This window comes from Rousettus aegyptiacus, unplaced genomic scaffold (genome assembly GCF_014176215.1).
Source record: "Rousettus aegyptiacus isolate mRouAeg1 unplaced genomic scaffold, mRouAeg1.p scaffold_m13_p_16, whole genome shotgun sequence".
Classification (NCBI taxonomy): domain Eukaryota; kingdom Metazoa; phylum Chordata; class Mammalia; order Chiroptera; family Pteropodidae; genus Rousettus; species Rousettus aegyptiacus.
In genome coordinates this window covers 32,208,579-32,280,667 of record NW_023416291.1, presented here as the reverse complement: position 1 = coordinate 32,280,667, position 72,089 = coordinate 32,208,579, and the positions used below count along the sequence as shown (strand labels likewise).

The following is a 72,089-nucleotide window of genomic DNA, read 5'->3' as shown; positions in this document are numbered from 1 at the left end:
CTTTGTAAAGAACAAAGAACTTTTCTTAAATGTATATAGTTAAAGGGTATGTTTGTTGATTTTCCAAAAGCAAGGGAACAGATTGTCCAAGTAATTTAAAGTCTTCATCTTTAGAAACCAAAAACAACTCAGGGTGCAACATTTAATTAAAAGTTTTTACTTTATTTTACTCACCAAAAACATTAAATCTCGAGTTGAATCTTAGCGAAGATATCCTATTGCATAAGTAATCTTTAAAATGCCCTCTGATGAACACGCATGGCCTCTCACACTTTGTTTATTGTCATGACTATGTAATTTTTCTTCAACAGTGTTTCGAGTCAATGAATTCTAGAATGAGAGTCAACATAATACCTGTGGTTGAAGGACAGAGGAGAAAATTTATTGAGGGTGCTGATGAGAGAGAGTATCATTGTTACCTAGTGAAGGAAAGACAGGCACTGATGAGGTTCTAAAAGAAAACCTCCTGGATGGTGAATAATACACTAATAACAAAAATTAATGATTATTGAGCATTCACTTTGGTCAATCACTGTACAAAGATTTTCATTTTCATTATCTTGTTCAATTCTCAGAACAACTTGGTGAGTTACATACTATTCTTATCTTCATTTTATGGATGAAGACACAAAGTTAGCTTCGAAGAGTAACGCTCAGATTAACATGGCTGATTAGTGCTAGTTCTCAAGTCAAAATCTCTGATTTTGGTGCTTAATATATTAATAGTTATATTAATAGTTAATATACTTTTCAAAATATTGTGAGATATAAACCTTATTCTGATCTCTTTAAATAGACTATAAACGAACATGCAAGTAAGTATTTGAAGCAGGTATAAAACTGTAATGTATCTATGAGTATTGATATACAACATCAAAAATTCTTAAGTTTGCTCCACCCATGTTTTGAGTCCTTCTGTTTTGGCTCTATTTCCACTATGCTTATACTTGTCAGGTAGATGTCTTATTTTCAAACTTAACATACTGATTCTCTTGAGAACCTAACCTGATTGTTACTCAGTTTTATAGACCAAAACCACTAGCAAGAGATAGCTTTATAACTGTCAAATAATCACAAGAGAAGATCATATATGCTTGAAAAAAATCTTCAACCATAAGCTATTTATCTAATATGGGAAATTTATTAATGAATATTTATAATGGATCCAGCCCCCCCCCCCATTTCTGCATATAGAGCCCAAAGAAACGAAATCAGCATCTCAAAGAGATATCTGTACTCCAGCATTCATTGCAGCAGAGTCAAGACAGGGAAACAATCTAAGTGTCTGTCGACAGATGATGAATAAAGAAAATGTGCTATATAATGGAACATTATAATAGATATTATAGTAAAATGTTATTCATCCATAAAAAAAAAGAAGGAAATCGTGTCATTTGAGACAAGATGCATAAACCTCGAGAATTTTATGCTATGTGAAATAAACCAGTCACATAAAGAAAAAAACATCATAATCTCACTTATATGTGGAATCTAAGGGAGTAGAACTCATAGAAGCAGAGCATATAATGGTGGGTGCCAGTGGTGAGGGATGGGACACATGTGAAGATGTTGGTCAATGTGTACAAACTTTCTATTATAAGTTGAATAAGTTCTGGAGACCTAATGCACAGCAGGTGACTATAGTTAATAATACTGTATTGCATATTTGAAGTTGGCTGAAAGAGTAGGTCTTAAGTATTATCATCACACACAAAAGTAACTATATAAGGTGACAGACGTGTTAATTAGCTTGATTGTGATAATTATTTCTCAATGTATATGTATATCAAATTGCCACATTGTACGCCTTAAATATATATAATTTTTATTTGTCAATTATTACTCAGTAAAGCTGGAAAAATTTATAATGAATATTTAACCCAATGAGGGTCAAAAACAACACAGGCAACAGATCCAATATGAGGATAAAATATAGTTCTTTAGTTTTGTCTTCAGTAGATTTGGTCTTTCTCCCCAGCTACTGGTAAGAAGGAAAAACATTGACTTTGATTTAAAGTTGAGTCTGATCTGTTTATTTAAACAAAAATTTTATTTAATACTCAGGCTCTTATGCCATAATAAAAACAACACATATAGTGCTCAGTTTATGATTCCCTTAATCCCCTAATCCATGATTATCTCACTCAGATGGTGTCTCTGTGTGTGTGTGGGGGGGGGGGGAAGGGGTGTGGCTCATGGGACATTATAAAGATGAACAAATTAGAGTCCTGAGATACTATGTATTATGCATCCTCTAGTTTCTGAGACAGTGTCTCACTTAATTTCTGTCTTTCCTGCTGACATTCATGGCTAAAGTATAACTCTTGTCTTTTGTTCCTATCACTTCATGGAAATTGTCAAGATCATTAATGGCAGCCATATTGCTAAATTCAATGGTTAATTCTCTGTCATTGTTTATGTGACCCTTTATGTCTGAGAGAAAATTCAAGCTTATCCCAACTCAAAATCTTCCTCTTCTCAGTCAGTGGCGATCCCATTACTCCAGTTGCTTAGACCAAAAATCTTGGGGTCCTGAGATCCTGCCCAATAAGGGAGAAACATAGATCAGGATTTTTGTTCTTAAGGCCCTGCCCATGTGATTCATAATCCTTTCTCTTCTCTTACTTCACCATGTCCACTCTACTGTAGCACATAAACATTTGAAAGTATGCAAAAATTTTTTCCAAAAGTGAGTTCTAGGTAATCTTGGAGTAAAATTATATACTGTTTATAGTTTAAATTTGAAGTTTATTGTCCAAGATGACATATTTCATCAGAATCACTTATGTGTATAAATTGTTTCTTATAGGCTTGAGTAATAATTTTAACAGGCCACAGTTCCTTGGCCTCCTTTTGGTCCTCCATGGGGTATTAAATTTAACATATTTAAAACATTATTCTTCCAGTAAGGGTCACCTATTTGTTTGCCTTTCTTCTGAGAATAGTACTTCTTGGAACAATTTCTCTCCCTCATCTAAATTTATGCTTTCTTTGAACATTGCTATTGTTTTACAGGAGTCTACCCCACTGGCCTTGTTTGATTGGCTCAGAGACAGCAACCTGGCTCAAGCTTAGCCTATCACAGTCTTTCGAAACCCTAGTTACAATTGATTGATCTATTATATGACACAAGGTGAGTCGGTTAAACCCTTTCTTAGAATTTTGAACTTGGAAACACAGATTGTGAAAAGCAGAATCAAAACTGACTTTTACTTTCTGTGCTTCCAAGTGTAAAATAGTTACATAACCAAGTTCAAAAGTTCAAGATCTATCTCTACAGAGATAGTAGGTATGAGAAGTAAAATGAGGGCATCATGGGTAGCCACATTTCCAACTATATAAAAGAAAATAGTCTGTAGTGAGAGAAAATGAAACCAATGTCCAGGGAGAGGCTAAGATGAAAAATAGAAGACTAGATTCTGCTGATATTCTATTTCTGGATCTATTTTTTTTTTCTGAGGCCCAGTTGTATTTCTAGCTGTCAGCAGGTATTAATGAAGAATGTTATACTTTGTATTACAGAGAGCTATTGCTAACTAGCCTAAGGGGGAAAATTGGAATTTATTTTCTTACATGGTTTGAAATGATATTGAAGAAGCTCATGTGATCAAAGAAATAGCTGTATTAACCAGGCCTCTATTTATGTCTGAGACTGATACTTAGAACTGCTAGGTTACTCTTTTTATCCATCTCTCATCTCTGCTTATCTCACCTTTTGGGCTGATATCAGTTGAGCTTCCTACAGTTAGATTTTTTCTAGGGAGCTAAGGAAGAGGGTTGCAAGCTGTTTTGGTCTTTCATCCTTTCTAAATGGTGACCCCAAAGACAAAAGATCTAGGGGAAAAGTCTCAGCCAGCTTTAATAGAAAAGTCTTATAAAGTCTCCTGATTGGTATAGCTCAGGTCTGCTGACCATCTCTGATCTAATCATTCTGGCCAAAAGCACGGGTACTTTGGGTGGGAAGACCCAGCTCATATGCTACTTTTATGTCTGTGTGTAGGCCAGACATAGCTGTACTCAAAACATGAAAACTGTTATTGGAAAGAATATTATGTTGTAGCCGCCAGCCCCCAAAAGACACACGGACCACCAGAACTCAGTGAGTGAGTTATAGGAAACACTCTTTATTCAGCCAGCTGGGTCTGCCAGGGGTACGCAGACCCCGAATTAAGCAGCCCCAAAATGTAGAGGTACAGGGTTTTTAAGCCCAAAATCCCATTCTTCATTCTGTCTAAACACAAAGGTCTATTTGTCTTCTATTAATTACCTGTCAACTTCACAAGTCAGGTGCATAAGCGAAGTTACAGAAGCAGAAAGCTTGTGTAGAATGTTATGTTCCTATAATCAAAGGCCTAAGTTCCCATAGTGATAGCCAAGTAGTAATTTTTCCAGTAAGAGTCATTGTTTCAGCCACCACAATTAAAATATATCCTGAGAAGATAACACTATAACTACCACAGTCCACTATAACTACCACAGTCCACTATACCATTGTTGGTTTAATCCTTTCTTAGGTTCCATGCAGCAAAAGATGCATCAAAAAAATACATTTTTTTTTTGCCTAAGCCAGTCATTTCCTCATATTTTTAATCAAGAGTCCTAATGAATACATACTTCCTCATCTTCTTTTTTTCTTAGACGCCTATTTTGCTGAATGACTCTGTTTACTGAATCACTCTAGTTGGTTATGTGGGACTCTTCATTTTCTTCTGATCCCTCCCTCTCCATATCTCATTGGATAGGCTCTGTCATTTCTAACTCTAAAATATCTCTAAAACTAATCTAACTGTTCTATCCCTATGGTCACATTTATTGTTCATACCTTCATTGTCCTTTGCTCAATTTGCCCTAATAATTAGTTATCTTACTAACAGTCTTGTTTCTTTGCATTCTATCCTCTGCTTTCCTGTGAAAGTAAAATGATTATGTCATTTCTATGAATAAAATTTTCTTTTACCCTGCCACCACCCTCATTGCTAAGAAGTTAAAAACTTTTTGGTAACATGTATAGGACCCTTTGTGAACTTTTGCCAAGGATGCCTAATGTGTTCTTGGTGTTTAGGTCTCAGCATCAGTTCTGACCTATTTATCCCATTTGCTTTTGGCTGCTGTGTTATCTTTGTCTATTCTTTTCAGGTACTGCTGTTCTGGCTTTAATCTCATAATTAGGTGCCTTTTATTTGCTCTTGGGACTCCTGAATATCCTGTCTCCTTATGCTTTTGATATTTACCAGGTACCCAAACTTGGTATTATATTTATATCACTTTTGGAGCTTTTAAGAAGAACATATTTCCTTGATCCAACCCAGACACACAGCACTGAAAATATTTTTTAAAATAACTCCTGGAGATTTAGAGGCAGATGCTTTGTAGAACACTATGCTTGAGTGTCTGTGCTATTGCCTGTTATTGGAATTCTCTGATATCTCTTTTCTACACTGACTGGATTTATTCCTCCACTTACTCCTAAGACTTTTGATTAGCTGACCTGATTTTGAAGTCTCTTCAGGCTTGTAACTTAGTCAACTCTGCTTGGACCCTTGTGCCATCAACCAGGAATCACTATTTCAACCATTTCCCTCTTCTATAGTTATGTAGCCACTTCTTTATTTCATATCCTTGGATTACTGTCTATTTTTGCTTTATCATCTATACTTCAATCTCTAGTTTAAGTCTAACTTATTTTTCCCAACTGCTTTGGCTATATTTCCAACCATAAATAATCCTTCTCATTCAGGAGCCCCAAGATACCATTGCTGAATGTTCACAGCACTTTAAAATGATCATGAAGGTTCCAGTCAGTCATATGCAATGGCTTAGGGCAGATTGTTTGCATCTCAAATTGTATATTCAATACAATCATGTTGTTTGAAATGAGTGATGGTGGGAATTTCTGCACCACAAAAACCTCTAAATACTCAGCAAGTGCTATTTTTTTCCCTCCATGGGGAACTGGTAAACATTACTAAAATACAACCATTTCCAGTGGGATACCAAGCTGTGGTAGCCCTGGTGCCAACCTAGAATATTTGATATAACCCCTATACGTAAGAAGTTGTAGGAGTTCAGAATAATTCACCGCAAGATGTGGCATGCAGATTATTTTAAGCTAAAGGCAACTGAGACCCTGTGGGCTCAAGGGAAACTTCTGCTCTCACCCCTGCCACCCCCACTTAATTACTTAGAAGAATTTAAATTAGATAACTTGCCCAAAATAAGAGTTATCACTGGAAATAACTTTTTATGACCTATATATAGGGCGGGGCAAATAATAATTACTGAACATTTGCTCTTATCATCCTGTGAATGACCTTCGTCCCCTCTGAAGTCCCAAAACATCTTACCTCTTTGACTCTTTCATGTATGTTGTGTTCCCATATGTACATATGTGATTAAATTTGGTTATTTTCTCTTTTTAATCTGTGTCATGTAGATTTAATTATTAGACCAGCTGAAAGAACCTTGAGGTAGAGGAAAGTTTCTTTGTCCCCCACAAAGTCAAAAGTAAAGGTGAACTGAGCTTGGACAGGTAGGTGGTTAGTGGTCTCTAGACCATAAAAAGTAGAAAAATAAGCTCCTAACCATACTCCAAATCTGTTACACTCCCACACTGATCTATCTCAGTGAATGGCAGCAGTATTTGCTGGCCCTTGCTCAAATTATTTAAAGTCTGTGCATCAAGTTACTCATCTATAAAATAAGAAAGCTATTAACATCTATCTCACAGGGTTCTCATGAGGATTAAATTAGTCATGATTGGCGAAGTACTTGGAATAATGCCTAGCACAATATGATTTCCTGAAATAGTATGTAAGTGTTTAAATAATCTCTAAGATCAAAACTCTCATGGATTCAGCCTTGACTCCATTTCTTTCTGTCACACCTCATGTCTGATCTGTCAGGAAATCTTTTTTCGTCAATTTAAAATTTATATGTATGTGAATCTGACTACATCTTACCACATCTACTGCAACTATCCTGGCTCAAGCCTCCATCATTTCGGTCAGGATTATTTTGATGTCCTGCTGAGGTCTTCCCGCTTCACTCTTTACTCCCATGCAATTGGTTTCTAGAAACAGACCGAAAATCTTCCAAAGGTTCTCCATCTCCCTAGGACTAAAATCCAGCGTCTTTGCGATGGTCTACAAGGGCTTAACCTTGCTATTAATTCTTTTCTGACTCTTTCATTACACTCCCTCAATCCAGTCTAGCATTTCTAGCCATTCTGTAAGGGAGTGAGAGAGGCAAGTATCATAGGATCGTGAAAACGAGAATCGAGGAGAAGGAAGAATGGACGTAGTATATGTAATGGGGTAGGTTTGAAGGGCAGAGTTTAAGTAGTACAGAGCAAAGTATAAGAGTAAGGTAGAGTAGGAGCAGGTCAGGAATTTTGTCCAGAGCAAATCAAGTAAAAACAAGATTTGTACCCAGTCACTTGGAAATAAGCCTAGTGTGAAGAAGGCAAGAAAACAGCCCCAACTAGTACTCTGCAGAGAAACTGGTAACCTTGAATGCACCTGAATCTTAGGTCGAAACGGGCCAAGTGTGGTCTGGCTTTGTTGTGGAGGTATTCAGTGTTAGAAAGCCTGTGCGTGTCTTGACAAAAAAAAATATTCCAAAATTGCTGGTATGTAGAACAAACTCCATTAATAATATTGACCTGCTTCTCTCCTAGAAAAATACTACTGGGAACTAAATGTTCCTTGGGAACAGCTGGGATAGGGCTGGGATGAGGGCAAGTGTTAATACAGCAAAGGACAGAACTATGGCAACCAGGGCACTTGGGAGAATCAGTCTTGATCTACCTCATAGATAATCTTTTATTTTCAGAGACAGAGAAGGCTTAGTCCAAGAGTAGATATACTGGGTGTCATCTTTAAAATGTCATCTTGATAGGGCCAGGATTGTAAACCAAATAAACAGATAATCAAAAACAAAACAAATCCAAAACCAAACCTTTTGCTTGTCTAGTTTAAAACTATGGCACTGAATAAAAGATTCCACAACAGAATCAGGATGGGATCCTGATTGTTGTCTTATAGTCCAGCCTCATCAGCCTCTTCTCCATTTCTGGTACTGATCTTAGTCTATTCACCCTGTTCTAGTCCGCACATGTACCTTTTGGCTTTGTTTCTCACCCATGAGCTCATTGTTACCTGCTTGTTTCAAATATTCAATACCTTTATGATTACTTGGCTATGGGTTGTCTACTCATTACCTGCTTTGCTCACGTCCCTGTGCTTTAGTTACCTGTTGATACAGTTGGCTCTAGCATTGTAATCTGTCCCTCACTTCCTTTTTGTCACCTGCATCTGTCCCATTCTGGCTTTTTCTAGACCATGTCGTTAAAGTTGGTCCAGATTACCATCAGAGAAATACCCATCGAGTGCAAACAGTTCACATCAAGATAGAAAAGTCCATCATAGTGCATATTGAACTGCCAAATGAAAGATTTGGAGTGCTGACAAGGTCAAAGCTTGGTCTTACACTGTGAAAATTTATTCCAGTGTGGAGTTTAGGACCTGGCGATGAATCATTTCTACTCATATGTAGTTGATGCTCTTGGTTCCCCACACAACTCCCCTCATAGCAATGTGTGTTTTCCCTAGCTTCTGAGTGTATAGCCACTAAGGCCCAGGACTACAGCTTCCCCAGAGAATGACCCTTGAGTAATGGGAGCTGCCTCACCAGAGATGCTTGAGAATTTACTCATCCCTCTTCTACCTGGGTTAGATATTGAACATTATTCTTTGTGTATGTGGAGTTGAGGGGAAGGAAAATTTCCCCATATAACCATCAGACAGGGTTCTCTGAGAAAGGTTACGAGTCTGTGACTGCACTGACTGAATGGTGCCAATGAAAATGATCCTTTCTCCCATCTCTAAATAAAATCTACTTTTTGATTTGGAATTTTTAGTCAATCCAAGCATTAAAAACTTTCTCCAACTCTGATTAAGGACTTATCATCAAACCCCCATTTTTGTCAAATATGCCTTACTCCGGTAATGACTTGCGTCTTTTTTGAGATAATGGATCTTCAGACATAAAATATAGGTAGGAGGTAGTATGTTAGTCCCACTCATCAAATTGCATTGATATGAGGCTCTAGAGAGAGGTATTGAATTCTGTTTCCATGGCAACTGCCTCACTGCTCAAGGGGAAAACAGGATAGCAATTGAAGTCTGTGTTAATAGCAGCTCTAAAAATAATCTGTAATGTGTTGCATTCAAGTGAAAGACCCAGGAAACAGGTAAAAATTACAAAAATTATAACCATGCAGAGTGATATTGAACAATAAGGTGTGCAAATATTATTACGATCATAGTATGCTTTAAGAATTACAGGAATGGTTGGTGACAAATATATTTTTAAGGAAAATCAGTTATCTTTTTATATGTTCATTTATTCAGGTGACTGTTGAACACATTATATGTCAGCTGTGAAGTAGGACTGCAGATACAGATAAGTCAGTATTGAATCTATCTTCCAGGCTCTCAAGGTTTTATGGGGGCAATAGGAAAAAAATCTGTCATGATTATAATGGATGTTTTATTTGTCTGCCTGACACCATTCTAACTGTTTCCCACTGTATAGTAGTCAGGAGATTAAGAATTTGTATGAGACTGATATCACATTCAGCCCCAGGGACAATTCAAAGTCATTTACTACAGTTACCGGTTCAGCAGTGAGCATGTAACCAAGGTGTAAACCTATATAACTTTCTTTTATCTATAGCGATTGGTCTCTGCATGAAGCTCAGAAATCTTGTTTAGTGGTTGTGAGATGCTTATCTTTTATTTATTTATTTATTTATTTGTTTGTTTATTTGCTTTTTACCTAGACGTGAAAGAGAGATCATGTAAAGTCTATAGCTTCAGGAAGCCACATTGTGATCAGGAAGAAAGTCAGCCTGAAGATGAAGTCAGTCATAGGGCAAACACATAGTCAAAAGAACAACAGAGATGTATGGCCTGACATGACTGAATTGCACTGAGTCCTACTCTACCTCTGGATGTTTGAGTGATATTAGCCAATCACATTTCCTTTTGTGGAGGCTTGAATTGGGTGTTCAGGTTTTCGGTTGCCTGAAAACAAAACGAAAAGCACTAATTACGAAGGACAATACCACAGAATAAGTGAAATATTGGAAGTAAGCAGAGGTAATTATGGATGTACGGAGGAAAAAGAAACCAGAGAGAGAGAGTAGGAGATAACAATTAACTCTGTCTTGGAGAAAGAAATGAAAAAGATCAAGAAGTTTCTTATATTTTGAGGTAGAGAATTCTGCTTTGCTGTTAGCATAGCTCCTGAGTCTCTAGGCTGCTAGTTATTGGCAAAATGGGCAACTCCTGACCCGGGCTCTATGCAGACACGGATGCATCATGAACCTAAAGAAGCTTAAGCTCAAGTGCCCTTCACTTGTGCCGCCCCTTTGGGTTGGGGGTGAAAGCAGCAGCCTTAATTATATATTACCACTGGGCTGCCCAGCTGGAAGGTCGCTCTCTAAAGCCTGGTGGTGTTTCAGGTGGGCAGGGTGAGGGTGGACTATCAGCATGATTTTTATATTTTCCTGACCTCCAGTTCACAACCCCAGGTGGATCCATGGAGTACCTGGATCTTATCTTTGATCCCAGTGTTAAAGATATGAACTTCTTCCTGCTTTCATCTCTGCCTTGAATACTAAGAATAAGTTGCATGATTATATAGTATCTCAGATCCTCAGCCTGAAAGGATGAAGAAAATAGGTGAAACCTATTAAGAGCTGGACTAGCTGCTGTAGAAGCTGTGTGTGCGTGTGTGAATCATTTCACACTGTACACGTATATAAAATCATCGCACTGTACCTCAATACAGCTGGAAAAAAGGCACTAAAAATAAATTATATAAATCAAAAAATAATAATAGCTAAAGATAAAGGTGAAGGTGAAAGAACAGGGATTTTCTGCCATTAAAAAAAAAATGGATGTGAAAAACACTCCACAACTGAAAGTTCAGTAACCTGATAGTCTCTGCTCTACCTCTAATATTAAGCAATCTTGAGCAAGTAATTGACCTAGCATTACTTTTTTTACACTGTCATTTTGTTTGGTAATATGAAAGTCAGCAAGAAAAATTAAAATATAGTTTAAGAAAATCTATCTTTAAAATGATTGAATGATTCATATTATTTGATAATGCTACTAAAATATAAAATTAAATAAGATAGAAAATATTATGTCACAAGAAGTCTACGGCCATGCCACCCTGAACAAGCCCGATCTTGTCTGATCTCAGAAGCTAAGCTGGGTCATGCCTGGTTAGTACTTGGATGGGAGACCACCTAGGAATACCAGGTGCTGTAGGCATAAAAAAAGTAAAATAAATAAATACATACATACATACATACATACATACATACATACATACAAACAAGCAGACCACTTAATTTGAATTCAAGAATTCCAGTTCTGGTTATGCCTTGTGTGACTTTCCTTAGATCATTCACTTGCAAGTTCTCAAGCTGTTTCCTCTGCAAAATCAGTGTGTCAGTTTATCTCTGAGACTTCTTCCAGTCCTAAGACTCCATAATAAAATACCTACGATTATCTAAACTTCTTTTTGTTTCCTTAATGTGAAATGCTTATTTTACTCCTCCCTGGGGTTTATAGCACTTCTTGAATCTGAAAAATTCTTGACCACTCTTTTTCTTCAAATATTTCTTCTGTCACATTCTCCTTTCTTCCTGTACCTCAAATTACACTTGTTTTTAAAACTTTTCACCATGTCTGATAAGTCTCTTATGCTCTTTTTTGCATTTTTTATCCTTTTAACTCTCTGAGCTTCACTTTGGATGTTTCCCTCTGACCTTTCAGTTTATATCTTCTCAGCTATATCATTTTTGGTTTTTAGAAAGTTGATTATGAAGATGTTCACTGATAGTTTTCTTGGATATATCTTTTTTTGAGTTCAATGAGATTTTGAATCTTCGAATTGATTTCTTTCACCAGTTTGACCTACTACATAGACAGGATGAATGTTTATACTTTTAACAGTTATGTGGATACTATAAAGACTATATCATACTTGGTGACATTTCTTGCCTTTCTTCATGATTTCTTTAATCATTATTTATAGTGAGCAAAGAATTTTCTTACAAGTCTGAATCATGTAGGGACCAGTCATCTCCTTGTTAAAGCTAGAGAACCTCATCAGCAGGTCACAATGTGATTGGTAGCCATCTTTTCCTTGCCTTCTAAGGTACAATCCAAATAAAATTTATGCAAGTCAGAGAAAGGGGCGAAGTTTTCAAGTCTCATTTTATAGTACTGTGGGGATGTTGGCTACGTTTCTTCTGACATGACAATTTCAGTTGCCTTTGTAGGAGATGACCACTGGCAGCTCACCATATGGACCATTTGGGTGCTGGAGGGCAGTGATTTGGGCAGGCGCACTGGAAGAAGATTGCGGTGAAGCAGTGGCCACCAGGGTGTGACAGCCACAGGAGCCACAAACTCCAGTTGCGTAGCACCCAGAAATAAGGCATGTAGGTAAGGTGTACATGCAGGCTCAGGGAATGGCCAGGTAGCATTGGTTGGGGCTTTTCCAGGTGGCCGGGGCTGGCAGTACCCCTGCCTCCTTGGTGGTCCTGTAGATGGTTCCTGCATCTCTTTATTTCTTGCCTTTTTTCTTTATACCGGTCATTTGCTTTTGTTGTTTCTAGCACATTTTTGCATGTTTTATAATTTTCAGTCAGGTTTCTGATTATGGATAATAAACTGTAGAGTCTCTAAATGATATTCTTCCAAAGTGTGAAGATTTTTAATCATAAAGTGTTTCCATAAACAATCTTGATCCCGTCAAGACTTGGTTTTAAGCCTTGTCACCCCTGACCTGTTTCGGTTTTGGCTTTACTCGTGGGAATGACCATTAACACTAGGGCATGCCCCTTCCCAGGTCTCAGGTCTGTGTTTAGCAAATTTCTCTGTCTTAAATAACCATCTTTAACACCCCAGTGCTATTGGGTTGCTGAATTCCAGCTCAAGCCCCTGTCCTCTGTTTACTGCATTTCTTCACGTTTTCCTTGCACATTCACCACTCAGAAGTTGACCAGCAGTTTGAGGAAAATTTGGGTGCAGATTTTGGGGCACTCTCTCTAAGGTTCCTTTTTGCTCCAACATTTTGCTCCTCAAATCCCATCTTCTTAGTCATCTCCGAATTCAACCTCTGTCTCCTTAGATCTGTAAGACTGCTGCCTTCTTCCCCGGCTCTTTTCCTCCTTGCTACAATTTGGAAAATGCCTTCAGGACAATTTTGAGGTGAACGTGGAGTGCTCCTCTGTGCTTCTATTTCTTTAGGATTCTGGCTGTTCAATGTTACTTGTGCTGGCCCTCTGATGCCTTCAAAGATCATTTATCTGTTTTTCCAACTTTAAGTTACTTTTGGTAGACGATTTAGTTCAATACAAGCTACACTGTTGAGTCCAGGGCCAAAAATTTTATTGCTGAATTTTAATTTCAACAGTTTATCATTTCTGAATGTTGCTTTTATTTCTATTTAATATGTACTCAATCATTTTTAACTCCTTCTGCATGCTCACTTCACCTTTCTTTAAACATTTTTTATGAATACTAAATTTATATTCAGAGTCTGATAATTCTAAACTTTATCTCTCTCGGTGTTTGTTTTCTTTTTTCTTTGTATGCTTACTGATTTCTTATATTCACATCATAAAAACTGATATCAATTTATAGAAGTTTTAAATGTGAGAATCCTGTCTTTTTAGAGAACTTGTAAACAGTGGATTATATGTTTTTTGTTATGTATCCTGAGTCTAGCTTTAAAGTAATAAGGCCTTCGACAGTGTTCGCCTGACATACTGATGAAGCAGAAGTTATACATTTTAATCTTCAATTATGCTCTGTGAAAAACTTAGAAAAGTAATAAGAATGTTTAGTGATAGACTTAGATTCACCAAGCTTCCTAGAAATTTAAGAGCTTTACCTGCAGAAATTCCAAACCTATCTTATTAAACTTTTTCCACTTATTTTAAGTATTTATATATTTTAGAGGAAAAGTTATCCATTAGTTGAAATTGAACTAATTTCCTGTAATCCTTTAGATGTTTTTTTCTTACTTAAGGAAATGGAAAATGCCTTTATTTCTAGGATTCAATAATGAATAAGTGAAAATAAGCTTTTGTTTAATTGGACACATATTCGTAGGTAAATTATTTATCAAATTAAATGAATAATCTAATATACTAATCAAACCAGTCTAGTACCATCGCTTACAAGGTGACAAATTTAACCTGATTAGAATTGTCCTGTTTGAGGCTGTATGTAGGCATGATCTACTTAACTATGCTGAGATAAGACAAAAGGGAAAGAAGAATTGAAATCTGAAACTAGAAACGCCTGTTAGGTTTGGACAGATTCTAAGGATGGTAGATGGGGAAGAAAGTAGAGAACCGAATGTTTTAGAAGGGAGTCCAGTCCATATGCCCCTTGATAGTTAGATATTAAATATCTTTTTCATTGCTACATCCAAAGTCACTTGATAGTAGCTGTTGCTTAGTAGATGCTCCAAAAATATTTTAAATAAAAAACAAAAGAATAATATATACATCTAAAGCTATGGCAATAGACACCTCAGTCTTTGCAAATCCACTCTAAGTTTCTCTATAATAGGGAGATACCTGCCAGGAGAACTGGCTAGCTAAATTGATCCAATAATTGGTGGCCTCTCCCCTGATCAATGTGTAAATGGGCATGGTCAACCATGAACCTCTCTTTGGCTATAATAAGTGAATAGGAATTTTTTTTTTTTTTTTTTTTTTTTTTTTTTTTACATCTACAGCACCTGGTCTTCCTAGGTGGTTTCCCATCCAAGTACTAACCAGGCCTGACCCTGCTTAGCTTCTGAGATCAGACAGGATCAGGCTTGTTCAGGGTAGCATAGCCCTAGACTGAATAGTTCTAAGAGTTGTTTTTCCCCACCACAGTGTCTTGTTAATGACAAAGTTAACTTTTTTTTTTTGTATGTTAAGGGTTCTTAGTAACTCGTCTAATACATTAACCCTATGAGGTGCTATTATTAATAGTAAAACTAACAATAAATTATTGCACTACTATCATCATCAGTCACTATCATTCTGGTAATATTGCCAGAAACCTGGTTGGAGTGTATCTTAGGAGCCTGAAGGTGTCAGATCACCTGAGGGAAAATTTTCATTGTGTGATTTACACTTAATGCCTCCTATGACAAATGCCCCCTGAGTTTGATTATAGTAGGTCCTCAGTTAATGTCATAGATAGCTTCTGGGGCTTTAAGTGAAACCATGAACAATAAACTAGTTTTACCGTAGGCTAATTGATAAAAAGAAGAGTTAAGTTCCTAGTTAGAATGAAATGACGCTGAATGAAACAATGTTATTCGAACACCTGCTGTACATTGCCAAGGACTCATCTTATTGTAGCCTCACAGTGGTTACTGTTAAATTAATTCTAAATATCAAAGGCAAAATGACCAAAGATTTGAATCCAAAGTAGCAAACAGAATATACTCCATATTCTCTTTTAAGTCCTTTGCTGAGTATGGGAGATGCGCAAATTCTGGATAACTTGTTGCATTTAGTAACTTAGTACAACTGATGACTATTTCTTAAACTTGAATTATGTGTTGACCACTGTTTTATGTCTGTTTTCTTATGGTCTCTTTAGAGAGTGCTTAGTCATCAGCATCATCCTAGCAAGAACAAGAGAACAAGTGAATGAGCCATTACTTCTTACTGTGTATCAAGTTCTGTGCTCAGTGCTTCCCATAGAACCTATTTAGAACGACTAGATATAATAATTCTTTTTTTGTTTGTTTTCAGATGAGGAAACTAAGCAAAATTAAATATCTTTGAGGCTTAGTTCAGGCTGCTATAACTATAGACTGAGTGGCTTAAACATCAAAAATTTATTTCTCACTGTTCTGGAGGCATGAAGCCTGAGATCAGAGTGGTAGGGTTCTGGTAAGAGCCGTTTCCCAGGTTTGCTGACGGCTGTTTCCCTGCTCTGTCCTCATGTGGCACAGAGCAGGAGATGAAGCAAGCTATCTTTTGTTTCTTCTTCCGAGGGCGTCGATTCCCTTGTGAGGGCTCCAGCTTCATGATCCAAACTCTTTCCCAAAGGCCCATCTCTAAATACCATCACACGGGCCCTTAGAGTTTCAATATATAAATTTTGAGGGGACATAAATTTTCAGTCCATAGCACTTGCCAAAAGCACCTAGCTGAGATAAAAATATTTTATTTACAAATTCTTCAACACAACTGAAGTAAATGCAGATTTATTGTCATAAACTATATTGTTGGGATATCTCTATAAGCAATTACTGCAAAGCTAAAACCAGGAGTGTTGCCTCTGAGCTGGTGATGACTTCTGTCTTCAATCTCCAAAGAATTGCAAAATAATGCTGTTTCTTAACCACAGCATAGGTTATTTCCTGTGGAAAAATGAATTATATGTAGAGAAGAATGTTCATTCTTATCAAAATATTTAATTTACTTCCATGTTTATACTGCTTTGTATCTGCTCATCTTTTAAATTTCAGAATGCATCTAGGCTTCTCGACAAAGCTTTTTGGCTTGTAATTTTGGTCTATGCAAAACATGTGGTCATGGGAACCCTATGACTGTTTGGAAAACAGTGTGATTTTACTATATAAGGTGTCTTTATGGGTACAGAACTGGGGATGGCCTGTAGATTTGATTTCTTCTTGTAATTTTCCTTGATTTGATTTCTTCTCCACACCCAGCCATGAGTGTTACTGTTTTCATTCCACGGGTTGTGAACTGCAGTCTCTCTCGAATTTCTTCTTTTCCCAGTACTTATATGTTATGGCCTTGCTTTGAGAAAGGGACTAGAATCTATAGGGCTGGGTATGTGAGGATGGCTGGCTGGGCAGAGTATGTGAGAGTAACATTTTGTCTTTTCTAACCAATAGATGAAGTGTTGAGGAGGAAATGGAACTCTAGTAAAGAGAAAAAGGCACAGAAAAGTCTAGGGTAAACTGCAAATGTTTTTTTTTAGTCTCTCCACAACTTTCACTTTATTCTATCCTTCCTCTTATGGCATTTTTCTTTCTTCCTGGCCTGCCCCATTCTTTTTGGGATTCCTTTTCTAGGGCAATGGTTTTCAGACTTTCTCATGCATCAGATTACCTGGAGGGTTTGTTACAATACAGAGCCTTCCTCCAAGAGTTTTAATTTAATAAGTCTGGGGTGGGATTAGAGGATTCACATTACAACAAATTCCTAAGTGAAGCTGATACTGCTGGTCAAGGGCCACACTTTGAGGATCACTGGTCTAGACATTCTACTTTATCAGCTTAATATTTTCATTCATTTGTTCATTCATTCATTCATTCATTCAATACTTATTGAGACATTACTGAGCCAAGCAGTGCCTCAGACACTGCATACCCTCCACAGAACCCAGACACACTAAAATGTGTCTTTCATAAATGCTAAGTAGCTGTGCAACCTGCATTTTCCTGAGTCTTACCAGCCTATGGGTACCAAACGCTCTTTAGTGGGAGTGATTCAGATTTTGCTGACTCTTACTCTCTCCTGCATTAAACAAGACCTCCAGCACCTCTCAAAAGCACTCAATTATGTCACAGGGATGCCAGGGCTTGTCACTCATGTGCTATAACCCAGTCATTTCTGGTAGCCACACACTAGCCTCACTCATAGATGTTTTCCATCTGTGCAGAAACTTAAAGGAAATTCACTGCTGAGCCCACTGCTTCTGCTGCTCCTTCCATGAGGTCCATGCCAGGAGTGGTGGCCACCAGTGCTTCCAAAATTGCCAACACCTGGAATTGGTGAGGTGAATGGGATGCTCCTTAACCCTGCATCATATTTCCTTGCCTGGAAACCAAAGTGTGCTGCTGGTGCCTCAGAATCTCACAGAGTAATACATGCAAATATTTCCATCAGTGTTTGCCTGTACTTCTTTCCCTGGGGCTCGAAACTATAGGGCTGGGGAGGTGGTGATGGGAGGATGGGCAGGGTATATGATGTTAACAGTCTGTCTTTTCTAGTTCAGGTTCTCTGCCAACATGCATGTGTAGTTTCCACACGCCAATTGATATTCCACACATGTCTGAATCACAGTGGGAGACACAACTGAGTTTCAAAACTACTAGATATGAATGAAAAAAGGAGCCCAAATTTCTCTCCATCTTCTTCTCCTGCACTTTTAAAGTGTTTATTTATAACCTCAATGCGTTTTTAATGTGCCAAATTTAGTCTAGTGTAACCAGGGGCCTTCCTTCCTTTAAATGTACTCTACAGCTTACTTCATTTACACAAAGTATGCCTTAGGTGAAGAGAAAAGAGATAATTTGTAGCTCTGCACTAGTTCCTGCAAGGAGCTGAAGAATCAAGGCAGTTTTATCCAATCTTTATTCGGTCTTTACAGAGGTGGAAAACCACTGCTGCTTTGGTTGCTCTATCTCAAGCCAAGAATGACCTTGGTCCAGGTGTCTGTCCTGGCTTCTGTGTGTGTGGCTAGGGAGTTGGAGTGGGAGGCAGAGTTTTGAGGCTTCAGCACCCACGACTGAAACAAAGGTTAGTTGTCTATAGGTTGTCCAGGGGCTTTTAGAAGGATAGAAACCCGTTGCCTGATAGTTCAAATTATAATTCCGTCACCACCATCTCATTTAATCATTGCAAGAAACTAATGGGGTAAGTGGTATTATTATTCTTAGAGATGGAAACTGAGGATTAGAGAGGTCAGGTTACTTGTCACAAGGGACCACAGCTAGAGAGTGGAGGAAAACTCCAAGCCAAGGCTTTCTCCCATTGGAGCCCCTTCTCTACACATCATACCCTTTGGCCTCCACTAATCACTCTTGTGGCTTTAAAGGGAGGCGATGTATTAGTCTTATAATAAAGAGACGTTCTTTTGGTGGGGAGGGAGCTAGCAACCAAATTTACTAACTCACAGAACTCTTATCTACTTCCTAAGCATTTCTTTACTAAAATAAGTTGTTTTAGAAACAGCCAGCAGAGGCCTCTGCTTTTTATAACCTGGGTTTTGCCAAAGACTTAATTTTTAAAGTCAGGAGAGCTATTATTCTTAATATGTGAAAATAATAAGGTAGTTATAATAAATCCCCTCTGTCACAGTTTCCTTTCAAGAAATTAACATTTGCTATCTAGCAAATAAATAACACCATGCACATGAAAGTGTGCTGTAAGAGTTCTGGAGCACAAAGAAAATTACTTTGAGGCTAGTATTCTTACAGCATTTAGCCAAAATCTGCAAGTACTTCTAGGCCACAGTCAGCACTGGAATTGTTCCTTCTCTTTCTTTCTTGCAGCAGAACTGTTAAAGAGGAAGAGAGGTCCTAATTTAAGAGTGCTAAAATAGCAATTCTATTTTAATTTTTGGCATTTTATCACTTGGAAATTTATTCTTTCCTTTATATATTTCAATGTCTTAATCTTTTTCGCTTTGTAAAACATGGTTTAAGGATTGTATACTATACTCTAATTTCTTACCCACCCCCTGGTATCACAAACTTTTTTGCTGTGGGGAAAACAATCCTGTTCCCTTCCTGCCTTCTGATTCTATTGGCCATTGGAGCAAAATGAATATGCCTAAGTAAGGCCCGGAGGTCATCAACTTCTGCCTTTGTGCCAGGACATGCAAACTACCTAAGCCAATGACTAACCGGTTTTTTAAAAAACCTCCAGTCAGAGAGAATCAATGAATTCTTTTTGTGAACTGTAGCACTATGCAACTGCACACTATAAATGTCTTTCCCTGTCTATATGTACCCTTATCTCACTGTTCTATTTTTTTCCTCATTTGTGTTAACCCTTTCTCATATTTTTTTGAACTTCTAGGTCTTCTCAGAAGTGGTAGGAGACAAACGTTCTTTGTAAATGCCCAAGATGGTAAGGTGAGTCGTGGTCCCTGGGAACTCTGGTGCTCTTGTCCCCAGCTAAGTGGGACGGACAGTGGGGTGATAGTGTTCCTCATTTTAGAAGGTATTTATTTCGCTGCTGCTACGCAAACACTCTCAATCCTTTTTAACTCCATGAGACTGATGCTTCTGAGTCTGTTTTCAAACAGGACACTAGAGGGCTCCCAGAGGTTAAAAATAAGTGGCATTTTACTTGAATGAAAACTGCCTCTGTGCGGCATTTGCTTTTTCTGAATTTAAAATTAAAGTTTATTTTTTAAACTAGTTAAAAAAAACCCTCATCTGTCTCAAAATCAGGTTATAAGCGGCAAATTTACAAGTAACTGGATTTTTCTTTGTTTTCGTTTTGTTTTTGTTTGCTTTTGCTTTGCAATCAGTAGTTTTCAAGGGAGCTTTTAAAGCCGAACTGAACTATTTGAAATGTGGAATACTCTTGACCATGAAATATGTTCTACTTACATGCCTCAGCCTCTTAAAGTTCTTTGCATTAGAGTGAGAGATTACATTGTTCCTGGAGCCAAGCATGGGGCCAGCTGTGTAAGTAAGGTTGCTTACAGTTTCTTATTCTTTTTAATAATACGAAAAAAATAGAACTAGAGATCCTTTTATTTTCTTTCAGTTGACTTTGGTGGGAAGGAATAAAAAGTAGTTGAATTCGTGTATTGCATTTCTCTCTGAGTGTGTGACAATAAACTTAAGTGCTTTCAAGATATATGGGCATATGGCTTTATATTATAACTATTAATGTAAGAAAATGGAACATGTTATTAAGAAAATATTGTACCATTAGATTAAGAGAACATATTTTTGAATTTGAATGTTAATTAGTTCACTAATTAGTGCAGTAATTAAAAAAATAAATATGGGATAGCAGTAGAGTTTTTAAAAACTATTACTTGTTTTAAATTATTTCTGAATTTCAAAAAGGAAAAGCCTGGGTTTGTCAAATTTTAATGTTTTTCCTTTGGAATCAAATTAAATGACAAGTTATAAAACATTTTTAGATTTTTGTGTCTTGTTCTCACTAATTTAAACTGAATATCAAATCTATACATCTATCTTGTTTCTGTTTTTCAAACTTCATTAAAAAAATAGTGGTGATACAATAGAAGGAAAGGGTTACTTTTTTCTTTTATTCTTGTAGAGGAACTGAACTAGTTTGAGATTGTGACTCAGTTAACTTTGTTTCCATTCATTTCCAGAAACAAGCTGCACTTATCCTTGGGGAAGTTGACAGGAGTTTAAAAGGTTTGTTGTGGCGAGGGTCACGAACGTTCCCAACTCCATCACCAACCCTTTACTTCCATCTCTACCCACTGGAGACCACTTAAGACACCTAAGAGGAGGCGACAGCTGATTTCAGGAAACCATGCATCATGTCAGCAAGAGCCAACTGCAGACTTTAAACTCCAATCAATATGCGGATGCAGCAGAGAAATGACCCGTCCAGACAAGCCAGGGCAACTCATAAACTGGTTGGTCTGCACCCTGTGCGTCCCGCGGGTGCGTAAACTATGGAGCAGCCGGCGTCCAAGGACCCGGAGGAACCTCCTGCTGGGCACTGCCTGCGCCATCTACCTGGGCTTCCTGGTGAGCCAGGTGGGGCGCGCCTCCCTCCAGCACAGACGGGCAGCGGAAAAGGGGCCACACCAGAGACGCGACACCACCGAGGCACCCTTCCCTGAGATACCCTTGGATGGGACCCTGGCCCCTCCGGAGTCCCAGGGCAATGGCACCACCCTGCTGCCCAATGTGGTGTACATTACCCTACGCTCCAAGCGCAGCAAGCCCGCCAATATACGCGGCACAGTGAAACCAAAGCGCAGGAAGAAGTATGCAGTGGCATCTCCGGCCCCAGGACGCGAGGCTTTGGTCGGACCATCCCTTCAGCCACAGGAAGGTGCAAGGGCAGCTGATGCCGAAGCGCCCGCGTACCTCCAGGGAGGAAATCTGGCGAAGGCCGGGGGACGACCCTGGAGATTGATGCAAGGTCGGGGAGTGCGAGGTGGGGGCTCAGATTTCCAGCTGCCCAAGGCCAGGGAGAGCAACATCAGGATCTACAGTGAGAGTGCCCCCTCGTGGCTGAGCAAAGAAGACATCCGCAGAATGCGCCTGTTGGCGGATGGTGCAATGGCGGGCCTCCAGCCAGTATCCCCAAAGAGCCGAGCGCGCTTGCTGGTGTTGGAGGGGAACACTGCTGGCTCTGTGCCCGGCTGCGGCCCTCGTCCCTGTGGGCTGGTCAAGCAGCCTTTGGACATGAGTGAGGTGTTTGCCTTCCACCTGGACAGGATCCTGGGACTCAACAGGACCCTGCCTTCTGTGAGCAGGAAATCAGAGTTCATCCAAGGTAGCAAACAGCTTCATCACATGCTTTGTTATTTGCAGCTGTTGGGGATTGGGGTTGATTTTCTCTTTTCCCTCACTCTCTCTTTGTAAATGATTTTCTCCACCCACGTTTCACATTTGGACAGCAGCAATAGTGTGTCCTTCCATATGCTTGGCATTCTTTATTTTCCCAGCTTCGGGAGGATGTGAGAGCTCCACGGAAACACTGTACTCGACTGCATGCAAGAGTAAGCCCACACTGCATAATCTTTGCTCTTCTTTTCCTTTACTGCACTTCCCAGCGGCTTATTAAATCTAATTAAAGCCATGGCAATTTGCATGATGAGGAGAGGAAGCCAGAGTAGAGGCAAAGATCTTGCTGACAGGCGTATTATTAGATAAGTTACTATGGAAGTAAGTAAAATTTTGTTCGTTAGTTCTTTAAAATAAGAGGGAAATGGGTTATCTTTCATCAGCAGATGGAATCTTTTTAAAAGTCCCAGAGCCAAACTATGTTAGGGTCAACCCCTTGATTTTTCACAGTGGATTTAATCCCTTTATTTACCAAAGAAAAATGGGGCAAAAATGGGTGATTTGCTCAGTATATATGCTAACCAGCCATGTGGTTTTTTTCAATCCAGTGACTATTGTTTATTGAGTTTGATATCCAAGATTCTCTCAGGTGACAAACATTTTGGCAGGTTCTAGGGTATGTGGTTAGTCACTTCTGTTGTAGGCAAAAGGGGCTGGTCTGCGGCCATGTTCTTGCCATATAGAGGCTCTTCTCTGAACCTCAAGTCTCTTCCAAGGTTTGAATACACAGTAGGATGGGTCACTGGCCATGTTGAAAAGCAGAACAATCCCAGAAGGACTCCAAAGAGGTTATAAACTCAAGGAATATTCCCTTGTTTCCTGTCACTGTAAAATTTAGTATTTTAGTGAGAGTCCCATGGAGTCTAGACTGGAATGGATTAAAACTCTTGGGACTGGCTAATAACTAACTGGATTCTCAATGGCTTTAGGATTACAATTTAATCTCAGAATGGGTACTTCTTGAAATACCAGTGATTTGCTAAGGCAAATATGACATCCTTCACTTATCCTGGTTCATATCTAAGTGCTTCAGGTTTACAGGTACGTTTCAGTGTCTTGACTTCTCAAAGTAGCCCACCATGATTATGCTGATATGGGGATAGCCTCTTAAACTTTTAACCGAATATTGGCAAAAGCTCACTTTTATTGGGTGCTCACTGTGTGCTAAGCACTATACTAATTGGTTCATATAATAATTCATATGTGCACTGACTCCTATCATCCTCACAACAATGCTTTGAAGGAGGCACTATTATTATTTCCATTTAGTAGATGAGAAATTGAGGTTTATTTTAGGCAAAGTAATTGGCCTCAACTCCCATAGCTAATGTTAATGGCTAAGCTGGGCTTAGAACCCAGGCCCAGCAAAATCAGAACGTAAGCTCTCAACCACTGGGCTTAGGTGACTGTATTACTTATTATTCAAACTGGAACACCCTGGAGTAAAAGAAGATGTTGGTGGGCATGAGACAACAGGCATATACTGAGGCTGTTCTGGGCATGGGGTCACCTTTGTTCTGGTATATTGCCCTTCATTTTCATCTCATAATGGCCCCTGAGAAGAGAGGGTGAATTTGAATAGATCCTGAGGCCCAACACTCTGATTTGCCCTTTGATCCTCCCTGGGATGCTTCTGGATGGAAGTTAAGAGAATAGAGTGGTAGGTAGGAGGCTTGGCTTTGGAGCTGAACTGCTTGGGTTTGAATCTACCAGCCATGTGACCTGGGAATGTTACAGTTTCTCCGGATGCCTCAGTTTCCTCAGCTGTAAATAGCAGTAATACCTATCTTATGAGGTATTCGTTAGCTAATACATGGAAAACACATGAAACCAGTGCTTGTCGCACAGTAAATCTTAGATAAATGTGGGCTACTTCTGCTACTACACTAAGCCCATAAGGTACCAAGTTAATTAAGTTGTTCACAGAGCCTCCAAACCTCACATATCATTTCTTTATGTGACAGAACTAGTATGACAACCCACAGGTCTCTTGACTGCTTAAACTTTTTGATACCTGAATTCCTCTTACATATTTAATTCTGTGCTCTGAATATGTAGCATTTTTAAGAATGCTAAGAGGATTGTTGCTTTTAGTTTGAAGGAAGGGTTTATAATCCCAATATAGCCTCATGTTCCTCTCTCCTTTCCAGAATAAATAGTAATGGAAAGAAACAAACAAGATCGTACTGATATGAGTTTCAATGTGATGAATTAAATACTTAAGATTATATCTCACACAGTATCAGATCTTTCTTTGCTTGCTTTGATACCTTCTCTGATTTAGTTATAAAATCAGGCCAATTTCCTCAAGAGTCTATGAAATAATCTAAATATAGTTATAAGCACTACACTACACAGTATAATTCTACTTATATAGATTATTATACTGATGTAAGTTACATAAATAGATCAGTTCTGGTCATGGTAGGAGATAGTCTTAGATTCTTAGTATCTTTTTCCATCCACCAATTTCTAGTTTTTATGATTTGTGTCTTTCTTCCCCTGTATTTTTCTTTTAGAGTCCTCCTTTTTTTTTTTTTTTTTTTTTTGTCCAAGCTTTGCTTTATTTTCACCTCTCTCCCTGTCTACCTAAGGAGGTGATAGATCTTACCTAGTTACCCAGCACTTATTTCTGGCTCATTCTGTGTCATTGCTTTGTATTATAATTGTTTGGTCAATAATCTGTTCCTTTTCAGTAGTCTCTAGGTGTGTGAAGGCAGAGATATTCTCTTTTTTATCATTTTATTTATAGGTCCGTGTGGAGAGTCTGGCACATAGTAGGTGCTCAGTAAATACTTTTGGATAATGCAGGAATGCATTATTGGCCTGTTTCACTGACTGTAAAGAGTAGATCTATATTTGCCTCCAGCTTCCAGTACTCAGGACAAATGCTACTGATTTTAGTCCTAAGTCCAGGCCGAGATTTCTCTTGGAAGCTCTTATAAAGAGTACATTGTAGAGGTAATGAAAAAGGTCCTTGGCAGCCTCTGCACAACATGAAAAAAAAAATGTTTCTAGAGCTTTTTCTTGTGAGGCCCAACAATGCGATCTGCTGACCTAACGGTAATGTGTTTTGATAATGAGTTTTCTGTAGGAAGAACAATAGGGTTTAGTTTAAGTATATATTTCTCTGATGATCTGGCTTGTTTAGGAGTGGATCTTTCATATCTGGGAAAGTGGGTAGCCAGCAAATCCTATAAGTTACCTTCCCGAAATGATGTTTCTGTTCTCTGACTTTTGATTAATGTTTGTGAAAATAAATTCATGCTTACCACCAAGAACATGGCTAGTCTGTATTTTGAGTTGAATGTAGGTATTTGGCTTATCTTAGTTAATCTTTCCAAGAAATCTATCCAGTAGACTTTTTTTTTTACCTCAATATCGAGATGAAGAAAAAGCAATAGGAGGACAGCTCAAGGTCATACAATGAATTAGTTGTCCAGAAAAAATTCAAACCCTTGTCTTCTAACTTCTGAGTCTTTCCTCTTTTCATCAATCATCAATCGTCTCTCAACAAATCTTTTAAGGTAGGGTTTCTTTCTCTATCGCCATAACCTATTAGTATATAGAGTCATTTAATACAACTAAAAATAGATGACTTATGCACTGATACACCGATACAGGCTATGGGAACCTCTTATTTCTCAAGGAGACAACAACCTTAACCACAGCAAGAATAATATAGATGTTACCGGGCACTGTTTTAGGTACTGTACATGTGTTATTTCATTAAATCCTTCTAAAAATTTTGTGAGGTGGGTACTCTATGAGAAACATTTTGTGGGTGTGGAAATAGAGGCTCAGCGTAATTAAGTACCTTGCTCAAAGTCATATAAGATGCCTGGATATAAAAAAGGTACATAAGATGCAAAGAAAGATGTAAAAGAGAATCAAATACTATGATGTGAATGATCTGCCTGCCCCTAGCTTTCTGATGATTCAGTCCAAAGACAAAAGGTCCCAGTTATAAAGCTCACCCTCTAGTTTTTTTTTCTTTTTATCTTTTTTTAAATTTGTAAAACCGACATGGGTGATCCAATCAGCACAGAGCCACAAGCTCAGGTTAGTCTGGGGCAGGTTACTGGTTATATAACTTAATTCATTCCAGGCGAATCTCTTTGAATACAAAAATACGTATGTGAAATGAGTAGACTTACTGGCTATGTACTTTATACGAGACCATTTTCTGACAGGTGTTACCCCAAAGATAACCCAGCAAATGAGAAGAATGTACTTGGAGAAGGTCAAGGCTGTAATTAGATGGGGAGTGTCTGCAGTGTACCATACTACAAAATCCAGCAATCACCACTGGAGCAGAGTCTCACTCTGCATGCCTCTGTGCAGGAAACGCAAAAGTCAATTGAAATGTGGCATCAAAGGGCCTTTTTATAAAAAATCCATATTTGCATTAATGAAGTTTCTTCAGTTGTGAATTTATAAAGAATCTAGTGTTCTTATCACACAGTGCCTATACTGTGTTTGATGTCTCTTGTCTATCACTTAACACTCTACACAGAAGGTAGTATTGGTACTTTACATATGGGAATCCTGAGGCTCAGTGAGGTTATGACATTTGCCCAAGTATGCCTAGCTAGTGAGCAGTGGAACTGGAACTTGTACCCAGTTCTGATACTAAAGCCTCCTCGTGTTGATTTACTTCATACATACCACCTCTCAAATATAACTTGGTTTAATTATGAGATAGTGACAAAAATGTACAAACTTTAGCATGGTGGTTTCTGACTCACCATCATATCAATATTTCTATTTAATCTCTTTTTTTCTATCTAACAATTTAACATTGATATTTTTACTCAAGGAGCGTATTGACATGCCACTCAGTATTACTACAAGGTTTAGTTTTGGGTTTTTGTTTTTAATACAAGCCAATGCTTACCAGATTTTCTTGTCTTAAAAAAAGAATCCTGTGCACGCTAATATGACTGAACATATTAGTGAGTTTTCTGCCAAACTATCCTTGCAAAAGTCATGAATCATTATAAAGATCACCAGATACTATGTGGTGCTGATAACATTTAGATAACTGTTTTAGCAAAATATTTAAAAATGTTTTTCTAAGACAAGACAAAGCAGACTGTGTCCATGTAAAAGTAAAGGGCATAAGAAAAGACAGCACCCCTCTGTGATCTTTGACTTAGCAGCTTTGCCAAAGCTGTCCCCAGCAGTCTGTGCAGTAGTGTGGCTGAATCCCAGTAGACACCACTCTTCGTAGCATTTAAGCATTGTACTATTTTTCACGCCCAGCATGGAAGGTGCATTTTGTATGTTTTATTTTTAGGATGCTGCTTTATTGTCATAAAGCCGTCACACTGAATAAAGGTAGCCTACTTCCAGGAATTCTATGTGTCAAGGCTGCTTAAATGACAAACTGCAGGCACACTACCAGCTTCCCTTTAAACTCATTGTAGATCCCAAGTTGTTCACTGTTTTCCAACATGTATTGCCTCATTTCATTACAAGGTAGGAGAAATGTATTGTGTGTTTTCCACTCTTTCTTTAAGTTTATGCAAGCAGCACTGTGAGTTGTGGGTGATGCTGCAGTTGCCAGTGCAGAGCTGTGCTTTTCCTTGATTTGGGCTCAGGTGAGGAGGATGGAGGTGTCTTGTAGGGAGCTATGAGAATAACCCAGGTTGACTTGGGAACACACTGACTTTAAAATCCTAGTAATCTTGGACTTTCTTAAAATAGTTATTTGGAAATGTAGGAATCATGTTTTATTTTTAAAAATCTGGATTGAAAGCCCCTTGTATTCTTTATCAGAAAAGCTCTAAGGGTATTTCTTTAGCAATCAAACTGAGCTGATCAGCTTAATGCTTTCATTCATCAGTGAACAAAAGTTTACTGAGCATCTGCTCCTAGCAGTGCTCTGCTCCAGGGTCTACTTGTTTGCTCACGACATACCTTCTTGGACAAAGCGGGGAACAGGGTAACCATCTCTGCTGTGCCTCTGGAACTTGTGTCCTGGTCTCACATATGGTTGGGACAGAAGGAACAATGAATTGCTGAAACAGGGCTCTGAACATAAAATATGCACGGGCCTCAGCTCCGTGTAATCTATTCCCTTCTATAGTATCACATTTACTTTTTTTTCTTTTAAGAAATAATTATTCAGCACCTGCAATGTACCAGCCACTCTTCTAGTCATTGAGGCTACTACCTCAGTGAACAAAATAATTGAGAACCCCTGCCCCTGTGTTGCTGACACCGTGGGCCGTGAGAGAGTTCAGTGGCTTGGAGGAAATCTCATTGCCACTGGTTTCAGGATTCACAGCACCAGCCTGAGCTCGCAGTCATGACCTTTTCATCAGAACTGACTCTGTTCCTGTCTCTGTCTCTAAGGACAGCAGAGGTGCGGAAGGACTAGACAGCTCAGCTCCGACCTCAGTTAATGGGTAAATATTGACATTTCAGTCAAATTTAGTTGTAATCGATAGCATTAACTTTCTGTGTGAGAGGCACTGCTCTAAATGTGGGGAAGAAGTCATATAATCTTTAATTCAAATAGCTCTGTAGTTAAGAGCATGGTCAGATATACGAGTTTGCCATCATAATACACCACAGACTATGTAGCTTAAACAAAGAAATTAATTTTCTCACAGCTCGGTGGCTAGAAATCCAAGATCAAGGTGTCATTATGTCTGATTTCTTCTGAGACCTCTCTCTTTGGCTTACAGACCTCAGATGGCCTTTCCACTGGTATCCCTGATATTTCTATGTGTTCTCTGATCTCCTCTTCTTATAAGGACACCAGTCAGATTGGGTTTGGGCCTACCATACTGGCTTCATTTTAACTTAATTACCTTGTTAAAGGCCCTACTTACAAATACAATCACATTCTGAGGTACTGGGGTTAGAGCTTCAACATGTGAATTTTGAGGAGACACTGTTCAGCCCATAACAACTGGCATCTAGACTCCTCGAGTCTGAATCCTGGATCTACGACTTGATAGCTGTGTGACCTGGGACAATTAACTTAATCTCTCTATTCCTTATTTCTTCGTTGGTATACTGATGATGATGACAGTACTTACCTAATAAAATTGTGAGAATTAAGTGAGTTGATATGTACAAAATACTTATAATGGTACCTAACACATAGTAATAACACTCAGTAAATGTTATCTTTTATTTTCATCCAGTTTCTAAGCTGATTCAGAATTTTTTTTTTTTTAGATTTTCTTAGTTTGTTTACCTAGATTGATGTTTACTCAAATCGAGTAAACAGGCACCTAGAATTGTCATTTAAAGACAATGCTTGGAGTGGACAGTGGATAGTGCCAGTATCTTACTTGTGGTGCGCTGAGCGCGTTACGTTCATTATCTCACTACAGTTTACAGTAGCCTCATGCATCCGATAGTTTTGGACACATTTTCTGTGAAGAAAATGAGGCTCAGAGAATAACATATGTCCTCTGAAGGCCCACAGGTCATGTGTAGTGGGGCTGGGATGAAGACATGGGTTGGAAAGACTCCATACCCTTATTCCTCGTCACATTGTAGACTGTCTCCTGTTGTCCCTTTTCACATTTCCTATTGGCCTCCTAGTGGTTGTGACCTGGAGCTTTCCCACTTAATCATACACATTCAAATTATAACCCGCTTTCCCCACTGCCTTTCAGTCAAATTTCTGAATGTAGCTGTGATGCCTTAACTGTTTCGTTTCTCATGATGGTGATTCGGGGTGAGGAGGAGAGAGGCAACAGTATTTATACCACCTGCGTTTTCATCATTCCAGTGTCTCTGGACTCACGGAGACATAGGCATGATCTGTTGAGCAAGAGCTGAGTAGAAACCTCTGTATATCCCCACCTCTATTTCTTAAGTTTCTCTCTGATCCTTCTCAATGCATTTAGAGTAAGGACAGTGAAATCACTCCTTACTAGGATGTTACACCAGCCAAACTTTTACTCTGGGCCTGTTTCTCAGAACCTAAGGGCTATAGATGAAAATTGGGGGATTCTGAAAATTTATTCATTCATTCATCGATCTCTACTTTCGAATGTTTGCTTTTGTTTAGGCATTATATCAGGAATTAAAGGTCTGAAGGTGATTAATAAATAGTCCCTAGTCTCACAGAGCTCTCAGCTTAGAGGGTAGGAGACAGCCAAGCAAACCTATCATGCCAAAGGGGATGATGAGGACCTCAGGGGGGATATTTTTTGGACACCCTGCAGACACAGAGAGGGAGAATTTAGCCCAGAACATGTGTGTAGAGGGATAAGTGGGGGGCTATAAAAACTTCTAGAAGTGATAATGTCGGAACTGGTTCTGAGAAGTCACTGTGTGTGGAGTGAGCGATAGGGTGGGTGTAGAAAGGGTAGAAAAAAACAGATGTGCAAAAAACTTGTGAGGACATAGTACACTTAGGAAACTGCACCTATTTCTGAAAAAAGAAAATCAGTGTTGTGGGGGTTGTGGGTGGGGATGAAGTGAGATCAGGCTATGGAGAGTGGGTGGGTTTTATGTCATGTAAGGAGGCGCAGACTTTATCTTGTGGATACCCGGGAATCACTGAAGGACTGGAAGGAGAGGAGTGATGTCATGAGCTTTGCACTATCCAAGGTCACTCTGGTCAGGAATTCATGGCTCTGTTATCTACATTAATTATCACTGAATTTCCCAGGATTGGGTCACCCTAAGGTAATCAAGGCCTCGTTAGTAAAATGTGATTGTTTGTGGAGCCTGGCAAAGTGACCTCATCACCACCTTCTGAAGTCACTTTTGATTGCTGTTTTTGTTTTTGTTTTTTGTTTGTTTTTAATGGAATATTGAGACAGGAAGAGTCCAGTCTGGAAGTTTCCATTTAAGTAGCGGAAGTCTAGGGCATACCTAGAAAGCAGAAGTTCCTTTCCATTAGTCAAAGGCTCAGAAAAAAGGGCACTGTTTTTAAATGGGAACCGATGATTTAGATTGTTCTAAGCAGTTTGTGATGGAGGAAGTCACAAGATTCTCCTTTCTTGCTTCCTCAGCTTCACACTTAGCTAATTCTTCAGGAACTATGGAAATTATTTTAACTCAGCCCAACCTAGAGAAAACGAGTGATGAAGTGAAAAACAGATGAGTAAATATAGTTATTGTTTGTTTGAACCAACACATTATAAATTACCTGGAAATCTATATCCAGAACTTGGCTAGCTATATAGAATCTACATGTATAAAATCTAATAAATGCTGCCTCTCTACCACCTCCCCCTTTTTTAAGTCATAAAATATGAACAAAGGTTTGGTTCTTTTTTAATATTTGACAGTGCTGCATTTTCAGTATTTCACTGAATTGTTGCATGATCCTGCCAGACAGATTTCAGAGATGCTCTCTGTACCATAGGGCACTCTGTGCCACCGTCAGGGTGGCTGAAGGAGTTGGCTCATGTCCTGTGGAGACCAGTGATGGCATCAGGAATAGAATTAACAATATGACTTCTTTTTCTGCTGCATACTGTTAGCTCCTTTTCAGCAAAGGTTCTCCTTATTAACTGTAGTATTTTACCATACTCTGGTCTATACCATTTCTTCATTTCTTGGCTTCACACTGAGAATTCAGTCTTTTAGTTCTTCACTTGTTCCCTTTAGAACACTCATTAAATTGGCAAACCATTTATGCGATCATCACTACATATGTGCACTTATCTGTTTCTTCTAAACCCTAAACTCTCTCAGGCCTGCGCCTTGCCTGGGGCTGGAATCTTGTAAGGGCTCCATTTTCGGTATGCCGCACTCTGATTTCTTTATATCTGAAACCCAGGAGCCAATAGATTTCTTTGAAGACAATCGAAGGACAATTGTAAATACTTTTTTTAAAATAAATAAATAAACAATGTTTAAAACCTAGAACAGAAGTAAAATTTCACCTACTCCTTCAGATTTCCTCCTCCCTCAACGCTGTTACAGAATCTTGCATTCCTATTTTGCCAACCCTGACTAACTTGTTCACGTTCAGCAACTCTATGCCAGGAGACCTTTTCATTTTTTGCACTTCAGTCTAGTACTTTTAATTGCCCAAATTCTAATGTGATAGGCACGGTAGAAAAATAGAACAGATAGTACTTAAGGAATCATCAACGGCAAGATTTGCATCAAAATAATATTTGCCTTTAGCATCTAAAAACCCTGCAGCCTTAAGGTTTTCCTTTAATGCGTTGGACAGTTACTATGGAACCAGAGAGAATGTGTTCCCTGTAAGGAAGATGAACCTCATGTTTTGATTGGCTTTTGTTTCCTTTTGTGGGTTTGGTAGACTTGTTTGTAACGAAAGGCTCTGAGCTGGACTGTCTCTTTCTTTTTACCTTGTTCACAAGGAGTCTTGGAATTTGGCCCATGTCATAGAAAGGATTTTTTTATACCAGTGCTCAGGACATTTGTACTTATTTTTGTTCAGTGACAAATGCAGACAGACATTCACAACTCCTCCCAACATGCTTAGCGTCCACCTATAGTTCAACAAAACCAGTCAGCCAGTGTTCAAAGTGAAGGGCATTTCATAAATCCAGACAGAGGGGATTGTGTATAGCATTAATTCTTAGTGAATTTTTGCATTTATCTTCTCAAATGAATGTCTTCATTGTGCTTTTGAATAAAGAACAACTTGGGAAAACATCAGAATTTAGGGAAAATATTCACATTTTGGAAAAAATAAGCTTTACTGGCAAGTCACAGTTTATAGACAGCTGTATCACCTTTAATTCACTTGAACACACATATCTTTTAAACCCTGCTTTCTCACCACTCTGACAGTTTTCTTTTATCTCTTCACCATTCACATTTCTCTAGAAAGTATATTACTTCATCATTTTGACAAACTTGAATGCAAAGAGATGAATGCGCCTCATCTCTGAAAAATTTCAGGATAAGTTGCTTTAACTAGTTTCCTGTTTTCAGAGGCGATTTTTCTGTCATCCCTTCAGATCTATCAAAGTTCCCTTAATTCTTTTAACAGCTGTATCTTATAAAAGGTGAACTCGTCCTCATGTAGCACTCATAGCTCAGCCTGAGGATTGCTGCTTGCCCTGCCTTCTTCTTGTTCTCTGGATATCTCCCTTTCTAGAGGTACTGATTTCCAGCAGTGCAAAATACTTTGCCGAGAGGACATAGATGGGTATGGAGAAAAACACATAATATTAATTGAAAACCAGTTATTTCTTTCAACTGAAAGTTCTCTTTGGCAGTTGGAGAACATTTTTTAAATAATAGTATAGAAAATGTATCATTCAAAAAATTTGATGATCTAAGGTAGAAAAATGGTAAATGAAATATAATATACTCATAGACTAGACTAGTGATTGAAAACACTACAGTCTGTGGGCCTGTTTTTATATGGCCTGTAAGCTGCAAGTGGTTTTTATAATTTTATATGGTTGAAAAAAATCAAGAGAATAATAATATTACTATGACACTTGAAAATTATATGAAACAGGAATGTCAGTATCTATAATAAGGTTTTATTAAGACACTGCGAAGGCCATTCGTTGGTATGTTGTCTTCGACTGTGTTCATGTTACAACAGAGTTGAGCACTTGCATAGTTGAACAATTGCGATGGAAACTGTATTGCTCTCAAAGCCTAAAATATTTACTATCTGCCCTTAAAGTTTGCTGACCACTGGGATATATCAGGGTTAAGGTGATGGTATTTTTAAAAATTTAATTATAAGAAAAATGTTCGTGATATAATATATAGTAAAATAATTATGATGAATTGTTCCCAAATAGTTTATTTTCTTTGCATAACTTTTGCTTCTTTCTCCTGGTGGAAATGTAAGCTCCATGAAAGGAAAAAAAAAAAAACATTAATTAATTTAGGTCTAGAACAGTGCTTGGCACATAGTAGATGCTCAAAAAACAAATAAACAGCAGTTGACTGATGAAGTTTGTGATTATCTAATGTATCTGTATAATCATAGTCATAGCAAAACCTTTCTGGGATATGCATATACGTTAGGAACTAGATTGAGAACTTTAAGTGTGTGATCCCATTTGTCCTAACAAAGTCCATTTGGAAGGTACATTATCACCCTCATTTTACAGAAGATAAAAACAAGGAGAGGCTGCATAATTCGTCTAACATTACGAAGCTAAGAAGTAATGTGACCAGAATTCAAAAGTTCTGTCTGTTGGATTCCAGAGTCTGAGCTCTAGCCATAAGCTATACCCCTTAAATTTCTCAAAACAATTTACATTTTCAGGTGAGAAAGAAAGAGATGGAAAAATATCACAGGTAAATATTCAAATAACAGAACCAGTTACTGGGTTATGAGATAATAGATGATTTTTGTTTTCTTAGATATCCATTTTAATGTTTTTCTATATTTCTTAAAATCAATTCTTTTACTTTTAAAATAAGAAACTAATGTTTTTAAAGGAAAAGAAAAACAGCCCAGAAGGTTGTTAACCATTTCAATTGTTTATGTAGATTGTTTCCTTGTTTCTCTGAGGGTCTTGTGTGAATTGCTGGGGAAACTAAATTGGCATGTCTTATGTATTGATTTGTGTTGTTGAAGTTCAGAATTAGTTTTCAAGTCCCTTTGAATACTTCCTGGCTCTGAGAATGCAAAGTGCTCTCTGTATAACTTTGGTCTAAAGACATTGACAAATAGAGCTTCCTGGTGTTTATCTTTAGAAGTCTGAAGGACCCACGCATTTGAAAGCCCTGTTGTGTCTTCTGTATTTGATTCGCTGATCTGTATGTATCTCTCACTGCTTTTACCTGGAATGTATTATTATTATTTTTAAATTGGCATAGTATTTGGAGTATACCACTTAAGGCCCCAGGAGCACAAATCATTTAATAAAGTAAAAGGAAATAAAAAGGAGAGAGGTAATATTAAAAATAAAGTTCTTTAGTTATGATTCTTTTTTTTTTTCCCCTCTGTTTTACTTTAAATTTATGTCAATAACTTTGGCATGCTTTCCACAATCTAAAGGACTTTCCACATGCCCTGCCCTAAATTGCAAGGCTAAAAGAAGAAAGATTTTTCTTTTGCAGAAAATAGGAATGCAGGTGATTAGAATGATTAAGTGAATGCTATTAAAATTATTGAGGTCACCATAACACAAAATTCAAGAGTGATTAGAGAAGATAACTCTTTCTTGTATTAAAGACCAAAGATAAGAACTGTACAAGGCAAGACAAGCGAGGTAATAAAAATAAGTCTTTAACAAAAAAGAAAACTGTTATATATTGAGAACCTCAGGTTATTTAAAAAGGCTTTTAAAAATTCCTGTGATGTGTCTAGACATTCCAGTCATAATTTCAAAGGCTTCTATTGTCTAGGCCTGTTAAGAATGAGTTAAGTGGGGTTTTTCAGATCTTTGTGACTTAGTGTTTTGTTTTGTTTTTCACAAGAGCATCATTCTGAAAAGCTATTCAACATTATCTCTCAGTGACTTTATTTGGTGGAAATGGGGAAATGATGTTATTGGTTTTAAGAGACGATGTTATTGGTTTTAGGTTGGAGGTGTCATTCAGTGTACCCCATGATGGTCTTCCTTGTTTATGATGCCCTCACTCAATCTTGTCATTCTTCATGCATTCCAGCAATAAAATTTCTAAACTATCAAGAGTGAGACAAAAACAATTTGAGTGACAGATTTTTGAAAGAAATCATCTATACACATTCAGTTGAAGACATGCCATTTGCTTAAATACACTTTGAGAGGTTATACATGAACAAATGATTTACTACCAAGAGAGCCTATGCTTCTATCAAAAAAGAAAAATCCCCCTGCTGCTTCTTTACTTTCTTTGGAGATTATAGCGACTGGTGTGAAGCGTACAATTTAACTTTTAAATTTATGACTTCTAAAACTTCTTTTTCTTCCTGACATCATAATGTGGCTTCAGAAAATCAGACAGTTGTTATTACAAATAGAGAGCAGCTCCACTCAGACATTGAATAGACAATTATAAATGTCTGGATTCTTTCCTCTTTTTGTGGTGGCTGCTTTTAGATGTGGAATAAACCACATTAACCAGAGGACATTGTTATTGGTGGGTAGTGGCCAATTCCTGACCGTTTACTATAAAGTATCTTGTTTAAAAAAAATTTTTTTTCTTTCATTGTCTAACAATAACTTAAGGTCTTATAAAACTTCTATCAGGAAGCATCCTTGAGATATAAAATATTAAAGCCTCAGAAGACAAAGGGACCATAAAATATAATTTATTCAAACTCTTGCATTTGACAGGTGAGAGAGTGAATCTGTGAAAGAAGGCATGACTGCTTAAGGGCACGCATTGAACATTTGCATACTAAAAGAGTGTTTGTTTTTTTAATTCCGTAGATGGCCGCCCATGTCCTGTCATCCTCTGGGATTCATCTTTATCTCCAACAAGTAATGAGACCCACTCTTCTGTTAAGCTCACCTGGGGAACTTATCAGCAGTTGCTAAAACAGAAGTGCTGGCAGAATGGCCGAGTACCCAAGCCCGAGTGGGCTTGTACTGACATACATCACCACGAGTGGTCCAAAATGGCCCTCTTTGATTTTTTGCTACAGGTAAGTTTATCAAACCAAGTAAGTAGTTATCTAAGATTGACACTGAGTTGTATAAGTCTGACACTAAGGAATTTTCTGCACCTCGAATTTTATGAAGCTAGAGTTTTAAGTTCTATAATGCTATCTGTATTTGGCAAGTATGATACCACATTACAAAAAATTATATCCTTTTGTGGTGTATTCAGACTATCCCTCAGCCATTTTATTAATTTCTGAAGAAAATGATTCTTCAATACTTCAGTCCCATTAGAGGCACACTTACCATAGATATAGTTTGTTGAGGGAACCCTATCGCTGATTCTTCAAAGTGGATAGGATAATCTTATCCTATTCGGGAAGTGATGAGGTTTGGCAAAGTTAAGTAACTCACCCAAGTTCTTACAACTACTAAGAGCTGGAGCTGAGATTCCCAGGGAATCCATTGATTGTAAAAATTTGTCTTCTTTTCATTTTTCCACACTGTATTTCAATGGTCATTTGGCCAGATAAGAGCTACCATTTCCCTTGTTTTCTTTCCAGTAATTTTCTGCAAATATTTTATTATGATTAGATATTAAAGAGTAACAAATATCAACCATCTGTATAATTGAGTTACTTGACATTTTATAGGTTTTTTTTTTTTTAATTGTTCGCCCTCATGACTCTGTCCACCCTCTCATTCTGATTATTGCCTTTCTCATTCTCCTTTTTAGAAAATCTGGCTTTCTGTGGTTGTATTGTTAATTAGTATTTTGTGGAAATTTAGGACTGTTTTAAAACATTTGCAAAACATTCTCCTTTTTTATGTGTGACATTTCAGGGAGAAACTCAAGAGGGACAAAAATGTAGGAAGAAAACCATTTTAGTGCAGAGTCGCAGTCTGGGGATTAGGAACTTTCAAGAAAGAGAGAATGATTTATGGTGTCAGTGCTGCAGAGCCACCAGTGAGAACTAAGCTGGAAAGCCTGAAATTTGATTTGTCAAAGAGGCAGCCAGGAGGCACCAAATACTGTTGTAGAGTCTAGCTCTGAGGCTCAGGTTGGTTTCAAGCACCCTTTCCATTTTTACAGGTAAGGAGGCTGAGCCATAAAGAGGTTATTATCAAGAACTATGAAAAGTTTGAGATCTTACTTTTCTTGCAAGCTTACAAATTAGCTAGCCACACATTAATGGATGTTAGCAGAAGACAAAAGATTCCTAGGTCAGAGACAAATGACCTTATTACTCATGGTATAACAGGTGGCATAAACTTCATAGTCCTTTGCTTCTTAGGTTCCATTGAGGTGATATAGAGTGGCCTTGGTGAACACTGCATATAGTGGGTTTGTGTCACTGCTAACTCTAAGCTTAGGAAACACCCAATCTTATAAAAAGCTGTTAGCAAACCTGTCTAAAATTTGTCCCAGCAGGAGAAAATATCTTTATTATCTTGGTTAGGAAACAAATCTCTCTTCCACTCCAGAGAGAGACACTCTTCTTATCTTCCAGGGCTGTTTGCTATACTAACATGCTTGAAGAGAGAGTACATACAGAATAAAACTTGGTATAAGATATACAGAAATGTCATGGAGAATTGTCTCTCAACAGTTACCTTCTTTGTTTGGTGTTACATAGCTAGTAAGTTTCAGTAGAGATTTCAGCAAGTTTGACTAACTCTAGATTTCATATTTTTAACTGTTATTGAATAACAACTACCAGGTTATCCTTAGGTTAATGAAAGAAGTTGGCGTGATAAAAGTGTATGAGCAATAAAGTGAAGAATTAATGAAAATTTCTAGGGTTAAGTAGGTAATAGTACTCGCTATGAGGCCAGCCAGATGTTTGAGGAGTGGTCAGTGTAGATATTGAAGTTCTGAGGATAATAATTAGGGGGAGAATGGAGAGGAAACCCATGAACCTGGAAATGAAGTGTATGAGAAAGGAATAACCTTGAGGTTTGAAGCTGATGAACAAAAGAGCTAATCTTTTAAAGGGCTAATCAAATAAAGGGCAAACCCTTTTATAAGTTTTCTCTAGTTTAATTCTGGAATCTTCAATTAAATCTCAACCTCCCCTCTTTCTTCATCACTGAGGGAAGCTACAACTATCATTCAACCAATGAATATGGATTATGCAACATCTACTGTGCATTATACTATAGAAAACAACCACAGGGGTAGCAAAGTAGTATTAGATTGTATCCCCACTGCCCCATCCCAAGTTCAATTAAAAAAAAAATCTAGTTTGGAAAATATGGTATATAAAACAAAATGACAGATTTATGTAAGAACGGCTGGCGTAAATAATATGTTTTTATTGTTATGAGGTCAAAAGATAAAAAGATAGTGAAGGAGGAAGAGTTTGAATAGAATCGTTGTCTGCAAGTGATAGGATAGGGAAAAACAAGAGGAAGAAAATGGAATTGGCAATATTCTGTAATATTTAGGGCATCCTAAATATAGCATTTGTCTGAAGCGGTTGTTTAGAGGAGGTGTGATACTTTCTGGCTGTAAGAGAAATAATAGAACGTGGAGCAAAGAGGGCTGTTTTCACACGATGTGTGTTCCCTTTGGACTCTCTTTGTTCATTACCCTGACTGAACAAGAACAAATTCCAGCTGAGCCACGTTCTCCTTGTGAGTGCATCAGCAGCTTTTATCATCAGTGTGTCCATTGTCTGTGGTCTTGAGGATGAAACTGGGCACGTGAAATCATTACTTTAAATTTTCAACAAGGATAAATATTTCAAATTCTTGAACTAATACTATTAACAATCTAACAATCATATAACACTTACTCTGTTCCTAGCACTATTCTAAGCACTTGATACTGGACACTGAGATATTAACTTATTTAATCCGCATGTCAACCCTATGAAGTAGATACTATTATTATTCCCTTTTGTAGAAGAGAAATGAAGTAATGTGGCCAGGGTCACATAACTGGTATGCAGTAGAACTGGAATCAAACTCAAGAGTTCTGACTTAAGACACAAACTTCTGAACAATGCTTTCTCTTATTCATTTTATGAGGGAATGGCACCATCATCATCCAGTTTTCCAAGTCAAAACTTTAGGAGTCTCCTAGGTGCTTCATGATGCATACTTCCATAAGCCATACCAGTTACCATATCACCCAAATCTACCTATTAGGTATAACTTGTGTTCCTATCTTAGTTCAAGTTCTGTCATTTCTCATCTGGATGACTCTCTCCAGTTCGCTCGAACTCTATAAACCAATGTCACCTTTAGCTTGAAATATTGGGCATCGGGCTGCTGCTACCTCTGCAGAAACTGATTCTATTGGCAGGTATGAGTTCTTTTTGTAGTCAGCCCTCTTGCTCCTTCTGCCTGGGGGAAGTTGGAGTGGGTAGTGCTTTCCTGGTCTTGATAATCCATGATGATGTGATCTCTGCAGGACTTTGCTGGAACCTGTCCAAGTTATGATATCAAGATTGGGCTTCTTAATTTTGGCCCTCGCTAAAGCACTGACTCTAAAAGGCAGAAATTAAGCCAACTGTAAAGAATTATTTTGGTTAGTATTTGCAAAAGTATATCAAATCGGGTGTATAAGGATGGCATCTGTGAGAATGGACTTACATTTATTTATTTATCCAACATTTATTTACTTCCTACAGTGCAACAAACAAAAGGCTAATTTCCTTTAGATGTATTTTACAATTTCACCAGTAAGATATGAGAGTGCCTGTTTACCTCTCTCTTGCCAACTCTGGGAAGTAGAGAATTTATTAATGTTTTTGCTGAATTTGTGGAGGGTAATGGGGTCTCGTTTACATTTTTAGTTCTTTCGTTGTGAGATTGAGGATATACATATTCTCAAATATTGATTATCTGTATTTTGTGTATGTGTGAATTGTGTATTCAAATCATTGCACTTTCATATTGCATTACATAGCATTTTCTTATTGCAAAACATTTTGTATATCATGAAAATTTGCCATTTATCAATTCTATATGTCTCAAATAATATTTCTTAATTTGTTGTTTTTCTTTTGAGTTTGCTTATAGTCATTTTACTCCAGAGAAATTTTATGTTTTAATAAGATCATCTTACTTGATCTTTTAGTTTCTATATTTAGCATTACACACTGTTTATAGAGATGTTTATTAAAAATATTTACTGAACAAATAAATGAATAAATAAACTCAGGTCATTTTTCATAAGTATAATAAATAGTTATAATAATCCTTTTCATCAATTTCACTGACATTTTTATTTTAAAGTTGAATACATGCCTTATTCAAATGGTGTTTGGGAATGTGTTAGAGTGTATTAAATGGATTTTGTGAACAATCTTAGAAAAGTTATGCCTGAAGTAAACTAAAATTACTGCTTTATGATGCTACAGCCAAGGCAAGAGAATATAGAACCCAGTTGTTAATTTTCTGTGTACAACATTCTTTTTATTTTATCCAGTTAACAAATCTACATTCACAAAGGCTATTCCATTTTACTGGGTCTGTAAAATGTGATAGAGACACAAATAACCTTTTATTTATGAAGCGTGGGGGTATGAACTTTGTAGACAAAAATTCACCTTCATTAAGATGACAAAGAGTAATATTCTAGAGAGTGAGTTTCCAAGATTTGGTCAAAGTTCTTTCAAAAGATTACATAAAATAATGAGAAGATTTAGGATGTAGAAAACTTGCTTTTGACCCCAGAGATCATCTGTATAGTGGTTAGGAACTGAGATTCTGGAGCCAACCTGCTAAATTTGAATCCTGACTGCCAATATTAATTTTTTTTAACACTGAGAAATTATTTAACCTCGTTTTGTCTTGGTTTCCTCATCTGTAAAATTTAGGAATAGTAGTATTGTTTATGAGGAGGGCTGTTGAGAGGATTCAATACTTTTATAAGCATAAAGGATTTAGAACAGCTGTGTTACATAATAAGTGCTCCGTATTACATATTAATTAGGATGTTACTTATCTAGAAATAATAGTAGAGGTAAATATCAACATAAGAATTAAATACAATATTTTATCATTACTTTTATTCATTAAACTGTAAGTCATTCTCAAATCATTTCATTTTTTTCTACTTGTATGTACTTTCTTACTTATAGATCTCCGCATACTATTTTAATTATTTTTGATTAGTCTGTCTTCTTGAATAAGATGTGAATTTCTCAATGGCAGTTTCTGTCTTATGCAACTTTGTAACCTTTCAGTTGGCAGCAGAATGAATGAAATTGTCACTGTGACTCAGTATTGCTTTTTTTGATCAAAGAAAACTACATAGTTATATTGAAATATTAAATACAAAGTGTCAATTAAAGATGTTAAAAATGAAATAAATAAAAGCGTACTTGCAATAAAGAAATAAAGTTGATTAAAGGAAGAGATATTTAGAAAATGAAAAATGGATAGAAAGTATTTAACATTTTTACAGTTTAATGGAGTTGTTATTGCACTTATATTTTCTAAGAATAACTATTTATTTAATGAGAAATTAGAGGTTTTTATACAGAGGAGGACCAGTAGAGATGTATCTTGGGAGATGTTTGCTTCTATAATCAACAAAACAAGTTACACATATTTCTTTTCACTTGTATTTGACAAATGTCTTTTGAGCTCTTCTTTGTTCCAGAAGCTTAGCAGGTTTAGTGCTGGTGATTAGAAAGTGGATGAGACCATCTCCCTGCCCTCAAGAGTTATGCAATCTGATAGAAGCGACAGATAATCATAGCAGAATATATCAAGTGTCATAACTGACTCAAGTTTAACATCCTGTAGAAACAAACAGGATACTATTTGTTTTTGTAGAATCAGAGGTAAGAGAATGTGGACTGAGAATGACATTTAGTCTAGAAACTGAAAAACTTTCAGAAGTAAGGTGAGTATAAGAGACAAGAAGAGAGCTTCAGAGAGAGGGATTCTAACAAAGGGCTGAAAAAAGTGTAAAAAAATTCAGAGTGGGAAAAATGATGCTTATAGAAACTTCCTGTTCCATGAAGGTAGTTTTCTCTTAGATGACTGTGAGTAATAAACTTATGTTCATAAATTCAAAAAGCAAATATGAGTTGGTATGCCTTGCCCCCTGCTGTTGTCTTTTTTCAGTTAACTCTCCTAATTCTTACCTGGCTTCTAGTTATTTGATTACCAAATATAATAAGTTAGATTAATAAGTGTTAATCTTTGACCTATTCTCTCATTTTTTTTATTCTGCATGTCATTTTTTCCATTTAATGTGATAATATTAAAAGTAAAAATTTCAACTAACTATAATCTAGACAAGAGGAAATATCACTTCCCACTAAAAGGAGATTTGTTTCCACAGGGGTACTCTATGTACCAGGCAAAGAAAGCTTCCAACTATGGCCTCCATGGTAGATTATGAAAATTCTCCAAGCATCCCTCCTTTTACCCCTACTGCACAGTGATCAAGGGCCCCTCCTCTTGCTTTCAGAGGTCAGTGAGGACAAACACTCACAGGCAGGTGTTCTGACAGGAAGAGGCATAACAATCCAAGGTACAGTCACTGGGATTTCATATAGTTCAAGTCAGTTTTATTGTTTTGCAGAATTAGTATATTCCCAATCCAAATAGCTTCTAATCAGATATTATTGGTAAGTCCAAGCAGGCAAATTATAGTTTCTTGTTCATTTTCTAACAAACATTGAAGGATGATGTAGTCACATACTGTCTTGGCTTCAAGTAGCAAAGAAAGTCTGGGATTAGCTTCAGCAATAATGGTTGGTACACAGAATTGGCTGGGATTTAGGGAACAAAGTTTGCCAAGGATCACAGGGTTTAGAGAACAATATATCCCTGCTTATTCTTGCTTGCTAAAATATCTTGAGGTTTTTTTTTTATGATGAAAATTACAGTAGTTTACTTGATCACAGAGACTCAATTACTAAAGTAAAGGACATGTAAAGTAAAGGGAGTGTGTCACTCTAGGCGTTAAAAATGACAAACTCCAAACTTCTCAGGTGTGGACCTGCTACGCACTGAAATGTATTGCAGTTACTATGGACTTTTAATTGTATAAAACTTAGTTTGTCCTTTGTTATAAATGAAATTCAAAAGTCTGACTTTGACATAGTTTCTCCTATACATATGTTCATACTTTGTCAATAGGAATTATTTAAAGAGATCTCAGAAAACTTTCCAAATTATCTTGTGGCACTAGTTTTTTTCTTCTGAGTACTGTTTGAAACACATGAGGAAACTGGCTAGAAAACTTGTTTTTTATTGGGTATCTACAATGTCTTTATTGTTTTATATGTTTATATGTGTAGAGAGAAAAGAAGCGATGTAAAAGAAGCATATAGATTTTCTCTGAATTCAAAGAACATAAGAGATTTTTGCAGAAGTATGGATATAAATGAAATGGCTAAACCATGCCAAGAAAATATTTTTATTAAAAAAGAATTTGGACTATTTTAATAGTTCTAAAAAGATTTGACTTATATTTTTTATTTAATTATTTCATTATAGAATGTTAACTTATTTTTAAAAAGTCATGGGAGAGAACACAAATGGCATAATTTTTGTGCATATGTAGGTACACAATAATTTAAATAGCAAGTTGTCATTTCAGCCTCTCAAACTTCGTGTATAGAAGCAGATTTTTGATCCTATTTCCTAATAATTTGCCCTCTTGACTTACCTATTTCTGTTCATGATGTTACTATTTTAAAAATCAACCCAGTTTAAAATTTTTGATTTGCCTTTTGAATATCCCTTTGCTTAGTGCCTAATCTTTGAGTAGCACTAAACTTTGACAGTTCCTCAAAATCACTCCAATCACATTTTCCTTTTCATTCCTAATAATGCTACCCTAATCATACTCCTATCAATACAGGTCAAGATGTCATAAGAGATTCCTAACTGATTTCCTTGTCTCTACTTTTCCCAACTGCAATTTATTGTGCAGATTATTGCTGAATTTATCTTTCCTACTTCCCTTTTAATCATATTGCTTTTCACACATACAAAAAAATCTTTGAAGAGTCAGTCAATTGGAAAATAAATTTTAAATGCCTAGTGCATTAAAAATTTATTATGGAAAAATTTAAACATATACAAAAGTAGATAGAATATTTATAATGAACCCTGTGTACCTGTCATTCGAATACAGTTAACTCATGACAGTCCTGTTTCACCTCTAGTCCTATCTACTTACTATGCCCAAATTATTCGAAGCAAATACCAGACAATATTTTCTTTCATCTATAAATATTTCAGTACATTGAATCACTAGAAGATAAAACACACAAGCGCATTACTATTATCATACTTGAAAGAAAAATTATCAATAATTCCAATTAAATATCCAACATTCAAAATTTTAATTATCTCATAAATTATCTACATATCTATGTATCTATCATCTCTATCTATCTATCTATCTATCTATCTATCTATCTATCTATCTATCTAATCATTTATCTATATCTCTCACAGTTTGTTTATTTGAATCAGGATTCAAATAAAGCTTATACTTTGTGATCCATTGGTATGCCTTTTATTCTCCACCTCCATCTCTTCATTTTTTTTTCTATTATATTATTTATTGAAGAAATCAGATCACTTTATAAAGTTCTAGACCCTGGATTTGGTTGGTTGCACTTCTATAGTGACTTTATTTGTTTTTCTGACATCTGTAATGCCATATACATTGGTGTCAGGTCTAGATACTTGATCAGATTTAGATTTCTCTTCTCAAGACTTCTTTACAGATAGTGGCATATTTTTCTACCAGGAGGTACATAATGTCTTTAGTCCTTTTCTTAATAGCAGTTCTTGATGTTCAGTGTTGATCCATTAATTCACTAGGTATTGAAAAAAATGGCGATATTCTAATTTAGTCATTACTTCCTAATTTTAATTGGAATACTTCTTTAAAGAGTAATTTCCCTTCATTTCTTATTTAGTTATCTATTGGTAAAGTTTATATAACTTGTGGTTAATCTAGTGGTACAGTTTATATAGAAAAAAAAATCAGTATTATTTTAAAAAAGCACCATGACCTGACCTTCTGACTTCCTTTTTATTCTAATCTGTCATGACTAACTTGTACTATATTTGTGTATCCTCAGCCTACAGTACACAAATAAGGAGATATGTGTTTGTTAACTACAGGTTGTGTGTGTGTGTGTGAGTGTGTGTGTGCGTGGTATTTTGGTCTATTCACTGCCAATCGAACAGGCTCCTCTCACCACTGGAACACCACTTCTGTTCCTCCCTATCTAATGTATAGCCTGCGTGTCTCTCAGTTCAGCTCTAATCCCCTCTCTGCAAAGCCTTCTGGGAGTAACTTAACCAGATTAATCTTCATTTTTTTCTCTGAACATCTGATATCATTTGAAAAAATTCTACAGATTTTTAGTACATCAAATTCATAAATAAATGTCATAGAATACTGTTTATATAAAACATACTTGGGTTAAAATCCCCACTTCAATAGTCAGCTCTGTAATCTTGGGCAAGATCATAACCTCTCTAATACTTTCTTTATTATTTAAATAGAAGTGATTTTACTTCCTTCAGAGATTTGTTCTGAAATAATGCACATGAAGTGCTTATCATGGTCCCTGGTCTCTATGGTCTAGCTATCTGTTCTTCCAAAATTCATATGTTGAATCCAGATGTATGAAGGCGATGATATTAGGAGATGGGGCCTTTGGGAGGTGATTAGGTTATTGAGCACAGAGCCCTCATGAGTGGCATTTATGCCATTATGAAGGAAGCCCAACAGAGCTCCCTGGTCCTTTCTACTATGTGAGGACACAGTGAGAAGTCTGCAGCCCAGAAGAGGGAATTCACCAAAACCAAACTATGCTGGTGCCATTATCTTAGACTTCAAGCTTCCAGAACTGTGAGAAATATGTTCGTTGTTTATAAGCCATTCAGTCTATGGTACTTTGGTATAACAGCCAATTGGACTAAGACGCTGACAGATAGCAAGTACTCAGTAGATCAACACAGTTATCATTTAGAAACCCCCATTTATATGAACCTGAATTTATTGTATTTATATGTATACCTATGACATCCTGAATCTCTAGGTACTATAGGCTTTAGTGATAGGGATCATGTAGGTCTTCCTTGAATTTTCTACGATGTAGAGCTGCTCATTATAGCATTTGGTGCTGTAGGAAAACATGTGATCATGTAAGACAATTTCCATAGATATACCATTTAGGTCAGGCTGAGATAGGGGCTGCCATTTTTGCATAGATGGATGGGGAAAACTGCAGAGAATACCTCCTCATGTGTTTATTAACTGCATGGTTCTCAGCCTACAGAATTTGGAAAGCTCATTGGGCTTTTATTCTCAAATTCTGTTCCTCATACCCTTTGCTGAGGCATTAAAAATAAAATCCCAAAGAACAAAGATATAAAAAATATATTTCTATCTTCTAGAATTATCCTGTCAATATTTCTTTTGCATATCTGCTTTCAGCATTTACTTTAGAGATCTAAATATATTAAAAATGAGTTAAAGTCCTTCGACCATGTGCCCATGACCATTTTCTTCCCAGAGGATGTCACTCTCATGAGATTAGTGTACATCTTTTCACCCAATTTAAAAATCATTTTACATGCATTTTAAGTGGATGTCTGTGTTTTATAAAACTTACATACTATAAATGCAGTTGACCACACACATTTTTATACAATTTACTACTCTTGTTTTTAACAGTTACTCATATTTTAACAATTAGAGAGGGGTAGCATCTAGCCAGGCTGTGGTTTTATGATTCCAGTAATAGAGGTGTAGTGAAAGGTGTATATTACGAAGGGTCTCTTCCTGAGAACATAGGTCTGCAAGATAGAAGCCAAGAAATTTTTTTTAGATTGGAATCAGAATCTTAATGTGACAAATACCACAGAGAGTTTATTTATTGCTTTTGGCCACTTTAGCATTATATGAAAGGCTTTGCATGGTTTCATAGGTGTTTTATTTAAATTGTTTGCTTTTTAACCATTATTCTATTTTTTCCTGTTAGCATAGCTTAGTACTTTTTATTTTACTTTAAAAATAAAGCTAGGAATTATTTATAGCATAGACACATAGAAAATATTGTTTTGGGATTTAACTAAATTTAACAAGCTTGAATCGGGGGATTTCTATGTTCTATTGAGTCAATTTCCCATCAATCCATAGGCCTCAGTCATCATTTGAGATTTTGTGATTTAGCTCTTGAATCAGACACAATGTTGTTTCCATGCCTGGAAATGATTGCCTTCGGAATCAACATTTTCAAAGAGAGTCTAATCTAAGACGTCTGTGAGATCTCCTTTGGCAGAAATTGGCTTGCCAGATTGTACCTTATTCCAGAGAAGTGAGGCGTTCTCAAAATTTCGGGGAAATTAGGAAACCACCAGTAGAATTATATTGGCATATACTTAAAAAGGCAAATAATTTCACTTTTTATGGCCCTGAAATGGAATGCATTTCTGCTGCTAAAAATTCTCTACAAGAATATGACAGTATAGAGGAAGTAAATAGAAAGGCATTGGCCTCTGAGTCTCTCTTTTGAATTTTGACATTATTTCTCTAGTGCAGACCTGACTTTTAGAGACCACATTCTCTCACATCATAGGCTTTAGCTATTTGATTTTTAATGGAGGCATCTTTGAAGAGAAAGAGTTATCTAGCCACACTGACTCTCATTTGTCACAGAGGCATCGCTTATTGGCTACCTGGCCTCTACAACAAGACCGTGATTCTCTGAATCCTGGCCCAATTCAGTAGTTCTTTGTGTCTCAAAGCATATTCTTCCGTTAAGGAGCATATAGATTCCTCAGATGTCTGCTTTCAAATTAAAATGCTTTAGAATTTTATATATTCTTTTCACCTACTATCTAGCATTTATTCTCAGAGATTTCTGGCATTGATTATGCTAAAGACTCATTTGCATAGAATGTGGTCTAGAAAATTGGTTGACAAAAGGTCTTTGCTCCAATATCAGTCTAAATCAAAAGAGAAAATGGTCAAGTAACTTGTATTCATAACCTCATATTGCTAAATGACAAGCAACTGAATATTTTTAGGTCAGTTACTAATTTAATTAATAATCAAAAGTGTAGCATATGTTATTTATTTCTATGTCATTTTCATTTTTGCTTATTTCAACCCTTGCCCTGGACTTTTTAGCCTGTGCTGAATTTGATCATAGTTTGCTTTAATCCTAAACCTTGTTGTATACATAGCTGGGCTGGAGAGATCAGGGATTTGAGGAAGCCTGTGTGATTTCAAAAATAACCTTTTGATATTCAAAATTGTTTACTGCATTGCTTGAGCTAGCTTTTGGGATTGGTTTTCCCACTAATTCTATGTCGTTGAACCACAGATGATTTGAAACTGACCTTGACAGAGGTTGACTGAGGTTCAAACAGGACATCTAACCAATAAATGGACCTTTGAATAAATCTGCCAGGAAGCAAATAAAAAAATCATGGAAAAGTTAACATGATAATATTTCCAAAGGAAAACCTGAGAGGGTGGGCAAACATTTATCTGGCTTAGTGTGTGTGTGTGTGTGTGTGTGTGTGTGTGTGTGTGTGTGTGTGTGTGTGTATTTGTAACCATATTAAAAAGATATATGGTTTATTTTGCCTAATGAAGTAGACTCAGAGAGGGTTAAGTGAGAGCTGGTTTATAAGGATTCTAGTAGTTCTTGGCTCTTCTCAACAATATTCAAGTTGTTTATGGATGCAGATGACTAAGTGATATTGGAATTTCAAAAAAATTATTATTGTTTATGGTTAAATTGAATGGGGCTGTTTGGGGGCGATAACTTTTCTGTGGCCCTTTCAGGGGGTTCATGAGGTCAGAACTATTTCTCTAAGAAGGTTGAGATAGGCTTTATTTTATATCTATTTGCCAACCCTAGGAGCATAGCAACAAATTCATTTAAAATAGGAAATTCTATATGTACATGGAAAAATAGTCTTTGGAAAGTTTAATTTAGTAAAGCAGAATTAATTTATTTTCTCTTTTTTTCAGCTTTATTGAAGTACAATTTACAAATACAATTGTATATATTTAAAGTATACAACGTGATGATTTGATATACATATACCTTGTAAAATATTTACCACATTCAAGTTAATTAACACATCTGTTACCTTGTATAGTTAGTTATCTTTGTGTATGTGTGTGTGTGTGTGTGTGTGTGTGTGTGTGGTGAGAATGCCTAAGATCTACTCAGCAAATTTCAAATATACAATGCAGTATTATTCACTGTAGTCTGATCCTCAGAACTTACCTCTGTAAGTTTGTACCCTTTGACCAACATCTCCCCATTTCCTTCACCCCTCAGCCCCGCCTAGGCTGAAGAAGTAATTATTTTTAAATAACCAGGAAATAATCAGCCTGTCAAAATTAATTAAATTTTTATAAAGAAAACTGATTTCTACAAAGAAGCATGGGTTTAAATAGCATTTGGGTATGTTCCATTAGGTTGTGTTAATCTTTGCTGAAGAAAATATAAAAAGGAATGACACATTAAAAATGGTGAGGCAGACTTCATTCAGGGCCATCTTCATAGGTATAGGGACCACTGCAATGGGATTTTACAGTGGGTGAGAGAGATTGTGCTCAACCTTGAATACAGCATGTGCAAGTGGGATTTATAGCAGAGTAGGGGGTCACTGAGTGGAAAATAACTAAGAGAAAACAATCAGGGTCAAGGGAGTTCTGGGTAAACTGGACTAACCAGATTCCTGCTGAAGATAGTCCAGGGTTGCCTGGGGCCTGGTGGAAGATGAGGGGGATTCTGGGTAAGCTGACTTACTAGGGTTCTGGCTACAACTAGATTTTATAAGAAAGTGCATAGACAGGCGTAAGAGAACATTCAGGAAACTGAAGTTTGGTCAAGCAAAGAATCTTTGTCACCTTATTTAAAATTGTGTTTTAGTATAATCATTTGGCTTATATTTACTTATTTTTGTCAATTTTCTTATAATAAAATACTGTTGGGGGAGATAAAATAGAAATTCTATAAAATACTAAAAATTAATGTACATCAATTTAAGCAAAGATTTTAATAACGTTATTCCCTCAGATGTAAATGTATACAATTTTAGGCTTATTTACAACCCTATTTGATGTTAAATCATTACAAATGGTGTTTCATTTTATTGAAAGAAAGGATTTAAACAATTTACTTTTATTAAAGATATTTTATTCCTGTTTTAAATTTATTTGCTTAATATAAATCTGTACTATAAGTCAGAGTTTCATAATATATAAAAATTATTGTTTTTCTTTAGTCTGAGTGCTCTTTATAATTTTTATAGGAAGGCGGCTGTGCCTTTGGCAGAGGCTATTTTCATGCAGCTATGCTTGTGCAGATTATAGAACGTGAATTTCTTTCTCTAACAATAGATTGTCACTTGCCTAGTGACTCTCTCAAGAATCTCTCTATGCCAGAATGATGTTTGACTTCTGATACTTATTCAGAGGTGCAGTATATAGATTCTAAACATCACATCTAGTGCTTGCTTCTGCAGCACATATACTAAAACATTGCATCTATAGAAATAGATCCAAATATATTATAGCCTTAAAATGTTTTTACTTATGATTCAGTGATGTGAAAAAAAAATGGAGATTCTTCATTACTTACAGAGGCAGAGGCACAAGGGAGCCTATGCCCACTGCAGATGTATATATTGCAAACTGTTTTTACTTTTCTCATTGTTCATGAACTGCTCTGCTAGTCACATTTGCATGCATGCTAATTTAACAGGTACCTGTTGCCATGGCAGCACAGAACAAAAATGAAATCTATTGTCTTATGAGGTGAGAGTTCCCAAGTGATACAGGTGCAGGCTGGTGAGGCATTTTTACTTTGTATAGCTCCCAACATAAGACTAGGTCTGTATTAACAAGTTCCATGAGCACCGTGGGATTTGTCTTAAGTTGTTCTTCTTTGTGATCTTGTCTACATGAACTGGACTACACGGATTCAACTCTACTTCCACTCATAACATGACAACCATATAGTGGTTTATATAGAGAAAAATCCATGTAGAAGAATTTTCCAATATTATTAGCTGATAAGTCCATGTGTTTTTGTGTTTCTCTGTCCCTAGAGAGCAACTGATAATGATAACAATTCTCACTGCCTTTTTGACTTTTGAAATAAAGTAATTGCTGAAAATGTGACTTTTTTTCTTCTATGCATTTTCTAAAAACAAGATGTCCTACGAGACAACTGGTATTCAAAGAAAACTTCCAGAAACACTGCTGAGTATAGAAAAAATGTCCTACTGTTATTTCTGTCACATCTGCTTATTTATCAAATATTTATTACATGTGAAGTGTTATGGTGGATTCTCTGTGGGGTATAAAAGTTCATGGTCCATGGTTAGTGAAACTGAACCCACATAAAGAAACCAATCAAGAGCAAAGGACTAGCACAGGCTGTTCCATTGTTTGCTCCCTTCCTATTTTTTTTCCCAATTCCATTTACTAGATGCTACTTTTTTTTTAAACCATGTCTTAGTATGCCACCATTATTTTATTTATTTGACCCTTCCCAATATAAGACAGTGTTTTGGAGGGGCTTTGTAAATAGCCAAATACAAAGTGAATACCAACTTTCAGCAGAGTTCTTTCAATAATAACCATTTATCAGGAGCCTACTACTGTGTGTCAGGCCTTGGATGAGTTACTATGGTGAATTGTTAAATCTCACCATTTCATGTTTTACTGCATAGTTTAAACCTTCTCTGTAAAAATGCAATTTATTTGGTAAAGGTGCAGTTTTTAAATAGAAAAATAAATATCTCGAAAAGAGATGGTGAGAATCTTTAGATACTGATTTACCAAACGGGAAACACACACACACACGCATGCACGCACGCACACTTAGATCCTCGAAGAGGTGTAGAAAAACAGAAGTAGAAAAATATACAGGGTTATATAATTTAAGTGAAGGAATTAAATAAGAAAAATGTTTGGATGAAGGCAACTCCCAGTCTGTGGTAAAAAGAATATCTTCTTTTTATCTTCAGCTTCCAACTACGTTCGGCCTTGGTTCCCTTCAATTTTCATTCTTTTAGCATTTTCACCTGATGCCCTGCTCCCTTGCCATTTACCTTTCTTCCAACTCCACATGAGGAATTGAGCGTGAAACTTGAGGACACATCAGATTTTAAACATTTTTCTTATAGGCGTCATGCTCTTATTCACCTTTTGTTCCACTTGCCTTCATAGTCCCCTTACTATCAACGTCAGAGTCTTGTTCTATGCTACTCAAAGTGCAATTCAAGGACCCAAACCAGTTCATACCAGCCCACAATAAGTACAAAAATTACAAGTAGACATTAAAAACTTTGATGACCATTTGGTAGAGTAATTTTATCTATTGAATCTAATAAAATATTGGTATTCTATATTTTCAAAACTTTTATTTCTGTAGTAATAAATTGTTTTATATTCATTTATTATTATTTATTTATTTATATTTTATTTTATTTTAACAAAGTAACAATCCACATGGATTGTGGAGCAGGGCAGGAGAAAAGACAAAAACACCTGGTCTTTCACTACCGTTTGAGAAGCACTGATCTAATATTGTTTCAGTTTCTCTAAAGATGTCTTTTGATTGCCTGCCTTCATGCCTTAGCTAGCACTGCCTGTCTCTTAAATCCCCACTGTGATATCCTCTCCTTCATAAATTTTTCTTTTACACTTACACTGACTCTTACACTGAAGTTCTTTGTAATTCTTTCAAAACCTTATAACTAGTATTTATTAAATGCTGTGTCATTTAACATTCTACACAGCTGCACTTGCTTGTTTGCAGTACCTCCCTGGAGGCCACACCTGAGGGACACAATCAGGATGGATAAGAGCGTGGATCTGGAAGACATCGATGTCGGGGTTAAAATCCTAGTTTTGTCATTTATGAGCTGAGGGACTTGGGGTCGGTCAGCTAGCATTTTTGTGCCTCAGGTTCCTCATTTGTAAATGGAATTATTGGTAGCACCTACCTTAAGGTTGCTATGAGGATTAAATGAAATAGTACATGTGAAGCCTTAAGTGTACAGTTTCTAGCATATAGTAAACATTCAATAAATGACTGCTCTTATGTTTTTTTTGTTATTAATATTAGCAGCACTTTTAGATAAATTTTTATTGCCTTTGTTCATGTATTGCCTGATGTTAGTCATTTAATCACATTGATTTAAAGAAAAAGAAAATATGAAGAAACTTCCACAATTGCTCCAATATACCCGTTTTTTGAAGACAGCTAGAATGGGTGGTGTTCAAAGGGTGGAAAGTCATTGGGTATCTTTAGATTTCTCATGAGCTTTGGAGAGCTAGTCAGTGCAGCAGAGGCTTCCATGTTTAGGCACTGTGAGCATGACACAAGTCACTCATCCGATACTTTTTCCTACAGGCAAAATTAACACTACCAAAAGGAAAATGGAATTTAAAAAAGAAACTTCAGAAGAAGGCAATATAACTAAAAATATCCCCACCAACAAAAAAATTTGGCTGGGACACCTGAATTTTTCCGAGTATAATTTTAGTTAGGTAAACATTGAAAAGATGTTTTTTCCTTAAAGAGCTAAGAGTAATTTTGTGGAAAATGGTGATTTGCAGTAATCTTCAGATTCAGAAGATCAATTTTGCTAAAGATTTTTCTTGTTTTGGAGAATGAGATGTAAATTTGAAGAAACTGCAGTAATGACTATCAACACTCATAGTCACTTAATTGACAACATTTACCCTCAAATAGTCTTCTTTGTAGGATAATTACCTAAGAGCATGTGAACTACAGTGCTAATCATGCAATAGTTAAATGAAATGATTATTTTAATATGTGCACTAAATAAGTGTATAAACCATGTTGTAGATTCCTACCTACTTAAAATATGCTTTTTTAGGCTTTAAAAATAGGTAAACTCTAGTAAAAGTAAGAAGAATTGTATTCAGTGTTTAACTAAATTAAATACCAAGCAAAATGGCACTAAATTTAAGGAAGTGGATTATGGTTTTGTGGTCAAATTATTTTGGGTATATTGAATGTGAATTCAAAAGGAAGACTATATACAAAATTCTGAGAAGAGCTAGGTGGCAAGATTTAAGATCTATTTAAGCCCTTGTTAGACAAGGGCAATAATATAAAGATGTAATTTACCATAGTTTGATGATGAGAAAAACAAAGTAAAACCCAGATTTGAGGCTTTACAAACTCCTATCAGTAGGTGTACACGTGCTCACTCAATACATGTGAACATACACATCAAGTACGTGTGTAGATTTGAATAAAAGAAGTGGCAAACATTTTCTGGAAGAGAGGTTGAGTTGAACACACACACACATGTTTTCAATAATAGGGTCTGTTAGACTTGCATGGCACAAGTCTGTTGGGGAAGTGGTGAAATCATCACAAGACTGTTGAATGATTCAAAATTAGATCAGATGAAGCACTTTAAAAATACCCTGTAGGAAACAATCTAATATTGGGAAGGCAATAAAAAGATGACCTAAATTGGTCTTTTCGACCTCTAATTTTTTAATGCTTTTGATGTAGTTTAAAAGTAGAAAAGTATAGTATTTATGAAAGTACTGCAGTTAGGGCCTGAACTCTAAAGTGCTTATTATTTAACATGAAAATATATATATATATATATATATATATATATATATATATATATATATATATATAATCTTGTATGGCTATGTTTTAGAAACAACAGAAGTGTAATTATTTATCTTGGTCTTTACCCAACAATAAAAACGGAGCTTAGGGTTCAGAGCAATATTTAAGAAGTGGATGGTAGATTTGTCTATAAGGCTTAAGTTCTAAACACAGATATCCAACATAATAGACTGTGATTTTATAGTCAGAATTAAATAGGATTTAATGTTTTTCCCATATATAATGTCATTATAACTGATATAAACATCGATGATGATGACAAAATGGCATATTCTTTAAGAAGTATTAACTAATACATACCTTAAAAAGGGAGAGTTATTTTTCATAATCTCTCTTTACCCTGATCTTAAGTGAAATAACTGGCAATCAAATGCAATGACTTTATATCATTTGACTTCTCTTATATTCAAAGGCAGTCAAGTAGTGTATAAAATGAATGAAATCAAGTAGAAAAGCCTCAATAAATTTTTCTCATAGTTTCTAATTTGAACTTTTTTCATTTAACCTATAGTGATTTGCTTGGGGCACTCTTGTTCACCGTTGGGGAACAAGAAGTGCAAGAAAATGCACTTCAACTGGCAGTGGGGACTTCCTCTTCCCTACAGTTGGCCTATGTGACCTTTTGGTAAAGCATTGATTAGACTTATGAGCCCATGGATCAGCTGCCTGGAACCAATCCTGACAGAGGCCTCCCTTATCTGTAAATTGTTTTTAGACCAACGGTGTACCCTCTGAGCTGTCCAAATGCTTTAGTGGTTCGCCGACCACCCCTGCCCCATGTGACTGGTTTTATATCTTCATAGGAAATTTGTTTTGCTAACTTCTCTTATGATCTCTGCTTCTCTAAGTATTCTATTTGATACAGAGTCTACTTACATGCAGAAAACAGAGAGGAAGTTCATTTGCCCAGTTCTTAGAGTTTGCTGTGATTGTGAGGCGCAATTAAATGACTACTTTATTTTACTCTGGAAATGGTGGTGGGGGGAGGTGCTGGCCATGGGCAAAGTTTTCCTTGGTGCCTAGTCCACTGGTAGGTGGTAAAAGATATTTAGTAAACTTTTGTTGGATGAATGAATGAATGAATGATCATTTCAAAGGTGGCTAAATTTTGGTACTGCTCTTTCTTTGCAACTAGCCTTCTAGAGTGGCCAGCTCCACAGGATCTACAAAAACACAGGAGGAAGAGAAAGGATGGGAATTTAGTGCCACAAAAATAAAAGTGACATTCTGTATGTAGCCACCTTTTGAATCATGAACATATGTACAATTTTCCACTAGCCTTATACTATTGAACATGATGTATTGCGGAAAATATCATGGAATTGTGGAGACAGACACATCTATGTCTAAATCTTGACTTTCCAATTAACTAATATTTTATCCAAAGTATATTATTTAACCCCTCTGAGGCTCAGTTTTCCTTCATTAAAATGAAGAAATTGCCTTTTGCCTCCAAAGCTTGTTTTGAGCTAAATCACTTTCTATCGTGTATATGTGCATGTCTCAATAATAGTAATAAGAGTTTTCATTTATTGAGTATCTTCTAGATGCCTGGGTAAGGGCTAGAGGGTGTATAAACATTTTCACTAATCTTCCCACTAACTGCAAGGTGAGTAGTGTCATTCTCACTATACAGGCAATTAAATTGAGAGTAGTTTAAAGGAACCTGTATAAGGTCACAGGAGCTAACAAGTGTGAGAGCAGAGATTCGACTTTAAATTTATCTAATTCCTGAGCCTGGGCTTTAATTTACCCTGATTAATAAATATTATTTCTTTTCTTGCCCCAAAGAAATGGAAATTACACAATTTTCCCTTTTCTAATTAATCTTTGTTTACCTTCTTCTATAAGGTAGTAGCTCTATTTCCCATAATATAAACCCCAGTAGACCCAATAGTTTTGCTCATTTGAGCCACTGAGATAACTCAGGTTTTCATTGACCCAACCCAAGGGAGAAAACAAATTATAGCCTTCTGGATATGTAAAAGTACAGCGGTTTCTACCTTCTGTCATGAATAGGGTCAGAGATTCTTCTGGCTGTGCATCTACATGTGATGTCAGTGGGAACTTTGAATATTAAGGGTGGAGATGCCTAACTTGGATGATCTGTCTTTGGAGCTGTTAGTAGAAGCTGGAAATGCTTATAACCATAGCTGAGTCAGAATAATATGAACCTTGGACTTATTCTCACAGTTGACTTTAATTAAATGAGCCTGGTCCCATTAGATTTTGGCAAGTCAGCTATTCAGAAAGCACCAGTTTTCTGGAAATCTAACTTTCCCAAGTTTTGTTTCTACTCAGTTTCTTGGATTTTGTTTTTGTCTTCCATTGTCAGATTTATAATCGCTTAGATATGAATTGCTGTGGATTCAGACCTCGAAAGGAAGATGCCTGTGTACAGAATGCACTGAGACCAAAATGTGATGACCAAGATTCTGTAGCTCTAGCACACATTATCCAGAGAAAGAATGACCCAAGGCATTTGGTCTTCATCAACAACAAAGGATTCTTTGACAGAAGTGAAGATAACTTAAACTTCAAGTTATTAAAAGGCATCAAAGAGTAAGTTTTAGGATGGAGTAACATATGTGATATATCAGATTTAAATAAGTAGTAAGGTTTTGAAAAAACTCACATCCTATATTTGATTGATTGATTTAACCCTTAAAATGAATTGTAGATGTAGAATGTGGGAGTGGAGGGCCAGAAAATGGAACCGAACCCAAGTGGAACAGGACAAGCATGCTCTAAGATGCCACTATTACCAACCCATACAACTTACAAAGCTCCTGGCTACATTTTACCTCCATCATGTCGTTTGGCCCTCACTATGAAAATCCATGTGGATTACGTTGGAAGCATGCAAGAATCTCTAGAATAGGAACTGGCAAAACAGGGATAAACAGGCAGCAGAGGCTCCATTATTAGAACATGGGACAGGGGAGCTAACAGACATGTAGATATTGACATGGCAGAATGTCTAAAGGCATAATAAGTTCAAGTGACTTTAATAAATGTGGTGCAAAAATTAGTCAGCTGAGTAGGACACCATATCCAAGGATAGCAGCTGTTTAATTTGGGTAGGAGGGTTTTTGAACATATGGAAATACTTACTGAGAGAAAGCATCTTGAACTTACATTTAATTGGAAAAAAAAGGAAACTAAGACAGTTGATAGTGTCAGGAACCCTACTGTAGAGTCTGAACTATTCAACTTGCTCTAGATATTGAGGCTAGATCTAAGGCCTCACCTATAGCCACTCTTCACAGTCTTCCTACCTTAGTCAGAAATCAGAGTGACTAAGAAATGAGACTTGAAAATAGAGGAGTGAATTAGTAAAATTGTTAACCAGCTGTGTGAAGATAAGTGACAGCTGGAAAGCACATGAGCAGCTCTAAAAGAGAGTAGAACTCAGGTCTCCCAAATCCAAGTTCAGTAATTTTCTGCAGTACATGCGGTGTGCATGCTGTTGCGATTATTTCCGTTAATAAGACTCTGAAGAGTACAATAGTTCTGAGAATTAGTACTGAGAATTAGGTAATATGAATTTTATGTACTTTTAACCCTAGAGACAGTGAGAGTTTCTTGAGCTCCAATTTCATGAGTTTTTGCCATGTTTTGCCCTGTTAATACCTGCTTCTCACATCTCTTTATAGATTGAAGGTAGACTATATGGCAGGTTCTCTCTTCTGGGTGTCTAAACTAAGGAAATTTTATGTGTAGGAAAATTTACACACCTAAGGCATCATTTTGGAGTTGATATTATGGCATCTTCTTCAATCCCTAAATTTTCTCTTAGAATTAAGAGTACCTGTCCATTTATATTTATAAATATAAATACTGTTTTATTAATGCTTTCAAAGAAGATTTAACTTTAAATGCATTATGAGGAGTAATGAGTTTAGTTAATTCATCTTTGAATATGTAATTTACACATCGATATGTAAATATGTAATTTATATGTAATAAATATGTAATTTACTCATCTTTGAATATGTAATTTACAAAAAAAACGATGACTTTGCTAACCCAGATTTATGCGTAGAATAATCCTATTAATCAACTCAGTATAATGCAAAGACAAATAATTTTTTGATTTTCCTTTATGAAAATAATTCGCCACTAAAGATATCCCTGGTTTTAAAAGTTTCATCTCATACATTCTGCCACAGCTAAATTAGTTGAAGGACCATAGAATTTATAAATCATGGGTTGTTAATACTTCATAGAGCAAAAATGGTTACTTAATTAATATTATGGCCACTAAATTATATACTGAATGTCTTCAGGGAGCTCAGAACACCTTATCAGCATTATTTAATTCCACAGTTACTCAGACTCATTAAGCACGGCCAGCTCTGTGGCCTTTGGGCTTTCTGTAGCCTCAGAAGTGCAGGGGCAGCTGGATTCCTTGCATTCATGCCCCCTGAGTGCCATCCCCAACTTGCTTCATTGAAATTTGGAAAAGGTACTTAGAAGGCTGGAAACTTCTGGCAAATTGCACTCCAGACACCAGGATATATTCTTGATTTACTTTTTTACAATATTTTCACCAGCATTTTAATGAAAACTGGGAGAGGCTAAATTAGTCGTTCAGCAAAATATTACTAATGATTTGGATCCAGAAATTTTATTAAATCCTCTAGATAACATATGTGCTAGACCCCTGGCCTTAGTTTTTCTATATGAAGAGCAGAAAGCCCAATGTACTCTCTTGAGGTAATTCAGCAAGGATCCTTCTAAATTAGCCTTACGTTTTCCAGAGAGACAGTTCGTTGTAGAACGCTCTGGCTCTAAAATCTGCCTTTTGCTAAGTTTATTTAAAAACAATTTAGTTTCCAGTTTGATAAAATGCTCCCAGATCTTCAGAATTCCTGAAATATAAATCCGAATCAAGGACAATTCTTTACTTAATTGGGCGTTTTGATATGATTCTTTTTTTTTTTTTTTACTACATATATTTTGCATTATTTCATATTAAATTTAGTCATGCAACTTCTGCTCAGGAAGGGAACTTGATGGAAAGTGTTAGCATTTTGCTTCTCATATTTTCTTTCATGAAACCTTACATTGACACTTATGAGAATACTATTCTTCTTAACAGATGAAAGTGGTTTCCATGGGTGAAGTGGGGTTTAAGATTGAGGAAAGTATTTTTCCTGGGATAACAGAACCCTTTCTCATTCTGTGCCTCTTTTTGCCTACATATAATGACCTTAAGTAATATGTTAGCATATCATGTTCTCAATGGTATAGAAAATTCAGTTCTCTTGAAACATATTATTCTAGTATATTTATTAAGAGAAGTATCTGCTTGAGAGTGACAAAATGTTTTGATTCTCAAGGTACTGTTTGATGTTGTGATTTATGCCAGATTAATGAAGGAAAGAACGTTTGGATAAGGCATATTTCCAAATAATTACTAAAAAAAAATATCATTTTATCTTTTCAGGTTTCCTGAAACTGCAGTTTCTGTTTTGAAGAGCCAGCACTTACGGCAGAAGCTCCTTCAGTCTCTGTTTCTTGATAAAGTTTATTGGGAAAGTCAAGGAGGTAGACAGGGAATTGAAAAGCTTATTGATGTAATAGAACAAAGAGCCAAAATTCTGCTCACCTACATCAACGCACATGGGGCCAAAGTATTACCTATGAATGAATAATAAAAGGATCTCCTGGCTAGAGTACTAGATACATTTGTGCGTTTTTGTTTTTAAATCAAGTACACAAACCTCAAGTCCTTTTAGAATGAGGCAATGTCGATTAATACTTAAAATAAATGAATTTAACCTAGTGTATGTGATGAGCCTGAGCACTATAAGCCTACTTATAAAGAAAAACATACTCCTCAAAAAGTTTGTTTATATTTTTTTACTAACATCATGTCATGTGAATCTCAATATCTGATTACAGAATAGATGCAATTATTATTCCAGCTAGCTTTGTAAAACATTTGTTATGTTGTCTAACAGAACAGTATAAACTGACTCCTTTAATAAATTATATTTAGTGCCATTTTTGCTCATCTGATCAAATACTGATGGGAATGATTCTTGACAATTTTTTTTGTTGTTGTTGCTGATTATTAAAACAAAGTAGTCCCAGCACTTATCTAACTCTACAAAAGAAAACTGAGGCACATGATCTGCAAATACGTTAGTGCATACAATGATTTAAATAGAAATGGGAAGTTATTTGCAAAACAATCAGTGTATATTTTATTGTATCTATAAATGATCAGGCATTTCTGTAATTCTGAGCAGTGGGAATCACATATTCCATTTCTTTATAGAAATTTATTTTGTTGTCAGTATAGAAATCGTCCAAATCTGACAATTTATACATTAGGTAGTTTACTCTCTCAATTTTGGTCCAATTTATGTCTAGTGGCTCAGAAATTAAATAATTTTAAGGTATGAAGTTACCTATTTGAAGTTGTACTTACAGAGTATCTTTTAAAAAATAGATGCTCTTTTTAAACATTTTGTTATTTTTAAAAAGGATGAACTATAAATTCTGTACGTTTCATTAACAATAGTGATTTCTTCAAATTTGTTATGTGTAATTATGTTTAAACTAATTTAATTGATATTGCCTAGATAATGATAATAGGACCAGATATTGAGTGTGTTTAAATATATTGTTTGTCTTATTCCGATATGAGAAATATGAACAAAATAAGTTAAAACTTGGCTCTGATAAATTCTCTTCAAGGAAAGCCCATGACTAGAACTAAAATGGCAAATTTAGATACTATTAAACCTTAAATAATTCCCCCCAAACTCCCTCTACTAAACTTTTAGTTAGGTGGAAGGATTTGGAGCTACAGTGTTCATGTGTTGGGTCTTTATATCCTTGGAAGATACCCGCATCATCATGTAAGACAGATGTTCATACAAGTGGTTTCAAATCTTGAACAAATCACTACCCTCCCACCCCTCACACCTGATACCTTATTTAAAAGCTGACATGACTTTTTATTTACCTGAAAGTTTAAAAATACAATTTAAGAATATTTTTAATAATAAGAAGAACATATCTATAGATTCTAATTTATACAAAAGTATAGGGGCAAAATGTCAAAATAACATGTTAACTACAAAAGAAGATAGATTAAGGAGATTGGGATCATTTGATCGTCTAATTATAACTTTCCCAGACTTTTTTTCAAGTATTACATTTTAGCCCCCTTATGTTCTGGACTGACCTTTGGAGGTTTGGTCTTCAGATCATTCTCTTGTTTGATTTTCTCTCTGAAGAACTGAGTGCCTCCCTCTGATCCCATAGCTTCAGAGTACTCTTTGGCTGTACTGAGTCTCCATTTTTAAATACAAATACCCATTGTATCTGGGCTTTTTAAGGTTGCTTTTTTTCTCTATCATCATATTAATGAAAAATTAGCCTAACAAAAGTTTGGGGTCCCAGGTTCTACTTTGAGCCACTGACATGAAATAACTGTCAAATTGCCTTACACTTTGTCTTATCAAAATGGTGTATTTGCATTTTAATATGCTTTTATGGAATATGTCATTTTCATCCAAATTTGTGACATTGGCGGTAGGAATTCCAGGCCTCTTAGAAGTCAGCTTTAATTTTGTGTCTCAAACTACCTGCTTTTGGGTGGCTTGGTCCTCGCATATGTGGGTCTGGCTTTGTTTATTGCATTCTGAAATGCTTAACATTAAATGAAAGGTTCGGGAACGCATGTTAGTTTTAGTCACCTTTGCTTTTCAACAATGTGTTTTCTTTTATAATCAGTGAATAATTCATACTGTATTTTTTTTAATAATAGATAGCTGAAGTCCAGGCTTTTGATTATAATAAGCGATGCTCTTCTTTTCTCTTTCTGAAACAATGAGAATACTCGGTGCCATTCACATGTACTCAGATTATGCTATGATTTGGTTCACATAAGTGCATTATGTGTTTGTTTATAACCTGATAAATTTAAAATACAATTACCTTGGCAGACATATGAAGGTTATTTTTGTGTGATTTATTTTCTTTAAGCTGATGATATGAAAATAAATACATATCTTAAAAATCTGTAATAAAAGTATTAGAAATTAAAGATGCATGCTTTCTATTTCTAGATGGTTTATTGTCTTCTGTAGATTGGATTACTTTTCAGAAGTTAAGTATAGAAGAATATTTGTTACCTTTCTTATAAAAGAAACAATTGAATAGTCAAAATTTTTATTGGATGTATTTGTGTATACATATATTTGATATTATTGATATGCTTTCTTTTGGTGTACACATAGCATTGTGTTAGATGGTATGCAAATTAGTTAATGGATATCATAAAGTATAAGAGAATATTTAAGTTTTGGTTTTCTTTGCTTTGGTGAGTCTTACAATTATGTTTAAAATTTTCTTTATAGAGTTCATATTAAGTTTATTAGGTACCTGGAAACTTTTTTTAAAAAGTTTTTTCCCCAGCTTTATTGAAATATAAGACAATTAGGCACTCATATTTACATTGTACAATTCAGAGTTTTTTTTTTTCAATTATAGTTGGCATACAATAATATATTAGTTTCCATTGTACAGCATAGGGATTAGATCTTGTGATCGTCCCACTAAATCTTGTACCCCTTTTCCCCCTTACATATATTTTACAACATTGTTGACTATTTTCCTTATACTACACTTTATGTTTCCATGACTATTTTGTAACTATTTGTATTTCTTAATTCCTTTGCTCTTTTTCACCATCTCCACAACACTTCTCCTGTGTAGCAACCCTCAAAATATTCTCTGTATCTATGAGTTTGTTTCCATTGTTGTCGTTTCCATTGTTGTTGTTTATTTTCTTCTTTAGATTCTGCATGTACATGAAATCATGCGGTATTTGTCTTTTTCTATCTGACTTACTTCATTTAAGCACAATATTTTCTAGGTCCATCAAGGCACTATCTTTTTCAATCCCCTTCCTTTTAGTCTTTAATCTGAAGTGAGTCTCTTGTAGGCAGCATAATGTAGGGGTCTTGTTTCCTTATCTATTCAGCCACCCCGTCCTTTAGTTGGAGCACTTTTTTTTCCATTTGAGACAGTCATTGGTAGATATGTAGTTATTACCATTTTTTATCCATAATTTTGGTACATGGTTTTTCTTCTTAAAGAAGTCTTTCTAACATTTTCTGTAGTGGCTTATTGTTGATGATTTTAAGATTCTCTTGGTATTTAACCTTTGGCATTTTAATGATGATGTGTCTTGGTGTGAGCCTCTTTGCATACCTCTTTTTTGGGACTCTCTGAGCTTCCTGGGGTTGTACATCTATTTCCTTCACCAGGTTTGGGAAATTTTCTATCATTATATCTTCAAATAGCTTTTCTACTTGTTCTCTCTCCTCCTTCAGGTACCCATGTTACATGGATGTTTTTACAACTTAGTTTTGTCCCAAAGACTCCCTAAATTATTATTATATACTTGGCTTCTTTTTTCTTGCTGTTCTGGTTAGGTAAGCTTGGTATCTCCATCATCTATATTGGTTGTTTGATCTTCTTCATCTACTCTGTTAATTCCCTCTAATACACTTTCATCTCACATAATGTTTCTTCATTTCTGACTGGTTCCCTTTTAAAATTTCCACTTTCATTTTTATGTTTTTTTTTTTTTTATCTCTTTGTTAAAGTTCTCACTGAGTTCATCTACTCTTCTCCTAAGTTCACTGAGTATCTTTATAACCAGGGTTTTGAACTCTGTATCTGTTAGATTGCCTGATTCCATTATTCCCAGATCCCTGTTCTTTTCTCTCATATGGTTTTTGCTTCTTTGTCTTCCCATATTGGCTGCCTTTCTGTGTCTTTGTCTCCTAAGTCTCCCAGTCTTATTAGCGTGGCTTTCTGTAGTAGGTGTCCAGAGGCACAGTCCTGAGAGGGGTTCAGCAGCAGGCCAGTTTTAGCCCCAACCTGTGTCCCTCCGGGATCACCTGTTAAGATTCAGGAAGCAATTTACAAATGTGGTGTTTATAGTTGCCTCAAGAAACCACGCCATAAACCAAGGCCAGCTGTCACCAGTATGGGTCTTGGAGATGGATCAGCAAGTTGGGCAGGACTTGCCAAGACACAACTGAATGTGGCTGCGATAGGGCAGTGAATTGGGGGAGGCGGAGTTTCAGAGAAATTCTAGGTGGTGGGGCCTCTGTTATTCAGTTTGATGACATTTCAGCTATGATGGCATTGAGTCTGCATATCTGGAGTGGGGAGGGCTCAACAGAGGAACAAGGGATAACACCAGCACTTCTCTCTGGGAGAAAGCCTTGCTTCCGGCCCTTGCTCTGACAACTCAGCGTTCCCCCTGTAAGTCACTGGTGCTGCCTCACCCTCCCCACCACAGCAGACTGAACACAGGTGCTCAGAGCCAGCGAGTCTGTCACTGCAAAAGTCCACTCGCGAACATGGCCCCTTTAAGAGGCATCTGCAGCTGGGGCCTTTGTAGCTTCTGTCCCACTCAGCTGCTTGGGACCAGGAAGCCATGTGTCCTCGACCCATCCTACCTCCTCCCATTGCAAGGTGATTTCTTATTTCTCTCCCTAGTTATAGGGCTTGTTCACCTAGACCCCTAATGTTGCCTATAAATATTTAGCTTTTGAAATACTCTGAAATGACTTTACCACCTTACTGGTTCCCTTGTAATTAATTATTTGAGTAAAATCTTTGACATGTACTCATTTTACATTTACATAGGCGTCACAATTTTGCCTTTTTGAAAATTTTGTATTAATACACTTTGACTGCCGGGTCATATAATTTTATTTGCTTGAGAGTCGTGATTTTTAAATTTTTGAAAATTTTTCTTTAACAGATTTTCAAAACATACTTATGTAATTTAAGATCTGAATGGTACCCGGTGATCAGCATTTAGAAATGCAGGCTTAAAGAGGCAAAGTTATTTGCTTGAATTCACTCAAATGATTGATTTAAAATCTTCAATGTTGGAACTGATTTAAAGTGAGAGTCAAAACCTTCTCAGATATTTTATTATCTACAATGATAAAACAAGAAATACTAAATTAATAAACCCTGACGTTCTTACATAAGCATATTCATTTGTTTTAATAATTTTAGAATATATTTTTTTGTGAACTAGCAGGGAGTGGTATAAACAAGGAAGCTTCTCATACTATGAAACTTTTGATAATCACATAGTACAGTTGATTGAGAATCTACTATGTGTCATGTTGTGTGCTGGGCAGTGTGGATGTACACATTAATAAGTAACTTTTAATGTGTTAATCATCAATTGGAACCTATAATTACACTTCGTGTAATAGCTTTAGTAGAAAAAGTTGAGGAAAGCAATTCCTTGAGGAATGTCTAGAAATAAACTGACCCTCGAAAGAGAATTTTTTACTTATGGTGAGTTTTACTCTAATCTATTGTTGACTACTATTATTGCTTATTGCTTAAAATGGCAATTTGGAGTCATTTTTGTGGATGGACAAATAAACCTATTTGTTTTAATATGTCCTGAGGACATCATTGTGTTCCAGTATAGTGGTACAATAGTAGATGTTCATAATGAATATCCTGAATATTCAAAAACATGCTAGCTTATGTAATTTTAGGATTGCTTCAAGAAGCTGAATAAGAGTATATAGCCTGGCTATATTATTCTGCATATAAGTTCAAAGGGCTTTAGGACCCCACAGGAAGCCTTTCATGGAACTTTTTCCTCTCAGGTGCGACCCCCCAGGTTAAGAACTCTTACTTGACAGTGTGTTTAGGAAGGTGGAAAATAATGTACACTTTAGAAAAATCTTCACCTAATGTGTTTTAAATGTTTTATTTTTATACAAAGGTGAAAACTTAGGTTTTTTAAATATTTAAACTTAAAATCATTTAAATTTGATTTAAACAATATTTAATGAGGTACCAATAAAAGTTGAGGAACCATTTACTTTTGTAATACTTTATAAAATTTACTACCATTCACTTAATCAAGTAGAGAATGAAATTCTTTGAGTTTATTTTCATTTAATCCTTTAATTTATTAAAGATTATCAGTTACCTAATCTTTTTTTTTTTTTTTGTTCTGCTATACAAAAGATCCCAGATAGTCACTTATTTTATAGTGTCTTAGAGTATGAGGGAAGTTAAGTTAATGTATACCAATTACATTACTCTACTGTTAGAAAGATCTTACTCTGAAGGGTTGCTGGCAGACTCTGTTTTGCAACCTAAAAATGCATATAGCAAGTGAATGAAGTCACAGAAATCCTTTCTTTTAATAGCATTGTATAGAGTTAAATTAGTTTATTTTTTTCATTGTAGAAAGGTACTTTTTAACTCTCATGATTCCAGAGAACATTTAGTTTATTGATTAAAAAAATATACACAATTATGTGCACATTAAGAAATCTCTATGCATCTTCTTTCTAAAAATGTAATCCCTATTTCTTAGCAGCACTTGTCGAGATTTCTAAAGCTTTTGAGACAAAGAACTAAAATATAAAGAAAACCTCCCTTTTCAGTGGCTTTAATCACATGCTGCAGAATAGCTAGCTGTGCTATATATTTCAAAATGCAAACAGGGCTGTAGAGATGGGACCAGTCATTAAACAAGATTGAAACAGCTGTGATTTTGTGAGATGTGCCAACATTTTCTTAGCTCCAGGACACCAGACGTTATTTGTTTCATAAAATACATTACGTTATTGGCACAACTTCTGTTTAGAACAAGAGATCTTGTCTGTATCCTCATTTTAGGCCCTTGGGAATATTAAAAATTGAAGTCAACATTTTTTTTACTTCATAGTACATTTTTTAAAGAAATAAACTGTAATCCAGATATCTTCTCTAAGTTTATGAGAATACATTACAGTTAAGCTTGCAAGATTCAGGTTTAAAAAAAAAAAATGATGAGATAATTTAATCATCTCCTAGAAGAGAGTCAATCTTCCTATTTTTTTAATCAGATAACAAGTGACAGTTAAAATAAGGACTTTCCTTAGAGTTTTGGTGACTATTGAGGCTATTTGCCGCTATTATTGTGTTGTTTCGTTTGTCTTACTCTTATTGTTGGTTGCAAGTGGAGGAAATATGTAGTGTTTTAAGAGGAGTGACCTGGCAGCATCCAGAGTAGCAAATTTCTAATTAATGATACATCTTCCTAATTAAATCTTGACTTTAGCTCAGAGTTCTAGATGCCAGTAGTAACCCACTTTTAAGTTGTGACAACCACAAATGTCTCCAGATATTGCAAAATATCTCTTAGGAGCCCAAATCATCCCCTGGTTGAAAATCGCTTTTGTTTATTGATAGAAAGTCCTCCATAAAATGTAAACCTTAAAATTTTTTTGTCTTCTCAAACTCAGTCCATAAAGATTTTCTCTGTCAAATTCTGAGTATTAGAATCTATTGCCATGTTGTATGACATCAACCAGAGCCCTAAAAGGTCCCTTTTGGGGGAAAGAGATTATTGAAAGAAACCACGTGAGAGTCATGAGGAAGAGACTACTTGGGATTCAAAATAACAATTTTAGGTGAAAAATTTAGAAGCTTCTGACAAATTAAATACCAGAAAAATTTTGGAATTGTTGATGGTTGTGGGTAAAAGTGCTTGAAAATCGACACTTTACCTTCCTCTGTCCCAGGGCCCAGTATTTATATTTTTTTGAGAGGGCACCTGGACTATAAAGAAGCCATACTCTTGCCAGAGTTCCAATAGCCCAGTGGGAACTTCCTCTGGCAGATGGTCAAAAGATAGTAGTTTCCTTTCAAAGAGGAGTCATGATATGGTTAGCAGTCAATCAGCAACACTGAATCACAGTAGAAAATAAAGAACAGGATGGAGTAACAAAAAGGTAGGCTAAGTAATGCTGCAGTGACAAAGTGTCATCAGATTTCAGTGGCTTAAAACAACAGTTAAATTTCTCACAGCCTATGTCCATCACAGCCTGACGGGAGGGCTTTGCTTTTCATAGATACCTAGAAGCACAAGCTGATAAAGCAAGCACTCTGGATGTTTCCATTTCTGTGTCTGAGTGAAAGAAAGTTCTGAAGGGCTTGCACTTCCAGTCACAACTCAATGGACAGCAGTCTGGAAAGCAGAGAAACTTGAACCATCTGGTGAATAACATTGGAAACTACAGCAGATGGTGAGCTACAGGTGGTGACTCTAATTATATTTGGGGCAAATATGACCTAAATCTGTTATTATCTATCCAATAATCCTTTTTTTCATGGAGACCACCCACCCCACCTAACTTTACCTCTGTCTGGGCTTCCAGGCCACGGTCCATAGGTTTAACGGTGCACATGTGACTTGAGCCGGGCAAATCACAGTCTTTTAATTCAGCTCTGTTTCCAGTCATAATTGATTGGTTCTAAATTGAACACCTGACCTAAGTGGGTCAATCAGAAAACTTGCCTCAAAATTTTAGAACTGAAAAAAAGAAAAAAGAAACCAGCATCCAGGACAAAGTAATAATTGGTAATATTCTGGAGACCTCAGTCGGACTTTCCTCTGTGTGAGCTGGAGAAAGTTAATTGTAGAGAAAGAGAGGAAAGAAGGAAGTGAAACCTGCAGGTGCTAGTAGGTGAGAGGCATGTGTTGATGCCTTTGATTCCTTTGTGTTAGTTGCTCTAGAGATTTCTTCGAATTCTTGGTTCCCTTGAAATGACTCAGTATCTGTTTTTTAACTCATATATTTGCTTCAATTTAATCTAGGTTGATGGTTTTTTCTGATATTTGCAACAAATGGAAAATCTATAATTGGTTTCTAAGGCAATTAGGTCTTTTTCTAATTTATTAATTTTAGAAAGTATATCATGATTTCCTTCTATGAAAGATAAAGATGTTCATGCTATTAAATGATCTTCTTTTCTTCACAAACCAACTTCTAAAATATTTGTCATTATGCTTATATTGTTAATCATCTCATTATTTACCTTCTGGTTTACACTTTGTCAAAGGTGCATTAGTTCTATATTTGAATGGATTTCCTGCCTACCAACAATTACAGTTTACTTATTCCTGAGGTTTTGTTTATTTTTCCTTATTCATCATTTTCCTTTCTGATTTCAACATCAGATAATTTTTGCCGACTTACTCAGTGTTTGTTAGAGTGGATTGGAGGGTACGTTGGGGGACAGGATGGGAAAGACATGGAGAAATAGTTTAGGAAGCTCTAGAAATGAATTAGGCATAGGATCATCAAGGAATGAGGTAGGATGAGTCTAATTTTGAAATATTTTTCATACATAATTGCAGACCATTATGTATGTTAATATTCAAAGGGAATTAACCACTCTGTCAAAAATCATTGCTATGGAAGACAAACTGAAAAGACTGCCTAGAAACACTATGTAAAACAGCCTGCTTTGAACTTTAGATATGTTTTCTTTCACTATAGTCATCACACCAGGAATCTTCTCTAAGGAGGCCTATCTAAACCAGAAAAGGTCATCTGAGTTTACATGCCTGAGAAAGATTCAGAAGGATGAACACACACATGTGTACACACACACACACACACACACGCACACATACACAGAAGAAATTCAGATAAGGAATTATGTTTTCTTTTTTAATGAACTGATTTCTTTTTGCAGTTGATTATAAATCAAGTTACTTACCCTTATCAGAATTTAGGCTCTGAACTCAGGTTGGGGTGCTCCAAACTGTGAGATTAAATTCATATTTTAGGATTTTCTGGCCCAATTTGCTCTCAGCTGATAATGATTAAAGAATTTATTTGCTAATTTAATTGCTTCAGGGCTTTATTTATTCATTCGCGTAACAAATATTTGTTGACTACCAACTATGTGCTGGACACTGCTGTAGGTCATGGGATACAGCAGAGAAAAAGGGGGAAAAAAGTACGTTTGTCTTTAGCAGCTTATTTTTTTCAAATCTTTGACCATTAAGCAGTACAAGTTAGTATTTGTGTATATGTGACATAAGTGATATCAGAGGCCTTAGCCAAAAGTTTTCATACTTAAGAAAAACTAATTTTATATAGAGTTCCCTTAACTTTCACTTCTGTTCTTCAGATATTCTTATTAAAGAAAACATTACTTTTTGGATATCTTTCTGTATATGATCAGGATCTCTTAGGTAATATCTAAAATATTCTGCATTTTATTATTGGGAATTGTGTGCTTTGTGTAGTTTACATTCTAGTCTTCTTCCATTTTATCTTTGGTAGAAAAAATTACCCATATAAATCATAATAAAGCCTATAAGAAGAAATAGTTTGGATTTTTGCCAATCTTGGTAGTATACTTTCAAATCAAGAAAATGTTCTAAAATCAATATTTAAATAGCACATTTGGCAAAATGTTCTGCCCTGAAAGAAATGGATGACATTTTTTGAAGAGGAAAAGTAATGGCAACCAGACAGTGAAGTCCAAGAAGCCACTGCTTCCCTTTGTTGCAGCACAATCCCTTTAAAGGGCCTTCAACATCCCAGATCTCTTTCTCCATTATTAGTAGCCTTCTTTTCTTCTCTTTATGTTTTGCTTGTAAGTGCATTGAAAAATTGCTTCTTCTATTTAATTATTTTTAGAACCCTCCTCGATATAATTTTTGATTACTGGAGTAAATTTTCTGTAATATATAGCTATT

The 72,089-nt window shown here is 36.2% G+C and overlaps 1 protein-coding gene and 2 pseudogenes across 4 annotated transcripts; 2 read left to right on the top strand and 1 right to left on the bottom strand.

Annotated features, from left to right (window-relative positions):
- Positions 1-11,226: 11,226 nt before the first annotated feature.
- On the top strand, positions 11,227-11,345 carry LOC118612629 (annotated as a pseudogene).
- A 3,481-nt stretch (positions 11,346-14,826) lies between these two features.
- Positions 14,827-14,945, bottom strand: LOC118612804 (annotated as a pseudogene).
- Positions 14,946-19,882: 4,937 nt separating this feature from the next.
- GASK1B (golgi associated kinase 1B) lies at positions 19,883-63,486 on the top strand. Of its 4 annotated transcripts, none has more exons than XM_016138680.2 (6): positions 19,883-19,938; positions 20,343-20,499; positions 21,165-22,309; positions 36,678-36,892; positions 57,852-58,078; positions 60,969-63,486. In XM_016138680.2, exons 3-6 carry the CDS (start codon positions 21,400-21,402, stop codon positions 61,174-61,176), a joined length of 1,560 nt encoding a protein of 519 aa, XP_015994166.1. In that variant the 5' UTR covers positions 19,883-19,938; positions 20,343-20,499; positions 21,165-21,399; the 3' UTR covers positions 61,177-63,486. The 4 variants fall into 4 exon arrangements, with proteins under 4 accessions (XP_015994166.1, XP_015994168.1, XP_015994169.1 ...); XM_016138682.2 differs by having other exon boundaries at positions 20,343-20,503; XM_016138683.2 differs by having other exon boundaries at positions 20,343-20,508.
- The last annotated feature ends 8,603 nt before the right edge of the window (positions 63,487-72,089 follow it).

What these genes read in the sequence shown, in the direction of transcription:
- GASK1B (XM_016138680.2), top strand. Translation starts at nt 21,400, where the DNA reads ATGACCCGTCCAGACAAGCCAGGGCAACTCATAAACTGGTTGGTCTGC. An exon ending in GAAATCAGAGTTCATCCAAG is followed by an intron (nt 22,310 to 36,677) that starts GTAGCAAACAGC and finishes TTAATTCCGTAG; the next exon opens with ATGGCCGCCCATGTCCTGTC. An exon ending in TTATTAAAAGGCATCAAAGA is followed by an intron (nt 58,079 to 60,968) that starts GTAAGTTTTAGG and finishes TTATCTTTTCAG; the next exon opens with GTTTCCTGAAACTGCAGTTT.